General features: G+C 39.0%; 1 protein-coding gene across 3 annotated transcripts; it reads left to right on the top strand.

The window, feature by feature from the left end:
• The first annotated feature begins 1,884 nt into the window (after positions 1-1,884).
• Positions 1,885-54,444, top strand: LOC121372513 (biotin--protein ligase-like). 3 transcript variants are annotated; one of them, XM_041498868.1, is made up of 13 exons: positions 1,885-2,007; positions 4,891-5,041; positions 10,867-11,017; positions 12,832-12,993; positions 13,983-14,136; positions 15,078-16,078; positions 19,073-19,252; positions 23,248-23,516; positions 27,894-27,961; positions 28,569-28,729; positions 29,903-30,017; positions 46,925-47,138; positions 53,915-54,444. In XM_041498868.1, the coding sequence occupies exons 2-13, from the start codon at positions 4,938-4,940 to the stop codon at positions 54,084-54,086; spliced, it is 2,751 nt and encodes a 916-aa protein (XP_041354802.1). In that variant the 5' UTR covers positions 1,885-2,007; positions 4,891-4,937; the 3' UTR covers positions 54,087-54,444. The 3 variants fall into 3 exon arrangements, with proteins under 3 accessions (XP_041354802.1, XP_041354801.1, XP_041354803.1); XM_041498867.1 differs by having other exon boundaries at positions 2,004-2,115; XM_041498869.1 differs by lacking the exon at positions 1,885-2,007 and adding an exon at positions 2,031-2,053.
• Positions 54,445-60,948: the final 6,504 nt, after the last annotated feature.

Raw genomic sequence — 60,948 nt, 5'->3', positions numbered from 1 at the left:
CGCTTGCGCCTACCAGACTGAGTCATCAACTGTCGTGGCATGTGCTCTCAGGCGCGGCTACAAGTTTTTTCTAGGAAGGGGTGAAACGTCCAAAATGGCACCTACAGTAATCCAAGTACACTAATAACATGCATTATAGGGGAGTGGCGGTCGTGTTAATGATAGTGGATCATGGAAGCAATCACGACGTATAGCCGTAAACATCCTTTCCACTCTGTCTTGTGCAATGATATGATTTTGATAATAGAATACGGTTTTGTCATTCAAAGTATATGGACAATTTCAGGTGAAGCGGGGTTCACCCACAATACCCTTCCCCTGGAAGCGGCTGCCTGCTGGCTGTTTGTTAGAAAGTGTTTGCATGTACAAAAGACACTCTTTTTCTCAATAAAACGTATTGTTTTAGGTCATCAATTGATTTAGGGCCCTGCTCTTCCTCTTGTCTAGCATTAAATGCGATAATCGCGGCTATATAATCGATGCTTCCTACACATAAAGTTAATGTAAAAAAATGTGTTTAGACATGTAATTTTGTGTTGAATTATATTCTGAGCAAGTAGACCTATATATCGAGAAAGAAAAAAACTCCAACGTTTACCCCCCCCCCCCAAAAAAAAAATAAAAATAATAAATAAACCCACAAAAAACCCAACTCAAATAATAATAAAAAATAAAACCCCCACATTTTGTTAAAATCAGAGTACAAACACATGATATAGTAATCTCATTAAGTGTAGGCTATTCACACACACACACACACACACACACACACAAACGCGCGCGCGCACAAGGGAACATTTTGTTTCAAGTATAAATTTATGTGTTGCACATTAATAAGTATTTCTTTATTGTCTTCATGTCTTAGAACACTTTTACAATTTAAAATCAACTATAAATTTATTGAATGAAATTTTCGCAATGAATGTTTGACTTTCATATGAAAAGCCTATTTAAAAAGAGAAAAAAAAGAACACTGTTTTCAGATTGATTTTCAAATCAGAGTTCAGTTCCATTTATATTCGTGTTTATATCTAATCAAGGTTCAAGCACGCAGTCCTAGACACAAACCACAGCTATCTGGGCTGTCTGTCCAGGGCAATGGGTTAGTGGTTAGGGGAATCAAAGTCCAACTTGATATATCTGTGTTTAAATCACTGTACCCGTGTCTTAAAGGGGCGGGACGTAGCCCATTGGTAAAGCGCTCGCTTGATGCGCGGTCGGTGTGGGATCGATCCCCGTCGGTGGACCCATTAGGCTATTTCTCGTTCCAGCCAGTGCACCACGACTGGTATATGAAAGGCCATGGTGTGTACGACCCTGTCTGTGGGATGGTGCATATAAAAGATCCCTTGCTGCTAATCGAAAAGAGTAGCCCATGAAGTGGCGACAGCGGGTTTCCTCTCTCAATATTTGTGTGGTCCTTTAAGGGGAGCTACTACTATAGCTCCTCTCATACTGGTTTAGGAAGAGTCATTTTTAGCTCCCTTAAAGCATGTGAATTTGTATGGTATCAGTATGGTAATTCCTTAAATGGCTCTGACGCCATATAACCGTAAATAAAATGTGTTGAGTGCGTCGTTATACAAACAAATATATGTAAATTCCGTGTTTTAAATTGGCATGCAATATGTTTTTTTTCTATCGCAAAACACATACAATGAATATTGAATATACTGAAATGGGATGAAGTTAGAAAATAAATACCGGTAACAAATAGTGCATAAATGTGTTAAAGTCGAGCCATGCTATTTGAGAATTTATACGCTTTCATTCGTATTTCAGGGCCCCGTTCCACGAAGCGATCTTAGCACTAAGATCACCTTAGTGTATAAGGTAGCTATGCACTTAAGGTGATCTTAGGGCTAAGATCGTTTTGTGGAACGGGGCCAAGGTCGCTAATTTAAATGGACGAATTTACCTAACGAAGAAGATTCGGCTCGAGTTACCGTACCTTGTTATGTTGTAAAATGTCTAACTTTTAGAGGAAACTCGCCAAGAGATAAGCTGGTAGATATATGTATTGATATTACACTATGCTGTGTATGTCGTATAGGTATTTATTGTGTGCTGACATTAAGTGTGTGTTTGTTATGACGTGTGTAAATATTTCGCAAGGTAAGCCCACAAGCCCGTGTCGGGATGTTTGATGGTCTGGTTCCACAGTTACATATTCTGAGTTGATGTGTTGTTTTGTTTTTAAAATCATAAACATTGTCATAGGTTTAATTATATCATATTTAATAGTAAATAGCTATGTACATTTAGTATGAGAAGCACAGAAGGAAAGAAAAAATACCCAAAACTGTAAAAGCCTAAAAGGGGTACATTGTAAATCATGTTTTTCCCATCCCAATATCATGTTTGTTTTGGGGTTTTCCTCAGGCTAACATGTAGGTTAGTGATCGATACCGGCCTCAATGGACATAGGCTGGTAGGTACAGGATTCGCAGCCCAGTATGGGCACCCATCCAGTTAGCCCGAGTACTCTGACTGTAAGAGAGCTAGACGGACATTTGGACATAAACACGCTCTCATTACAGTCAGAGACCAACCTATGTCTTTTTTTGGCAATTTCTGACTACCAAACGGTAGGCAACGAGTCCCGCTCTAATACCACAACAATCCTATGTTTGACGTCAAATACCTTTACATCAATCATTTTGCGGTTAAGTGATACAAAAAAAATCCACATATTAATCACTAATACACATACTACAGAAAGAAACCCGACAGCACCCACATTCAGCTACGCTTCGTGACACTCCGTCGCAACAATTGCAAAGCTCGGCGATCTATTTCGAGACGTAGACCACGTGACGCGCACTGGGCGATTCCGCCTTGTGCAGCAGTTACAGGGGCCGTCTCATATCAAGCGAAAGTTACAACATGGAAGAGTTGGCTAATGCCGTTTTGGATGAGGGATTTCATTACGTCATTAAACCAAAACACTTACACAATGATTCCATTTGAATTTTGAAGGATCCATTTGGGGTGTTATCGACAGGATACGGCAAAAAGTATGTGCTACGTACTGCCTCCTCTTATGAGATGACCCTGTAACTGCTGCACAAGGCGGAATCGCCCAGTCTCGAAATAGATCGCCGAGCTTTGCAATTGTTGCGACGGAGTGTCACGAAGTGTAGCTGAATGTGGGTGCTGTCGGGTTTCTTTCTGTAGTATGTGTATTAGTGATTAATATGTGGATTTTTTTGTATCACTTAACTCGAAAATGATTGATGTAAAGGTATTTGACGTCAAACATAGGATTGTTGTGGTATTAGAGCGGGACTCGTTGCCTACCGTTTGGTAGTCAGGAATTGCCAAAAAAAGACATAGGTTGGTCTCTGACTGTAATGAGAGCGTGTTTATGTCCAAATGTCCGTCTAGCTCTCTTACAGTCAGAGAGCTCGGGCTACCATCCAGTATGAAAAAAAGTTTGTTTTATTTAACGACGCCGCTAGAGCACATTGATTTTTTATCTTATCATCGGCTATTGGACGTCAAACATATGGTCATTCTGACACTGTTTTTAGAGGAAACCCGCTGTCGCCACATAGGCTACTCTTTTTACGACAGGCAGCATGGGATCTTTTATTTGCGCTTCCCACAGGCAGGATAGCACAAACCATGGCCTTTGTTGAACCAGTTATGGATCACTGGTCGGTGCAAGTGGTTTACACCTACCCATTGAGCCTTGCGGAGCACTCACTCAGGGTTTGGAGTCGGTATCTCGATTAAAAATCCCATGCCTCGACTGGGATCCGAACCCAGTACCTACCAGCCTGTAGACCGATGGCCTGCCACGACGCCACCGAGGCCGGTCCATCCATCCAGTATGAGTTTTAACGACATACATGGGTAGGTGTAAGACCACAAAATCCTGTTTTCTCTCACTAACCACTAACCAACTAACAACTAACTAACTGTCCTGGACAGACAGCCCAGATAGCTGAGGTGTGTGCCAAGGACAGTGTGCTTGAACTTAATTGGATATAAGCACAAAAGTAAGTAAATAAAGAAGAAGTGATAGATGGACCAAATCAACTCCTATTGCTGATAGTGTTAATGTTTTAGAACTAATAAAACTGAAAAAAAGCAGCATGTCAACACACTCAGGCAATACACTCAATAAAAAGTGGCACCTCATATTTAATTTGCCTTTAAGAAAATGGGGAGTCACAACATTTAAGAGATTTCATTGTTTTTATTAGAAAACCTCATTTTGCTGAAAATCACAGTTTCATTTATGCCACTGGTTTCAACAGCTATATAACAAATAAAAGTGTATTTATTTATTGACAATGGATGATAGTATTTGCACAAATAATCAGTGTTACATATTAGTACCAACCCGTGCCACAGCTGTTTTTTTAACTGAGTAAATAGTTGACAGTGCATCTCGAACTTTGACACAGCACTTTCTTATTTGGTATTCTGCAACATAGACCGTTCTTCTGAGTTGGGGCGGAATTTAGCTCAATCGGTTGAGGTGCTTGTGTTGCAGGATCGAACCACCTCGGTGGATCCAATCAGCTGATTGGGGTTTTCTCGTTACAACCAGTGCACCACAACTGGACAAAGACTGTGGTATTTGTTTTCCTATTTGTGGAAAAGTGCATATAAAAGATCCCTTGATGCATTAAAAAAAATGTAGCAGGTTTCTTCTGATGACTACAAGTCAGAATTACCAAATGTTTGACTGTATCCAATAGCCAGTGATTAATTAATGGATGTGCTCCAGTGGTGTCGTTAAACAAAACAAACTTTTCATTCTTTTTTTTTTATAGGATTGATCAACCAGTTGTTTCCCTGTCTATCCAGTCCACCCCCAAGACTAGTATGTCAAAGACTGTGACATTGTAAAATATCTGTGTGTGTTTATATTTGCAGTGTGAAGGTCTACACAATGATAGTGTGTACACTACACTGAAATCAGGATGATTTTCTTCATCGGTTTCGCGTACATCTCACTGGTGCAGTGGTATCGCAGGAGCAGACGTCGACAGATGTATGCCAGTGTCATATCGCGCTCGCTTAGGAGGTAAAGCTGTTATTTGTTACCCATGTTAAAGTAGGCCTCGACAAATTGCATGACCAATCATTTTGTTTATGCATTCATTGTAATGTTTTGTTTGGGGTAACTGATTTACCATTTGTGTAAAATTTACTACCGTAAAGTACACTTATAATGAACATGCTTAGAATGAACTACTGCATAGAACGAACTGATCATCAGGGTTCAAAAATCCCATCGCCCGACGCCCGTGCCAAGTGGAATTTTCATGCCGGGCAAGTAATTATGTTAACTGCATATGCCCGATGATAAGTGACTAATGTACCACCTAAAACCTTTTAAAAATTTTGGTACAAATCTCAGTAAAACCTTTGGAAAGAGTTCCGATCGTGCGAGCATTTACATAGCTCTAAGGACAACTAACCCTAACCCTAAATGCTGGAACGATCAGAACTCTTGCCAATGTGTTAACACACCAAGACTGAAAACAATGTGTTGAAAAGTTTGATAATTTTTTTAGAGTTATTCCCCTTTTACTATCGACTAAGATCAGAACTCTTGCCAATGTGTTAACACACCAAGACTGAAAACAATGTGTTGAAAAGTTTGATAAATTTTTTTAGAGTTATTCTCCTTTTACTATCGACTAAGATCGGTAATTTCCGCCACTGAACGTAATCGGTTCGATGATCTTCAAACTTAGAAATCCAATACACTTTACAGCTCATATAAAAATAAAGTATACGGGCCTTGTGTGTGCAATCATAATGTTTAATCCTTGCAAACATGGTAAATGAGGTGGGATACAGTTTAAAAATGACATATTCAAATTAAATTGGACGTTAATGTGGTTCCGGCATCTGCTCTTTGCAAATGAACAGGGGTGTAAAGCAAATTTATAATTTCCGAGTTCACTTGAACAGAGCATAAATATTATGAACTGTATGCTTATAAAAGATGCAAGACATTTTAGTTTAGATATAATAAACCCTGTAGCAGAAAATACTTAATGTGTTTCAGTACTTTGCAAATGTAAATCTACGTTCGTGTAAAATGAACGGGTACGGTGAAGTTAGATTTCATTAGCCCTACGCCATAATCGTGATGGTGTGAATATATTCATTTTTTCTGCTTTATTAATAGTTTTTAACAAATAAATTATGCTCAGTAAGTTAAAAATACAAGGCTGCAATCAATGTATTTGTTTACCAAGCCTGCACTATTTAAAAACATTTGCAAAATAACAGAGCTCATGTTTACTTTGAGCCCAGCCACGACTGTTTGCGAGAGACTTTTCTCAGCTATTAACAGGGTAAAAACACCCCAGGGTCATTCTGTGTCAAATCACCCAACGGGTTAAACCCGACCGTCTCAGATTTTTATGAAACTTGGTATACTTGTTGATTGGGATCCCACAACACCAAAATGGGCGTGGCCACCAACCTTTGAACCCTCATATCTCAGGAACTACTGGACCAATCTTCATAAAATTTGTATTGTTGGGAGGGCAATTTGACAAGGATTCCAAATCTGCCATTATTGTTCAGATTGGAGTACACTGACCATTGACCTTTGTTATGACCTTGAAATTGACCGTGTGGATCACGTGACCTTGAAATGACCTTTCTTGTAATTTAATCTCCCACATGTTAACTAAAACATATAAAAGTTTCAGAGGTGTAATCTTTTTTGTTTAGCCACAATATAGATTTTAAAAATGCATACCTGCACGGATGATTGATACAATGCATTACAATGTACATTTTCTACATGTATAGACTTCTCTGAGACCAAAAACTCATCTTTGGAGTCAAAATCCACCTGACATGTCTGAAGGAATGCCTGAAGGATATTAAAAGATGCCAAATGGCATGAGAGATTCTACACAATCAGGCCCAAAGGGTTAACAGGAAGTGTGGCTTCAGGCATGTCAGGTACTCCTTGAAATCCCCTGGGGAAATCCCCATTGAGCACATGGCAATTAGAAATTTAAGACAAAGAAGTTTCTTGATCTGCATTTCTTTGATAATCTGAAGCTTTCAAGTTGGACACTATGTCAGATGTTGATATGTAAGTATTATGTTTTCTTCATAAAACCTATTAAGTCATTTTGTCATGTCATATGGCCTTGCCAATGGTTTTGAACAAGGTTTCAATCAACTACAGTACAACCCAGTCTGAAACCAGGCTTCATCCAGTGATGTACTACATAATGTATTTGTACACCCAGTCTTCGGCACAGAGTGTGAACAAGGTCTACCTAGACATTGATTAACTGATTTATACTTGAAAAGTTTGACCCAAATACCCAAGGCTTGTGGGCATTTGGCAATGATACATGTAATCTGCTGCCATTTTAGTTTTCTGACCTGCTTAACTTTACTGAAAGGGTTTCAGGGCTAGATTTAATATTTAGGAAAGCATTGACTTTGTCCTGCAAGGTGATTTTGTGGAAAATTTCTCGTACATTGTTCAGGATGAGATTCAGAGTTTCCAGTGGGAAAATAAACATCCTTTTGTGGCATACTGCAGGTTGGCTGATGGAACCCTCGAACACTGTAACATTTGTGTAGTGAGTGACACTAGGGAGCACTCAACTGTAACTGTGTATGCTTTCTTGAGTGTTGTTATTCCATACCTTCAGACTGAGTTTCCTCATGTGAAAAAGATCCATTATTTCACTGACGGCTGTGCTGGACAGTATAAGAATAAGAACAATTTTGTTAACCTGTGCCATCATGAAGAGGACTTTGGGTTGGAAGGTGAATGGAACTTTTTTGCGACAAGCCACGGCAAAAGTGCCTGTGATGGAATTGGGGGGGACGGTGAAGAGGTTGCTGACCAAGGCCAGTTTGCAGCGTCCCTACACAGACCCAATGTGTCTAAGTCAAAGATGCATGCCTACAAGCTGAGCCTGCAGAGTGACCCACCAGAACTAGTATCTGTCCAGGATTCTGAGGATGATAAGACAGAGTTACCAGAGGAGCCTCCCATTGAAGCCATGAAGCAAAACTATGTTTGTTGTCTGTATGACAATGAGGCATGGGTTGGGCTAGTTGAGGACATTTCAGACGAGCATGGAGATGATACACCTTCTATTGCATCTTCTCGACGGATGTACTCTCTGAGTAAAAAGGATGATACTAGAATTACAAGACTATGGGGGAAGTGGGTGACCGAATGATTCTGTGACTGCTGAACTGGTGAGAAGGCAATGAAGGAAGTAGTTTGATATCATATGATCATAGCATGTATTACTCGGTGTTCAAGAGAGATGGTGATTCCTAGCATCAGGAATTGGTCATTCGGGTTTACTTCAGTATAGCTAATCAGACGTTAATGGCAGAAAAGGTGTTATTTTCATGGACATGCAATTTTTGAATGTGTATTGCTGCTAAACAAAGAATATTACACCTCTGAAACTTTTATATGTTTTAGTTAACATGTGGGAGATTAAATTACAAGAAAGGTCATCTCAAGGTCATGTGATCCACATGGTCAATTTCAAGGTCATAACAAAGGTCAAACGGTCAGTGTACCCCAACATTCTCCAATCTGAACAATAATGACAGATTTGGAATCCTTGTCAAATTGCCTTTCCAACAATACCAATTTTATAAAGATTGGCCTAGTAGTTCCTGAGATATGAGGGTTCAAAGGTTGGCGGCCACGCCCATTTTGGCCGAAAATCTCAAAATTTGGGGGGCCATATCTCCCACACCACTGGTCCGATTGGCCTAAAATTTGGAATTTAGTGCTGTGGAATCCTAATCAATACCAAGTTTCATAAAAATCTGAGACGGTCGGGTTTAAAATATCTGGGGTTTTTGGTGATTTGACACGGAATGACCCCCCAGAGAAGTGTTCAGGGACAAATTTTTTAAAATAATATACACAATAATGACACATGGGCCAAAATCCCTAAACATTTTTAAAACAATGCCAGCCATAAAAGAATGGCTCACGAGTGGAAAGGGATCTCACAACATCCACGGTCATACAAGTGATCACTAAGACATACATGGACACAATAATTATATTTAGATGAACAAGTGGACACTACCAAACAAATAACAAAGTTTAAATCAACAAATGGACACTATTTAAAAAATAAAGTTTAAATCAATAGAGAAGACAGTTGATACTACTGGACAGACATATACATTTAGTACTTCCTAGGTAAGTATTGTAACCTATTGGCAAAATTCTTTATTTGTGGAATTAAACCAATTACTTTCAAGATTATTACACTGCACTGTATTAAATTAAATAGGAGTAACACAATTGGTTACCGTAAGAAGTATGGGCAAGTGGAAAAATATATGGGGCAAGTGAATATCTGATTGGCACTTGCCCTGTGGCAAGTAATTTTTTTGAAAATGTTTGAACCCCTGATCATAAAGTCCTGTTTTATCTCCTTATATACATTAATAACCAACTTATGCAAATGTGTACAACGAACTACTGCTATAATAAACTAACTATCATGGTCCCTTCCAGTTCGTTATAACAGCGCTTTGCTGTCAATAAACTAACTATCGTGGTCCCTTCCAGTTCATTATAACAGCGCTTTGCTGTCAATCAACTAACTATCGTGGTCCCTTCCAGTTCGTTATAACAGCGCTTTGCTGTCAATCAACTAACTATCGTGGTCCCTTCCAGTTCGTTATAACAGCGCTTTGCTGTCAATCAACTAACTATCGTGGTCCCTTCCAGTTCGTTATAACAGCGCTTTGCTGTCAATGAACTAACTATCATGGTCCCTTCCAGTTCGTTATAACAGCGCTTTGCTGTCAATAAACTAACTATCATGGTCCCTTCCAGTTCGTTATAACAGCGCTTTGCTGTCAATGAACTAACTATCGTGGTCCCTTCCAGTTCGTTATAACAGCGCTTTGCTGTCAATGAACTAACTATCGTGGTCCCTTCCAGTTCGTTATAACAGCGCTTTGCTGTCAATGAACTAACTATCGTGGTCCCTTCCAGTTCGTCCCTTCCAGTTCGTTATAACAGCGCTTTGCTGTCAATGAACTAACTATCATGGTCCCTTCCAGTTCGTTATAACAGCGCTTTGCTGTCAATAAACTAACTATCATGGTCCCTTCCAGTTCGTTATAACAGCGCTTTGCTGTCAATAAACTAACTATCATGGTCCCTTCCAGTTCGTTATAACAGCGCTTTGCTGTCAATAATCAGTCGTAGCTGTAGATCTTTCAATTTTGTTTTTCAATTTTAAAACAGGTTATCCAATTTGTTTTGGCGTAACTCATTTCCATTTGCCAAAAGTGAACTTATTGATGCCTATTAAAGCCTCAATCACACCTATGCATTAGTTAACATCTATTACTAAACACAAGTACAGTATTAAGAGAGCAAACAATGTTATTGCCATTGCATTATTTTTTTCAAGCTGTCATCTTTTCTTCTTGTTTTTTTCTCTCATTTCTCTCATTTCTCGCTCATAGCTAACAGGTCCTTAGATTGTTTTAATGTCTTGCTGTCCACCTCCACAACCCTCTCCTTGTCCTTGATGGTGTGCACAACCTGAAGATATAGTCTTGCAAAACAAGGTTAAAACAGATTGAAATCATAGAAAAAAATAAAAATTATTTTATGTTAAGATCATGAGAAACTTAGGTGCATTCACATTATTTAATATTTGTTGCAAACTCAACTATAATATTTTGAACTAACCAAATCATATTCAGACTGAGTTGTGTTAATCTTTATTGTATCACATGTACATTCACATATGTATTTCAAAGCACTGCTGTAGACATTTAATTATAAACATAGCCAAATCCTATTCAGACTGAGTTGTGTTCATCGGTCACATGTGTTTGTATTTTCAGGTCAAGTATTTTGGCTCAGAGAGTGTGCCTGACTCAAGAGGGCAGCACTGGTGACTTCTTGCATTCTGCTCTGCTGAAATGCTCCGAGACGTACACGGTGCGACAATACGTAAACGATGAAAAACTGCTCATTTCCACAGTCGAGCCTAAGGTACGTTCTGATTGAACTTCAGTTGGTGAGATCTATCAGGTTTCTTCCTGTTGTGGGTATCTGTTTGTACATTACTGTAGATCCTGAAATTAATGCGATCATAATATTAATGCGAAAAATGCTATGTTTTTATCTATGTGCCCCATGTTATTAAAACAAAACAAAGATTAAAATTCTAATAAATTTATAAAACACAACTGGAAAACAATTCATTGTAGGCGAGACAGACTAATTGTCCAATAGTTCAGCAAGCTGCCAGCCACGTGTGACGACTGCAGGGTCTTTGTCCACCCTGTCAATAGCTGACATGGTCCATTGCACGTGAATGTGTTTTAGCACGCTAATCGTGAGGTCGACAATTTCTTTGTTTTTACTGTTCACGTTTGATGCAACTTTGTCAGTATCCCACTGGGTGAATTGTTCTTTCATAATGACTTTGAAATCATCATTCACAGATAAAGATACAGTTGTAATAGTACATACATGTTTAACCAGATTTAGCTAAATATACACATTACGTAAATGATTGCTAAAAACATATGCTTTGAGTTGATCTTAACAAAAACACTAGGGACTAAACAGGGTAATTGATGTGCACAGACATGTTAGTGAGTTGATCTCATTGAAGAGACCTTTAACTCGGATTTAACAGAAAAGTACACAAACGTATGTTAGAAAAGTAATCTTTCAAAGGGAGGCTACTCGCATTAATTTCATGTCGCATTTTAGTCTTCCCACCGTCACTCGCATTAATTTAGGGACGCGTTAATTTCAGGATTTACAGTATACATACTAACAGATTTGTTTTGGTGTCACATCTGGACTACAATTGTCCCTAAGATATATAGATGTTGTGTTAAGACATGCTATGTTCATTTCCCAAGCTGCATGTGGCACATGCTTTCATCAGAAGAGAAATAACTTACTAGTCTCCTACTGGTACAGCCGGAGGGGACTATTGGTCTCACATCTGTCTGTCTGTCTGCTGTCCCACATATAGCTTTCTGGACTATTTTGCACAATGCATTAAGATATTGAGCTCATATTTTGTGTATAGCTTTATCTTGTACTGCTACAGATCAAGTTTGAGCTTCATGGCAATTTACCCATTTTTGACAGAGTTATGGCCCTTCAACTTCGGAGACTGTTCAAAATTTGTTTTCTAGACATGTTTTTGCAGCACCTCAAAATAGTGAAGTGAAATTTTGTGTGTAGTTTTATCAGGTACTGTTATAGATCAGGTATGACTTTAATGGTGATTTACCCATTTTGACAGAGTTATGGCCCTTGATATACAAAAAATGTTTGGGCCCAGTAGGAGACGTATTGTTTTAGCAGTACTCTCAGAATGCTTGTTAACTACAGCACAAATAGACATAGCATTAGGCTGTTTCCTTCTTTGTCAGAATGCTTGTTAACTACAGCACAAATAGACATATCATTAGGCTGTTTCCTTCTTTGTCAAAACAAATTTCATGTTTCCATGTTCATTGAAGTAAAAAAACAAATCCAGCATTCCTAGCCCATAACAGTTTTTGTTAGGCAGGCTGACTTTCACTTGCATGTAAATTACAAGACACGAGGCCTGAGATCATTTTAACATTAAAACACTGACATTGATAACTAAATAGATTAGCAACTGTCATTAATTTAAAAAAATATAATAAAATGTTTCCTGTTGTAGTAAAAGGTTTTGAGATAATTTTTAACTGGGTTCTTTGGAATATTTTAACTAAATTTAAGTTAAAATATATTTATGCATACACTTCTATACATTTAAACAAATATTTATTTGATTTGAATTTGATTTTTAGCAAACGGTAGACATGCATCTGTGGACGGCGTACATGGACATCAATCCCAGCAGTGACCGCTCATTACGAAGTATCATGGTTCTGCTGGAGGCCGACCGACCTAGCGACCTGATCGCGTACCAGAAGAAAATACTGGACACACCGCCAGTATGCAGAATTCATGTGAGTTGACTGCACCAGAGTTTGCTACTGTTGTTTAGTTTCCAGCTAACAGGCCTGTTGCTTATCAAACTTTAGAGTCTAGACTGAACACTCAAATAGAGTGTGAAACGTTAACGTCATGGCAATGCCACACAAATTGTATGTGTATGAGTCTAGACTGAACACTCCAATAGAGTGTGAAACGTTAACGTCATGGCAATGCCACACAAATTGTATGTGTATGAGTCTAGACTGAACACTCCAATAGAGTGTGAAACGTTAACGTCATGGCAATGCCACACAAATTGTATGAAAAGTTAATTTTTGTTTTGTTTAATAACACCACTCGAGCACAGTGATTTGTTAATCGTATGTGTAGGATGTCATTCAATATTTACGTCTAGGCTGGTAAGTTTTATAAGCAAAGACCAAGAGCCTTTAAAACAACTAGAAGTACATGTTTAATACATTTTTTTTTTTAGAATATCAGTATCTTTTACACAATATTTCTGGTTGCCATTTTATTTAATTTTCCAATAAATATTAATGTCATACCAGTGCTTCTAGATTATGGTAGCTCCACTCACATGGCTAGTGATATTCAATGTTGGGCTAGTAAATAACTACTATTGCCATGCCCGACAGCTAGTGAATATAAAAAAAAAAAAAAGGTTGCAGTTAAGTCTGTTTTGTTTTTGTAAATATGAATATCTGGCCCCAACGACATCAATAAAGTCCTTTTAACAACTAATTGTTTTTCATTTATTATCTATACCTCTTACCTATGGTATTTTCACCTTTTCACGTAGACTGGTTCAAACATCGCAATAGCCATTCAAATAAAACAGTTTGCATTTCATCCCATCAAGTTTTGAAAGATTATTCATTTAACTACTTAATTTTGTATCATTACAATTAGTCAAAAAATTCATAGTTAATTAACTGATCCTCAACATTTTAAGACTAGTAATTTATAGTTTTTTGTGCATAAAGAGTGTATTTTTTAACAGGTGTTGACACTTGGCTGCCCAGTTGCTTGGAAACCTGGAATACCATTTGGGATTGTCCTGCACTGTAGTCTTGATGGTTTTGTCGCGATGTGTGATGCGTTTGGTCACGGTCATCTGACTGTTGGGGAAAATCTGGAGATTCACAAGATAATTAGTACGTATTTATATTCTTAGCTTTGCTCGCAAGACGTGCAGCGGGACGCAGGATAGTTCACTCTCAGTAGACTCGGGGGGGTTTTCCCAGTCACAACTAGTGCCCTATGACTGGCACAGCAGAGGCTGTGGTATGTGCTGTGTTGTCTATCGGAAAATGCATATACAATATCTCTTGCTGCTTCATCAGTAGGAGTAGCCTATGTGGCCAAAGTAGGTTTATGCTCTTTCTGTCTGTTGACATATTAGACACTAAATAGCTGTAGTTAAAACTGTGCTGAGGTGTCGTTAAAACATTTCATTTCTTGTCAGTGTTGAAATGAACCTCATGAAAAGTAAGTCTATGTAACAATTTGAAGTTACAGCATAGACTTACACATGATATGCATGGTTATTTGGAAATGTTTTGATTGACAGCCAGTAGTCCTATCAATGGCCATTGTACATGTATATATGTATATATATATATATATATATATATATATATATATATATATATCATTTTGTAGCCATTGTATCCACCGACTAAACATGCACTTCAGCATCATTAAATAAAAAAAAATTCCTTGTTTCCAAAATAATTCTAAATACACATCTGACTACAATAAATGCAGTGAGGTTTTAACATAATGTCCAACATATAGAAAGTAAGACTTCAAAATGTGTTATTTATATGTGTTATTTATATGTGTACATTTATATGTGTTATTTATATGTGTACATTTATATGTGTTATTTATATGTGTTATTTATATGTGTACGTTTATATTTTGCTTCAGCATAAATATTTATATTTTATATATATATTTATTTCATAAATTAATTTGGTCTGGCAAAACAAGCACTGATATTAATCAATTGTTTAATGCTGATGCATATTACGAGGTCTGTCATTGAACAAGATGCTGTTGTAAATACATTTTTCTTCTTTGTTTTTTCCAGCTGTAGAATGTCAAGGCAAGCCACATAGGTTTCTGCAAGATGCTGAATGTGAGGACAGCAAGGTGGATGAAAGACAGCAAGTGTTCGTGTTTAACTCACCAGAAAACTGTAACAAAATGGAGGACAGAAAACCAGTGTTTGTGGTCAACTCACCAGACAGCTGCAATGAGGATCTCCAGCTACAGTGTGAGAGTTCGGAAGAACTGGTGCACGAGGACATCCCACCAACTGTGACTGTTCAGAAAGTTGATGAGGCATCTAGTGGTGACACAACCATAGATGATGACACAACCAGTTTAGCTAAGGATACTGCAGAAGTGGTCTCCAACAGTGTAGCCATAGATTCCAACAGTGTGACTACAGACAACATGAATGTAAATGGTGTAAAGACAACTGGTGTGACTTTAAACGGTGTGGACATTAACGACACAGACTTGAATGGTTGTGACATTGATCCCAGAGTGCGTAACATCTCTGGTTCAGCTTCGATGAAACCGCCAAACGTCCTTGTCTACTGTGGAAAGAAAGACTCTGTCCGTAGGTTCCAGGGAGTGAAGGCTTCTCTTGAACAGTGTCTGAACACCGACTGTTACACTATATACCATCTGCAGCATGCAGAGGTCAACTCAGCGCCATGGGCAGACAACTCCGCTCTGCTCATAATTTCGTGTGAGAGCCTGTACGATGGCGTAAACCTGACGTTCATCAGATATTTTCAGAAGGGTGGCCGGGTGCTGAGCTGTGGGAGCTCGCTGGACGGGGAGTTTGTTGAGAGGAAGAAGGTTCAGAACAGTATCGGGGTCACAGAGTTGGACATTGAAACATGGAAGGGGGTCAGCACTCTTCGAGGTCCATTCAACTATTCTGGGGTTTTGGCGAGGATGGTGGGTGTAGTGGTGAACACGATGGCACGTGACCCATTGACCGGAGAACCTGTGTTAATGTTTGTCAGGCAGAAGTTGGCGGTCACCGGTTCTAGCGGAGTGGCTGTTTTGTCGCAGGTCAGTCAGTTGAGAAGAAAACCAGACTTTAGAAAATAACTGTAGTCCCTCTCTGATAAACAGGCAAATGAATATTTAAACTTTTGTTAGATAATGTTACTTATAAGTGCAGCTTATAACAATTTATTTCCATATTCATGGATTAACCAACTAAAGATGTTAAATATCAAGTTGTTGTTACCAGAATTAAAATGAATTTCCTCAATTGATTTTCATATGTCCATCTATGATGGGTCATATTATGGTATAGCGTTGTCCGTCTGTTAACTTTTTCTTGTCCGGACCATATCTTGCATACAGATTCATATGGGACCATCAAACCTTGCATGTAGGAACAACTTGGAATGGCTGTGTGTCGTGTACTATTACCAGGTCACTGTGACCTACTTTTCACAGTTTATTGCACTTAACAGTAAATCCTTGTCCAGACTATATCTTGCATACAGATGCATATAGGACCAGCAAACCTCACACGTAGGAACAACTTGGGATGGTGGTGTGTCGCATACTATTACTAGGTCACTGTGACCTACTTTTCACGGTCTACTGCACATAACTGTAAATCCTTGTCCGGATCATATCTTGCATACAGATGCATACAGGACCAGCAAACCTCACACGTAGGAACAACTTTGGATGGTGGTGTGTCACATACAGTTACTATGTCACTGTGATACAAATAAATAAATTAAATAATGTGTCTATACTTACTTGTCCTGTCCATAAAATATAATTACTCTTCCAGTATGCAATTCAGCACCGACAATACAATGTTTTGTTAATGTTACATACATAAACTGTTTCTTTGTCAATATAAATGTGTCACCAAAACAAACTGTTCATACATCACATAATTAGAATTGAATCATACCCATAACATATTCATTAATATCTATGGTTTTCCATCAAACTCCTAACGGGCATATCATGTATCTCACTGGTACTGTTGTTTATAATATTGTATGTTAGCCCCTTCATCAGAGAGCCAACAAATTGGGCTTGTAGACCTTTGTACACAGTATTCCAACACAGCAGTTTTAAGTGGGCATATAAAAATATGTGAACAGTGCCTGTCCTGCTAATTCCTTTTATTTTTCCTAATTATTTCATTCAGTAGTATATGCTTTACATGTGGCTAGTACATAGACAGAACCACATACTAATTGTTTTGACATTTTATTTATTGCAAAACGAGGCGGGATTTAGCTCAGTCGGTTGAGTGCTCACTTGAGGTGCTTGCGTCGCAGGATCGAACCACCTTGGTGGATCCATTCAGCTGATTGGTCAGAATTACCAAATGTTTTACATCCAATAGCCATTGAATAATTAATCAATGTGTTCCAGTGGTGTCGTTAAACAAAAAAAATTATTATACCCAGAGACCGCAACAAAACCACTGGTATGTGGTTCTGTATTTATTACATACCACCTTTCTATACTGTGATTAACAAAAGTTTAATTAAATATTACAACTTACTTTGTCTGGTAAGTTGGTTGAATTTTATGGAATTGACGGAACGTTGAGCTCCTGGCCAGGAACATGATGTCATTCCTAGCTAGAGACATGATGTCATTCCTAGCTAGGGACATGATGTCATTCCTAGCTAGGGACATGATGTCATTCCTAGCTAGGGACATGATGTCATTCCTAGCTAGGGACATGATGTCATTCCTAGCTAGGGACTTGATGTCATTCCTAGCTAGAGACATGATCTCATTCCTAGCTAGGGACATGACGTCATTCCTAGCTAGAGACTTGACGTCATTCCTAGCTAGGGACATGACGTCATTCCTAGCTAGGGACATGGTGTCATTCCTAGCTAGAGAAATGATGTCATTCCTAGCTAGAGAAATGACGTCATTCCTAGCTAGGGACATGACGTCATTCCTAGCTAGGGACATGACGTCATTCCTAGCTAGGGACATGACGTCATTCCTAGCTAGGGACATGACGTCATTCCTAACTAGGGACATGACGTCATTCCTAACTAGGGACATGATGTCATTCCTAACTAGGGACATGACGTCATTCCTAGCTAGAGACTTGACGTCATTCCTAGCTAGGGACATGACGTCATTCCTAGCTAGGGACATGATGTCATTCCTAGCTAGGGACATGATGTCATTCCTAGCTAGGGACTTGATGTCATTCCTAGCTGACATGTCATTCCTAGCTAGGGACATGACGTCATTCCTAGCTAGAGACTTGACGTCATTCCTAGCTAGGGACATGATGACATGGTGTCATTCCTAGCTAGAGAAATGATGTCATTCCTACTAGTCATTCCTAGCTAGGGACATGACGTCATTCCTAGCTAGGGACATGACGTCATTCCTAGCTAGGGACATGACGTCATTCCTAGCTAGGGACATGACGTCATTCCTAACTAGGGACATGATGTCATTCCTAACTAGGGACATGACGTCATTCCTAGCTAGAGACTTGACGTCATTCCTAGCTAGGGACATGACGTCATTCCTAGCTAGGGACATGATGTCATTCCTAGCTAGAGAAATGATGTCATTCCTAGCTAGAGAAATGACGTCATTCCTAGCTAGAGACATGACGTCATTCCTAGCTAGAGACATGACGTCATTCCTAGCTAGGGAAATGACGTCATTCCTAGCTAGAGAAATGACGTCATTCCTAGCTAGGGACATGACGTCATTCCTAGCTAGGGACATGATGTCATTCCTAGCTAGGGACATGATGTCATTCCTAGCTAGAGAAATGATGTCATTCCTAGCTAGAGAAATGATGTCATTCCTAGCTAGAGACATGATGTCATTCCTAGCTAGAGACATGATGTCATTCCTAGCTAGAGACATGATGTTATTCTGGTGCACATGTACTATGCATGTGCGATTATGTATCACACATATGCTGAATAAAATATTTTGTTATTGCATGGTCAGAATTGTCTACTACAGTAAAATTAAATGGGTTTGTAATAAAATGATATGTGTAACGTGATGTGTTTGTGTCTTTGACAGCTGCTTCTCGAGCGTGACCCGACCGACATGGTGGGAGAACCGGCCGAGTTCCGCCATCTGAAGAAATCAAACTCCACACGACTTCAGATTCTCAAACACATCCTCATCACACTCGGACTCAACTGTAGTCAGCAGACCCCGCCAGACCTCACACCATGTGTCCTGCTCACAAACAGACAGGTGAGTAACACTGTGTCCTGCTCACCATCAGGCATGTGAGTAACTCCTGCTCACCAACATACATGTGAGTAACACATTGTCCTGCTCACCAACAGACAGGTGAGTAACACTGTCCTGCTGACGGGTCTCAGTGGCGTAGTGGTTAGGCCATCGGTCTACAGGCTGGTAGGTACTGGGTTCGGATCCCAGTCGAGGCATGGGATTTTTAATCCAGATACCGACTCCAAACCCTGAGTGAGTGCTCTGCAAGGCTCAATGGGTAGGTGTACGCCACTTGCACCGACCAGTGATCCATAACTGGTTCAACAAAGGCCATGGTTTGTGCTATCCTGCCTGTGGGAAGCGCAAATAAAAGATCCCTTGCTGCTAATCGGAAAGAGTAGCCTATGTAGTGGCGACAGCGGGTTTCCTCTCAAAATCTGTGTGGTTCTTAACCATATGTCTGACGCCATATGACCGTAAATAAAATGTGTTGAGTGCGTCGTAATATTTCTTTCTTTCTTTCACTGTCCTGCTCACCAACAGACAGGTGAGTAACACTGTGTCCTGCTCACCATCAGGCAGGTGAGTAACACTGTGTCCTGCTCACAAACAGGTGAGTAACACTGTGTCCTGCCCACCAACATACAGGTGAGTAACACTGTCCTGCTCACCAACATGCATGTGAGTAACTGTCCTGCTCACCAACATGCATGTGAGTAACAGTGTCCTGCTCACAAACAGGCAGGTGAGTAACTTCCTGCTCGCCAACAGACAGGTGAGTAACTGTCCTGCTCACCAACAGGCAGGTGAGTAACTCATGCTCACCAACAGACAGGTGAGTAACACTGTCCTGCTCACCAACAGGCAGGTGAGTAACACTGTCCTGCTCACCAACAGGCAGGTGAGTAACACTGTCCTGCTCACCAACAGACAGGTGAGTAACACTGTCCTGCTCACCAACAGGCAGGTGAGTAACTGTCCTGCTCATCAACAGATAGGTGAGTAACACTGTGTCCTGCCTACCAACAGGCAGGTGAGTAACTGTCCTGCTCACCAACAGACAGGTGAGTAACACTGTCCTCAGTCTTCACCGGGAAGGGCGACTGATCACTCCCGCTCCCCTCCACACTCAGTTGTAAAGTTTTAGGAAAGTGGCAAATTGATCACCTTGCCAGGCCTCACGCAAGGTCATAATCATAGAGCGAAGTCACTTCTCTCTCAAACTTTAGAGAGGGCGAAGTTTTTAACAGCAGGGAGACTTTAATTTTTAATCCAAAAAATAAAATACGCAAAAAGAAGTTATTTTAATACAGGTGCAACTTTTACAATCTGTATTTTTATTTTTATTATTATTTTAAAAAAAATTACCGTCTGTACTGCTAACTGAAGGATATGTGCTCTTCTTTTTTTTTAATCACCTTTCCACATGTAATTGAACAACACTAATTTAACCGTTTAGAATTCATTCTCTCATAAGTTTGTCTTCGCATTTCATTTAATAACTATTCCATGCAGAGTATTTTTCTAGTAGATTAATCTACCACGGTCAAGCTCAGATTCCCCAGAGGCAATTAAATGCATTCCACAGTCACAGTTTCTTAAGTGATACACTGTGGAGTTGTCAGACTGAATGGACTAGTATCTGCAAATAAATGTGTTCCACAGTCACAGTTTCTTAAGTGATACACTGTGGAGTTGTCAGACTGAATGGACTAGTATCTGCAATTAAATGCATTCCACAGTCACAGTTTCTTAAGTGATACACTGTGGAGTTGTCAGACTGAATGGACTAGTATCTGCAATTAAATGTGTTCCACAGTCACAGTTTCTTAAGTGATACACTGTGGAGTTGTCAGACTGAATGGACTAGTATCTGCAATTAAATGTGTTCCACAGTCACACTTTCTTAAGTGATACACTGTGGAGTTGTCAGACTGAATGGACTAGTATCTGCAATTAAATGTGTTCCACAGTCACAGTTTCTTAATTAATACACTGTGGAGTTGTCAGACTGAATGGGTACTAGTATCTGCAATTAAATGTGTTCCACAGTCACAGTTTCTTAAGTGATACACTGTGGAGTTGTCAGACTGAATGGACTAGTATCTGCAATTAAATGTGTTCCACAGTCACAGTTTCTTAAGTGATACACTGTGGAGTTGTCAGACTGAATGGGTAGTAGTATCCGTGATGGTGTGAAAATAGCTTATCTGCTGCACCTTGTCACTGTTTAACATAAAACAAAAAGTATATAGAATTTACAGTGGTCGCTTAACACAGACACTTTAGCGACTTGGAGATCCAGTTTAGGTGGCTGCTGGGTGTGTAGGACAGGTTACCTTTTATTATGAGTGCATATACATTAAAACTCCACTAGGACAGGTTTGCTTGTATTCTTTTATAATTTCGACATCTGTTTTGTATGTTAAATTAATACATTATGACAAAGTCTGCGTAAAACTAGTTAATTACTCCTCGCATTATTTTTTTCACATCAAGGTCTGCTGCTCCAAACGAATAAAAAAATTTCAATGTATTTTCCGGTGGAGCATGACCCAAACTCCCTAAAATTCATTCGCCATAGTCTAGATCCCCACCCTTGTACAATTTCCAGAACATTCGCCTGACAATACGCTTCAACAGTCAGTAACACGTTTAGGCCATCTATTAGTGCTGACACAGGTGTTGTCTGAGCTAGACAGTCTACCAGTATCTGTGAGCCTGTCGCATGATTTTTGTGGCGCCAGTCTCTCTTCAAACACTCAGACACTTAACACTTAATTATTATCTATGAATAGGTGTTTCTCAAGTTCTTTACCATTCATCCATGATGTGTACATTGCAAGTGATGACTGTTTTTAAAAAGGAGCACAGATTTTGCCTTACAGTGTCTGGCATGGCGAAGTCAGGCTGGTCAGAGCAAAGTTTGGGCTCACTTCGCCCTGTCCCGTGAGCCCTGCTTGCTATACATTTTTAATGTGTTTTATTTGAAAGATCATGTGATTGCACGCCTAGAACAATTTTAGGAGAGTGATCTGCTCGCCTTAATTTTGCTTGTTGCGAATACTGGTCCTGCTCACCAACATACAGGTGAGTAACACTGTCCTGCTCAGCAACAGACAGGTGAGTAACACTGTCCTGCTCACTAACGGACAGGTTACAATGTGTCCTGCTCACCAGTAAACAAGTAACACTGTATCCCACTTACCAATAGACAGGTGAGTAACACTGTGTCCTGCTCACCAGTAGACAGGTGAGTAATGCTGTGTCCTGCTCACTAACAGATAAGTGAGTAACAATGTGTCCTGCTCACCAGTAGAAAAGTGAGTAAGACTATCCCACTCACCAATAGACAGGTGAATAACTCCTGCTCACTAACAGACAGGTGAGTAACAATGTGTCCTGCTCACCAATAGACAGGTGAGTAACAATGTGTCCTGCTCACCGATATACATGTGAGTAACAAAGTGTCCTGCTCACCTGTCTGATAGTAACACTGTCCTGCTTGCATGCAGGTCAGTAACAATTCTGCTCATTAACAAGTGAATAACAATGTGTCCCTCTCACTAGCAAGTGAGTACCAGTGTCCTGTGAACTAACATATTGGTGCGTAACCCTCCATTGTGCTCACTATCAAACAAGTAACAGTGTCATTTTCATTGTTAAACAAGTAACAATGTCTTGTTTACTATATCAAATTGGTGAGTAATATTGTTCTACTAGCTAATATGTAAGTGAGTAATAGTCCTGCTCATTAACCAATATGTAACACTGTCTTGCTCTTTGAGAAATGGGTAACACTCTCCTCGCTAATAAACACAGGGGAATCAATGTCCTACTCAAAAGCAGGTAGGTGAGTAAAGTTACATTGCTGTTTATTGATGAACACACAAGTGAGTAACACGTTCCTACTCACTAATACTTGTGAGTACCACTGTTTTGCTTACTAAGACATACTTGGTCAAGTTGCATCATCTCTGTACAAGTAATAACTGTTGTTGTCTTTTTTTCAGGATGTTAAGGAATCTTTCATAGGTGGTATACAGCACAGACTGAAAGGTGGCATACTGCGTTCTAAATCTCTAACTCTGCAGTTCATAGAGAAATGCTCTCCCTCCACACCAGTGTTGCCACATCACCTGCCTGTAGTGACGGGCGATGGTGATCTCCAGTTAAAATACTTCCAGCCACAGACGTACTGGACAAACCTCAGCACATCGCGTCTCGGACAGGTGGTCCTCTACACAGACGTCATACCCACAACCATGACCATGTTTGAAGGGTGAGCCTCATTTTGAAGATTCAGTCTTAAGAATAAACTAATTTTATTGTTTAATAGTTTTTAGCAGCAGGTGTGTGTTCAGAAAGGTTTACGGTGGGGGTCTAATCCAAGGTAAGCGTGTATTCAGAAAAGTTTACAGTGGGGGTCTAATCCAAGGCAGACCGGCCTCGGTGGCGTCGTGGCAGGCCATCGGTCTACAGGCTGGTAGGTACTGGGTTCGGATCCCAGTCGAGGCATGGGATTTTTAATCCAGATACCGACTCCAAACCCTGAGTGAGTGCTCCGCAAGGCTCAATGGGTAGGTGTAAACCACTTGCACCGACCAGTGATCCATAACTGGTTCAACAAAGGCCATGGTTTGTGCTATCCTGCCTGTGGGAAGCGCAAATAAAAGATCCCTTGCTGCCAATCGGAAGAGTAGCCCATGTAGTGGCGACAGCGGGTTTCCTCTCAAAATCTGTGTGGTCTTACCATATGTCTGACGCCATATAACCGTAAATAAAATGTGTTGAGTGCGTCGTTAAATAAAACACTTCTTTCTTTCTAATCCTAGGCAAGCGTGTATTCAGAAAAGTTTACAGTGGGGGTCTAATCCAAGGCAAGTGTGTATTCAGAAAAGTTTACAGTGGGGGTCTAATCCAAGGCAAGCGTGTATTCAGAAAAGTTTACAGTGGGGGTCTAATCCAAGGCAAGCGTGTATTCAGAAAAGTTTACAGTGGGGGTCTAATCCAAGGCAAGCGTGTATTCAGAAAAGTTTACAGTGGGGGTCTAATCCAAGGCAAGCGTGTATTCAGAAAAGTTTACAGTGGGGGTCTAATCCAAGGCAAGCGTGTATTCAGGAAAGTTTACAGTGGGGGTCTAATCCAAGGCAAGCGTGTATTCAGGAAAGTGTACGGTGGAGGTCTAATCCAAGGCAAGTGTGTGTTCAGGAAAGTGTACGGTGGGGGTCTAATCCAAGGCAAGCGTGTATTCAGGAAAGTGTACGGTGGGGGTCTAATCCAAGGCAAGCTTGTGTTCAGGAACGTTTATGGTGGGGTCTAATCCAAGGCAAGTGTGTGTTCAGGAAAGTGTACGGTGGGGGTCTAATCCAAGGTAAGCGTGTATTCAGGAAAGTGTACGGTGGGGTCTAATCCAAGGTAAGCGTGTATTCAGGAAAGTGTACGGTGGGGTCTAATCCAAGGTAAGCATGTATTCAGGAAAGTGTACGGTGGGGGTCTAATCGAAGGCAAGCGTGTATTCAGGAAAGTGTACGGTGGAGGTCTAATCCAAGGCAAGTGTGTATTCAGGAAAGTGTACGGTGGGGGTCTAATCCAAGGCAAGTGTGTATTCAGGAAAGTGTACGGTGGGGGTCTAATCCAAGGCAAGCGTGTGTTCAGGAAAGTGTACGGTGGGGGTCTAATCCAAGGCAAGCATGTGTTCAGGAAAGTGTACGGTGGGGGTCTAATCCAAGGCAAGCGTGTGTTCAGGAAAGTGTAAGGTGGAGGTCTAATCCAAGGCAAGCGTGTGTTCAGGAAAGAAGTAAAAAAGTTTGTTTTATTTAACGATGCCACTAGAGCACATTGATTTTTCATCTTATCATCGGCTATTGGACGTCAAACATATGGTCATTCTGACACTGTTTTTTAGAGGAAACCCTCTGTCGCCACATAGACTACTATTTTATGACAGGCAGCAAGGGATCTTCTATTTGCGCTTCCCACAGGCAGGATAGCACAAACCATGGCTTTTGTTGAACCAGTTATGGATCACTGGTCGGTGCAAGTGGTTTACACCTACCTACCCATTGAGCCTTGCGGAGCTCTCACTCAGGGTTTGGAGTCAGTATCTGGATTAAAAATCCCATGCCTCAACTGGGATCTGAACCCAGTACCTACCAGCCTGTAGACCGATGGCCTAACCACGACGCCATCGAGGCCGGTATATTCAGGAAAGTGTACGGTGGGGGACTAATCCAAGGTAAGCAATGTTTTTAGGGTGGTTTAAGTCATGTTCTCAATATATTAAATTGAAAGAAAGAAAATTTTGTTGGACAAAGGAGTTCAGTTCGGTCAGGAAATCCATAGCAGTGGATGGCTGGCTAAACGTGTAATCGCTGATTTCCGATTTAGATTCTGACAATCTTCACTGTTCTGCCAGAATATATTACTATCACTATTATCAGGTTTATAAGGCTTAAATTACATGTTTATTTGATGATGCAGATGTTTGGCCTCATGGGCTAAAGAGTTGTACTTGTTTACAACGAATACGTTCTGTCAATAGTGGGTTTCGAATCCCTAACCTGAATACATAAAAAGTTCAAAGTCCATAGTTTGGCAGGTGTTGATTCTTCAAAAATAATCTACACCTAGAACAATAAGGTGACATCACAGGTGTGGATTAAATGTTAGTTTTTGGTCATCATATTCGAACGAGATACTTGAAAGTTGTTTTATTATAAAAACATGAAACTGCAGGTATGTCTGTATTTTGCATTTGTACATGTTATTGTAAATGTTTGTTTTGTGTTTGTGTTGGCTTCAAATAAAGTGTTGCTCGCATACTCATTTCCACTTCAAAATTGATTTTTCTGAGCATTATATTAGCTCATACATTCATATTCATTTGACTTGTTTTTTTTTACAAAGGAATGAAAGTTTAAGGGTAGACTAAACTCCAACAAGAGCCTTATGTGTTGGAAAGATGCATACTTGGACCACCAACACATACTGACACTTTAACAAATGAAAAAACGCGTAATTTTAGAGTTAATAAAAAAACCGTGATTATTCCTGCTAACTGGGGGCAGCCATTTTGTTTCGTTTTTGTGACGTCCGGTGGTAAGGGCGAAGTGACGTCAGCTTAGGTCCAACTTCTCTATTATGCACAGTGTAAACAAATGCTCTAATTTACGACAAGGCGCTTCGCTTTCATCAACCTGACTTGTAAAACAACATAAATGACTTGATAGTATAATAAACTATTTAACTAAATATATTTCAATTTGCATCAATATAACGAAATGTTATAGTATTTTTTCTTTTAAAAAATCCAAAGAAAAAATGCATATGCATATTATTAGGCCTATTGGTAGGATACGTTCGAGCTAAAACGACCACTCACGATACCCAAATGATAATTTTCTTTTCTCTGGTTTTGGTCAGTTTTGTAATTTTAGATGGGGAAAGTCTACTTTAATCAAGGGTTTTACAGAATTACTTACAGTAATAAAGCTGGTAAAGTCCATTATGATTTGAGGTTATCACACAATACCCTGTGAACTTAATAAAAGAGGCACGTCTTTTTAGTGTGTCTAGACACAGTGTCTAGGGACCGTCTACGGACCGTCTACATATACACCTGCCAATCAAGAACCACAGTTTTCTCTTTGGCATTTAACTGCTCCATTCAAATTCCATAGCACCACGACCACCCCCACCCCCACCCGCCTGCTACCGATTTGATCGGGCTGCTGGTGCTCCCTTGCACCTGCCAGTTCAGGCGGTCCATCCTCTCCCCTCCCCCCACCTTTCCTGTCAAGGCCGGCCCTTGTGCCCACAACAGGCGTGCGCTACAACAGCTTGTTCTGAATGTGCACGTAAAACCATATGACCTGACATGACCTGACCTAAGAACCACAGTGGCACCCGCCTGCTACCAATTCGATCGGGCTGCTGGTGCTCCCTTGCACCTGCCAGTGCAGACGGTCCCTCTTCTCCCCTCCCCCCCCCCCCCCCCCCCCCCCCCCCCACCTTTCCTGTCATGGACGGGCGTGCGTTACAACAGCTTGTTCTGAATGTGCACGTAAAACCCTATGACCTGACCTCACCTAAGAACCACAGGTACAGGCCACGGAAAGAAAAGACCAATTAAGCAAGAAAACACTCCGACTATTATTTCAGTACGTGGGTTAATTTATATACAAAATATAATACAGTTATTTCAACACTTTGACAATGGTGGTTTACTTTGTATTGAAAAATAAACCACATTGCAGTGTTACTGGGATAGAAGTATTACAGAACATTGCAATGCATCCGCAAAAATCTGGTATGTTTTGTTTCTTCAGTTCGAAGACTAATTCCTGACGTTAGGTATTACGTTACCACCAGCTTGCCAGAAAGCGTATTCACTGGGATGGTACAAAATGGCTGTGCCTGTTATATATAATAGCCATCACATTTAACTGTTTTATTAATTAACTATACGATTATAATTGTTGATATTAAGCAATAATGTGCATTATGTATCGTTGAATATGCACACCAGTCCAAAAGCCTTGCTTTAGCATTCGTTTAAGCACATCCCTAACACAAAAATATAATTGCTTTAATTGTCAATGAAAGATAGTCACTTTAATGCAGACATTTGTTCCTATATTGTGTATTTACCTTTCAGGTTGCAGTTTTCAGTTACAAGCGATGCCGGGCTGATTGCCATTGCTGGAAGACAAACAGCCGGAAAAGGTAGTTATCTCCCCTAGTTCAGTGACTTTGAAAAATATAGCCCGACGACCCTTGATCACCCCATAACTACTGCTGTGGCCACTTCACCTTCATATGACTTTATGATGGTTTTGAACTGGGAAAGGCAGAAGTAGACAAAATATCTGTGTTGGTCTGGTTACAGTAAACACAGGCAGAATGATACTTCTACTAGAGTTTCCATTCCATAGCATTATAGTTGTCAGAATCTTCCTCTTTTACAAATGGTCCTCTGTTTGCAGTTTATATTACTTATACTTAGAGCTTGTTACCTTCTACAAAATAATGAAGCTCTTACATATTTTTGTAGGTCAGTGATTTATACATAGGTTACCTGTTTTAAAAATGTGCGTAACATTGCTTGAAACAAAAGTCTTAAATGACTAAGTCATCGTGCAGTTATTCTGATCATTTTTATTTTTGTTTTAAGATGTGTTGTATTAATAGTTTTTACAGATTTGTATTTTGCATATTTTTATTGATTGCTTTTTATGGTTTTTTTTATTATTATTGCATTTGTTCATCTTTGTATATAATTGATGCTAATCATATTGAATGTGAATTATGATTAGTTTCTGTTTGTTACAAGGTCGAGGGTTGAACACGTGGTTAAGTCCGGTGGGCTGTGCTATGTTCAGTCTGCCGGTGCGCATGCCGGCCGACTCAAACCTCGGACAGAGGGTGTCATTCTTACAGCACATCGTGTCACTAGCCGTGGTGCAGAGTGTGCGAGCTCTACCAGGATACGAGGTATGGCAACTACAAACAGGGTTTCTGTTTTCTCAGATATCACTTTTAATGTGACCCCTAAATTCTCTAAAGGAATAGAATATTGTTTTAGGATTTTATTCTCTATTTCAATCAGTGTTGTATGACTTACATCAAAGTCCACGGTCGTGTTTTCCTGTCTATATGAAGTACATATTAAAGAATGCTTGCTCGTAGCTAGTAAATGTAGCTGATGTGTTGGCAGTGGGTTTCTTTTTCTCAATCTGCAGCTGCCATATAAAACTTGCTGAGGTGTTGGCAGTGGGTTTCTTCTTCTCAATCTGCAGCTGCCATATAAAACTGGCTGAGGTGTTGGCAGTGGGTTTCTTCTTCTCAATCTGCAGCTGCCATATAAAACTGGCTGAGGTGCTGGCAGTGGGTTTCTTCTTCTCAATCTGCAGCTGCCATATAAAACTGGCTGAGGTGTTGGCAGTGGGTTTCTTCTTCTAAATCTGCAGCTGCCATATAAAACTGGCTGAGGTGTTGGCAGTGGGTTTCTTCTTCTCAATCTGCAGCTGCCATATAAAACTGGCTGAGGTGTTGGCAGTGGGTTTCTTCTTCTCAATCTGCAGCTGCCATATAAAACTGGCTGAGGTGTTGGCAGTGGGTTTCTTCTTCTCAATCTGCAGCTGCCATATAAAACTGGCTGAGGTGTTGGCAGTGGGTTTCTTCTTATCAATCTGTAGCTGCCATATAAAACTGGCTGAGGTGTTGGCAGTGGGTGTCTTCTTCTCAATCTGCAGCTGCCATATAAAACTGGCTGAGGTGTTGGCAGTGGGTTTCTTCTCAATCTGCAGCTGCCATATAAAACTGGCTGAGGTGTTGGCAGTGGGTTTCTTCTTCTCAATCTGCAGCTGCCATATAAAACTGGCTGAGGTGTTATAAAGTAAGCATTCCTTCCTTTTTTTAAATTTAAACAAACAACACTTTTGTGAAACAAATTTACTTAATAGACTGAGTCCATATGGAGTAGCACTGGCATCAGTTTTAAAAGGTGAAAGAATATAAACGATGCCTTTTAGTGGTGTTATTTTCAACCTAAATTATAAAACTAAATTTTGACTTGCTTGTGTATGTGTTTATAAATAAACCAATGTACATATATCTGACTATGTCATATAAATAAACAAGTAAACATAATATCTGTACTTTCAGAAGTTAGATCTAAGAATCAAATGGCCTAATGATATTTACTATGGTCAGGACATCAAGCTGGGAGGGGTGATCGTCAACTCATCTGCCATGGACAACATCATTTACACAGTTATTGGTGAGTAATCATCATTGGTGAGTAGTGAGTTATTGGTGAGTAGTGAGTTACTGATGACCATGAATGGACATGTATACAAACAGTTCTATTTGTGGACTAATCATCAAGAGGTACATACAAATTAAACTTTGTTTGGTTTTGTTTTAATGGTACCACTAGAACCAGTTGATTAATTAATCATTGGCTATTGGATGTCAAACATTTGATCATTCTGACACGTAGTCATCAGATGAAGCCCATTACATTTTCCCATTAACAGTAAGTGATGTTGACATGCATTTTCTCACCAGTCATGGGATGGAGGAAACCCATCCCACAGACAAGATAGCACATACCACGGCCTTTGAAATACCAGTCGTGGTACACTGCCTCGAACGAGAAATATACCAATTGGCCCACCAACGGGGATCAATCCCAAACCGACTGCACATCAAGCGAACGCTTTACCACTGGGCATATGAACAATGATTACACTAATAGTGTTTTCCTGTCTTTTTTTAACACTGTGTGTAAGCAATGGAATAAATAAGTGAACAGTTTTGTGATTTTTAAAATAAAATTTCTTTCTGGATGACTAGTTATTAACATGCAGAATAAGTCTCTGTGTACTTCCCTGTACCCACCTGATATCCTCATCCTCTAACACTAATAAAGCTGGTCTGACCCACGGCAGTAACTAACGACCACCGGCAGTAGGGGTGTATAGTAAGTGGTTACAGGGTGTGCACCACGAAATCAAATCCCATAGACGACAGTAGTAACATATGTGGCTAAACCTCCTACATGCAGCATATCAATCGACATAAACACCATGAATATAAATACTGCCACCCCTCACCCTTAAAGTAAATCAGAATAAATTGGGGGTTTAGGTGCTCAATTCTGAGATAACGGGTAGCGTCTATGACTACCCTAATTCTGCACAAAAATTGGCATGTTATTTTTAGTAGGACTCCACATATGTTTTCAAGCACAATGGTAGTCGGTACATTCACATTAGTTTAAATTAAATTACAGGAATTTACTGGCAACATGAAACAACATTTTAAAAACAACAAACACTGTCACATTTATCACCAGTCACAGAACTTGTAGCATTAACTGCTCTATCAAAAGTTATGTGCACCTCAAACTTTGACTGAGCCGGATGTTATTTAGTTTAGTACTACCTACAAATGCCTCTTAACAATGCCAGAAGTAACTACTGAACACTTTCCAAAATGGTCAGACTCAGCTTACAGCTAAAAAGCTGATGGGGGAAATGGCAGGTGTGTGGTATGGATAGCCACAAGAGACAAGCACCTGTCGCTGTTGGAGAGACGAGGACTGGGATGTGGAGGTGGACAGCGAAAGAAGTTGAAAAATAGGACAATTTTCCAGATCTGGAAGAAATGAGATAGAATTTAAAGGAGAGAAAGGAAAGAGGGCAGTGGGATTTCAAGAAAGAAACCCCCAAAAACATGCAAAATAAGGAATGGCTAGTTTTGCCGTGAGTCTCTTCAATTTTCAGGCCATTGAGATCATACGACTAGGGCATTGTGTTAGTATGCCGTCTGGTCATCATTAATTTTGATCCTGCAAAACACCTGAGATGGCTCCCTATTATGTGTTAATTTTTAACATTAAGGTTATTTTTAGACTTATAACAGAGAATATTAGGTTTTCAAAAATTTGATTAGCCACAATTGTTATTTGATTGAAAATTGATTAGCAACTACTATTTAGAATTGTGTAGCGATCTCAGAAACTTGCATAGAGAATTACAACACGATACTGCAGATTAGTTGAATTTGTTTTTATAACCTGGCTAGAATGAGTCAAGACACATACACAATAATGGTGCTCAATAGTAAAAAGTACAGCTGATTAAACGTTCCTGTTTTCAGTTACATCATTAGCTTTCAGCATTTTGTGAAATATTTTATTACCCCATGCATTTCTAATGCACTGACCAGTGCAATTAGTACTTACAAACCAATTACCTACCAAATGTGATGTCATCGTGATTTGGTAAACACACAAGTTACATAGTTTAAGGTTTTGTTATGGTTCACTGTTAAATTTAATAAAATTCATTATAGATTTTGTAACAGAATAAATAGAACTTCGGTTAATAAAAATTAATTATTTGTGATCAGACCACAGCTAAAGCTGATGGGAAATGACAGGTGTGTGGTGTGGATGGCCACAAGAGACATACTCCTGTCACAATTGGAAATACAAGGATAGGGATGTGGAGGTGGACAGCGAACGACGTTGAAAGATAGGAGTTGCCAGATTGGGAAGAAATAAGATGGAATTCAAAGGACAGAAAATAAAGTGGTAGTGAGATAAAAAAAAATATATATATGTGTGTGTGTGCGTATATATATATATATGTATATGTATATGTATATGTATGTATATATATATATATTTCATCCTTGAACATGAATAAAAATGAAAATTTATAGCAACACTAAGAACAGTATGTAAAGTTGTTTGTATTGTTTCTATATACATGTAAAAGTGTTTTTAGAGACTTAAAGAATTAAAATGTCCTATTGCTGTGCTGGTGACTGAAAACAGAGAAGGGACTTGAAGGCATGGTTGCACTGCAGTTCACCTTCTAAATAGTCCAAGAAGATTTTGTATGATGATGTAGACATTTAATTTGTGTCAGTTTATTCAAAGAGCCACTCTGTTATTGTATTTCCTTGTTACCTGTTGAACTATGAGTACGTAGCCGTAGATCTGAACTAATTTATGTATAGAGTTTGACAGCAACACTGGTCTCCAAACTAAGCTGTATGACAAAACGGATGGCCTCAATGTTCCAGTAGTCCATTTTTATGTTGCACAGTATGCATTCTGCTCCAGGATTTGTGTTTTCTAAGATACCTAGAGTCATGATCATAGTATGCAGATTTCAAAGAACCCCATATAATTCTTGGACAAAAATTGTTCTATCATGGTTTTGATGTCCAGGGACTCTGAGGGAATTCAAAACGTTCTATGGTAGACATTTGAAGGCTAAATATGATGCATCACTAACCGGGCTGATCTATTCCTTATTTTGAACTTGTGCATACATTTTCATCTCTTTGCACATTTATTTTTTCATTGTTTTAGATGAAGTGACAAGACTTGACAGTTGTAGTGGCAGTAGTCATGACAGCTACCACCACTGGTGTGGGCAATGTTCACCTTTCGTGAACTCCTGATATCATCACTGTTTTCACAGTGATACATGAGTGCATGTCATCACATCTGTATTTATTCCAATGAGTAGTGGATGGTCCTAGTTTTGATTTAGTAAACTGGTCTTGAAGTGGCAGTCCTCTTTGTGGCAGTCAAAAGGATGCATTGTCTGGTAAAGGATATTCTCGGGAGTGACTATCCTATAGATGAGGCACTTGAATCGAATCATGGAATCGACCACTATTTTGCCAAATGACCATTTGACTGCACTGTGCAGAGGCTCGGATGTGGATAATTGTTTTGTCGTTCAAAGTAATTTTTAGCTAGCACTTGTTTAAAATGTCAGCAAGTGTTCGCTGTAGGTGAGGAGTCTACACACAGTGACAGTGTAGAATTCAAGTCATATATAACTCTGCCTTTAGTAGTCCACTGCCTTGTGAGTCTTCCTTTTATATGGTCACTTGCGCAGCTAGATCTAACAGTTTAATATGGTTGTGTGAGCCTGCCTTTTATATAATAACTAGTCCAGCTAGATCTGACAGTTTAATATGGTTGTGTGAGCCTGCCTTTTATATAATAACTAGTGAAGCTAGATCTGACAGTTTAATATGGTGTTGTGATCCTGCATTTAATGCTGTGACTAGACCACCTAGATCTGACAGTTTAATATGGTTGTGTGAGTCTGCCTTTAATGCTGTGACTAGACCACCTAGATCTGACAGTTTAATATGGTTGTGTGAGTCTGCCTTTAATGCTGTGACTAGACCACCTAGATCTGACAGTTTAATATGGTTGTGTGAGTCTGCCTTTAATGCTGTGACTAGACCACCTAGATGTGGCAGTTTAATATGGTGTTGTGATCCTGCATTTAATGCTGTGACTAGACCACCTAGATCTGACAGTTTAATATGGTTGTGTGAGTCTGCCCTTAATGCTGTGACTAGACCACCTAGATCTGACAGTTTAATATGGTTGTGTGAGTCTGCCTTTAATGCTGTGACTAGACCACCTAGATCTGACAGTTTAATATGGTTGTGTGAGTCTGCCTTTAATGCTGTGACTAGACCACCTAGATCTGACAGTTTAATATGGTTGTGTGAGTCTGCCTTTAATGCTGTGACTAGACCACCTAGATGTGGCAGTTTAATATGGTTGTGTGAGTCTGCCTTTAATGCTGTGACTAGACCACCTAGATCTGACAGTTTAATATGGTTGTGTGAGTCTGCCTTTAATGCTGTGACTAGACCACCTAGATATGGCAGTTTAATATGGTTGTGTGAGTCTGCCTTTAATGCTGTGACTAGACCACCTAGATCTGACAGTTTAATATGGTTGTGTGAACCTGCCTTTTATATAATAACTAGTGAAGCTAGATCTGACAGTTTAATATGGTTGGGTGAGCCTGCCTTTTATATAATAACTAGTGAAGCTAGATCTGACAGTTTAATATGGTGTTGTGATCCTGCATTTAATGCTGTGACTAGACCACCTAGATGTGGCAGTTTAATATGGTTGTGTGAGTCTGCCTTTAATGCTGTGACTAGACCACCTAGATCTGACAGTTTAATATGGTTGTGTGAGTCTGCCTTTAATGCTGTGACTAGACCACCTAGATCTGACAGTTTAATATGGTTGTGTGAGTCTGCCTTTAATGCTGTGACTAGACCACCTAGATCTGACAGTTTAATATGGTTGTGTGAGTCTGCCTTTAATGCTGTGACTAGACCACCTAGATCTGACAGTTTAATATGGTTGTGTGAGTCTGCCTTTAATGCTGTGACTAGACCACCTAGATGTGGCAGTTTAATATGGTTGTGTGAGTCTGCCTTTAATGCTGTGACTAGACCACCTAGATCTGACAGTTTAATATGGTTGTGTGAGTCTGCCTTTAATGCTGTGACTAGACCACCTAGATATGGCAGTTTAATATGGTTGTGTGAGTCTGCCTTTAATGCTGTGACTAGACCACCTAGATCTGACAGTTTAATATGGTTGTGTGAACCTGCCTTTTATATAATAACTAGTGAAGCTAGATCTGACAGTTTAATATGGTTGGGTGAGCCTGCCTTTTATATAATAACTAGTGAAGCTAGATCTGACAGTTTAATATGGTGTTGTGATCCTGCCTTTAATGCTGTGACTAGACCACCTAGATGTGGCAGTTTAATATGGTTGTGTGATCCTGCCTTTAATATAGTGACTTGTGTACCTAGATCTGACACTTTAATGTGGTTGTGTGAGCCTGCCTTTAATATACTGACTTGTGTACCTAGATCTGACAGTTTAATATGGTTGTGTGAGCCTGCGTTTAATATAGTGACTTGTGTACCTACATCTGACACTTTAATATGGTTGTGTGATCCTGCGTTTAATATTGTGACTTGTGTACCTAGATGTGGCAGTTTAATATGGTTGTGTGAGCCTGCCTTTAATATACTGACTTGTGTATCTAGATCTTACAGTTTAATATGGTTGTGTGAGTCTGCCTTTAATGTCGTGACTAGACCACCTAGATGTGGCAGTTTAATATGGTTGTGTGAGTCTGCCTTTAATGTTGTGACTAGGCCACCTAGATGTGGTAGTTTAATATGGTTGTGGCAGTTTAATGTGGTTGTGGCAATTTAATATGGTTGTGCCAGGACATGTTTCAGCTGCCATGAGAACCGAGAGAAGAAGATGCCAGTCTGTACCAGGCCTCGACAAGCAATAAACATGAAAACCTATTTGCTGTCTTTGATTAGCCTTAATCCGGGATGAATTTCCCCATCCCTCTCACAGGAGATTCTTCAAACACACATTTGTTTCTTGTTGCCAGACAATATCAAACATAATTAGATTGATGTATCTGCCATCGCAGCGCCGGCCTTCTTTGTTCCTTGTCAAAGTTTTGCCTCCGATTTTAATGGATTACCTAGTATGGGCGAGTGTACTTTGAATCTGTGTATTGCCTTTCAATCACTGCGTCCTATTGGTGGAAGGTCAAAGACAAACACTGTGGAAGTAAATCAAAGTAGAGGCTTGCCTTGTCAATTAGAAAAATGGTCACCGCTTATTGAGCGCCGGCCGAATGTAACAAAACTGGTCTCCTTCACTGTTGTTATTATTGTGTTGAATGTGATATGACGGTGTTTGTTCGGCGTGTATTAGCTCGCCACCAGAACAAGGATGGAACAGATGAGAACGGTCGTTGGCTGACGTCGCCCATTAGCGAAATTGGATAAGACTCGAATATTTGCTCATCGATTGATCGGGCTGTTTGATGTTGATTTCCTGATTGTCGTTACTGGTCAGTGTAATTGAACGATATATACATAATGGCTGCACTGAGGAATAATGCTGGATGTGGAAAAGAAAGGAAAACTCTTATCTTTGCTGATTAGATTAATAGGATTTCAAGTACACATCTACAGTCATTGCAGTTCAGAAAATTGTCTCAGCGATAAAAATGCCAAGGCAAAAGTACTTTCAGCTAAAATACACTAAGCATCCATATTTGTTTGGGGCCGAGACGTAGTCCATTGGTAAAGCGCTCGCTTAATGCATGGTTGGTTTGTGATCGATCCCCGTCAGTGGACCCATTGGGCTATTTCTCGCTCCAGCCAGTGCACCATGACTGGTACATCAAAGGCCATGGTATGTGCTATCCTGTCTATGGGATGGTGCTTATAAAAGATCCCATGCTGCTAATCAAAAAGAATAGCCCATGAAGTGGCGATAGCGGGTTTCCTCCATCAATATCTATGTGGTCCTTAACCATATGTCCGATGCAATATAACCTTAAATAAAATGTATTGAGTGTGTCGTTAAATGAACCATTTCCTTCCTTCCATATTTCTTTCTAAATGTCTGTACTGCTATCATCTCAAAATAATGTGTCGGCAAAACAAAACTATTTAAAAGTTAACTTTATCATAAAGTAAGGGGCTTGTTTGATGTGCTTGCATGACAGGCTCGAACCACCTGGGTGGATCCATTCAACTCATTGGGGTTTTTCTCGTTCCAACCACTGCACCACAACTGGTCAAAGGCTGTGGTATGGCTTTCCTGTCTGTGGAAAAGTGTATATAAAAGATCCCTTTCTGCTAATGGAAAAATGTAGTGGGATTCCTCTGATGAACTATATGTCAGAATTACCAAATGTTTGACTACCAATAGCCGAGGGGCAAAACGTAGCCCAGTGGTAAAGCGCTCGCTTAATGCACGGTCAGTTTGGGATCGATCCCCGTCAGTGGGTCAATTGAGCTATTTCTTGGTCCAGCCAGTGCACCACGACTGGTACATCAAAGGATGTGGTATGTGCTATCCTGTCTATGGGATGGTGCATATAAAAGATCCCTTGCTGCTAATCGAAAAGAGTAGCCCATGAAGTGGCAACAGTGGGTTTCCTCCCTCAGTATCTGTGTGGTCCTTAACCATATTTCTGATGCCATATAACCGTAAATGAAATGTGTTGAGTGTGTCGTTAAATAAAACATTTCCTTCCTTCCAATAGCCAATGAATAATTAATCAAAACAAACTTTAACTTTATTATAAAGTAAAGTTAAAACCAGATCAAATTTGTTTTGCAAAATTGTCATTAAATATGAGGAGATGACATTACATATGTTTTCATTTCCAATAAAGGATACTAGTATTTTATTTTTAAAAAAAACTATTGAAAATCCTGCACTAGAACTGCTTTTTGGCTAAAACAAAAACAAAAACCAACAGTTAACTCTCTTGAATAATAACATAGTTCCTGTGATTTTCTCTTGAACAGTGACATAATTTGTATGATTTCCCCCATCTGTTCTATAGTATATGTACATAAAACATTAAAATTACATCATGTGTAAGGCAATCTTGTTTTTTGGATTATGTTTGGACATTTAACGTAAATATTTTGTAAGATGCTTTGTGGTGCTTGTGCGAAAGCCAAAGTTGGAATAACACATTTTTCTCTTTATTAGAAATACAAAGTAGACAGTAAAATAGATTTATTGATATTGATATGTAGGGGAAGGCTAGCGGAAACCATGTGATGTTTTGGCAATCGTCGACAACCAAATTATCACAAGTTACTTTGTCTAAAATGTACTTTTCTTCCTAAATCTGATGCCACAGAGCTTTAGTTTGATTATTCTCGAGTTCAGTCATGACATTAAACTTACATGCTGTTAACCAGTACCAATGTGTCACGTGGGCACACACTTTGCTGTACGTCACCACAAGAAAAAGTACAGTGCAGTTTTGTTTTGCATAGTCTTTGGCATCAGATTTAGGGGAAAACAATGTATTTTAGACACAGTAACTTGCAACCATTTGGTTTCTAGCCTTCCCCTACATATCAATATCAATAAGGGGAGAGTTGGAGGTGACTCGAGCTAGTTTCATTTGGTTTCTAGCCTTCCCCTACATATCAATATCAATAAGGGGAGAGTTGGAGGTGACTCGAGCTAGTTTCATTTGGTTTCTAGCCTTCCCCTACATATCAATATCAATAAAGGGAGAGTTGGAGGTGACTCGAGCTAGTTTCATTTGGTTTCTAGCCTTCCCCTACATATCAATATCAATAAGGGGAGAGTTGGAGGTGACTCGAGCTAGTTTCATTTGGTTTCTAGCCTTCCCCTACATATCAATATCAATAAGGTGAGAGTTGGAGGTGACTCGAGCTAGTTTCATTTGGTTTCTAGCCTTCCCCTACATATCAATATCAATAAGGGGAGAGTTGGAGGTGACTCGAGCTAGTTTCATTTGGTTTCTAGCCTTCCCCTACATATCAATATCATTTGGTTTCTAGCCTTCCCCTACATATCAATATCAATAAGGGGAGAGTTGGAGGTGACTCGAGCTAGTTTCATTTGGTTTCTAGCCTTCCCCTACATATCAATATCAATAAGGGGAGAGTTGGAGGTGACTCGAGCTAGTTTCATTTGGTTTCTAGCCTTCCCCTACATATCAATATCAATAAGGTGAGAGTTGGAGGTGACTCGAGCTAGTTTCATTTGGTTTCTAGCCTTCCCCTACATATCAATATCAATAAGGGGAGAGTTGGAGGTGACTCGAGCTAGTTTCATTATAGAGTTGGTTTAAATTCTGAATATTGCTATCAGATTTATCTTTAGATATTTTTGGTAGTCAACTAATTTTTGTGTTTTTCTTTTAAATTTACAGTGATATTTTATGGATATGTTCTAAAAAAAAAAATTCTAATTATTTTTTATTTATTTACATGAAAGTTGTACTAAACTAGAGTTAATAAAGAAAAACACATAAATGAATGTTACTTACAAAATAATATATATTAATAAACATCTGATCAAAATAAGAAAACAAAATAATAAATTGAAGGGTAGTTCTATATAAAAATTAAATTGTAATAAGTATGTTAAAGTCAATATATATATATAGTTATACTCTCACCCTGTCTCATTGTCTCTATTAAGTTGTACCATTTGGAATTTCCGCCAGTTTTAAAGTAATACTCCACTTACCGTTTGTTTACATTAAAAGTCTTGCAGTAAGATGTGTAGACAGTCAAGTAGGTAAGAAATTTTAAGTATATGCAATTCTTTGTTACATTTAGTTTTCCTACACATAAAGCAAAATACATGTAGGTCAAAAAGACATGCCCCATATGTTAATTAAAACTATTGTAGTTTTTTTAATTTATGCTGATCATGCCCAAAATATATATCGAAGTGTCATCTGCATATGCACGTTTATTTTTACCTATTGGTGAATGACGTCAGTAAAATTGTGAGGTCACACGTCAATAATTTTTCAATGCAAGCAAATAAGGGCGCTAAAATTTGAAAACGTAAACTACATGTAGGATGTAGATCAATACAGGTTTACATTAAAAATATGGCTATTATTACAATATGTATAGTGAGTGTTATATTTGAATAAATATTAAAAATATGGCTATTACTACAATATGTATAGTGAGTGTTATATTTGAATAAATATTAAAAATATGGCTATTACTACAATATGTATAGTGAGTGTTATATTTGAATAAATATTAAAAATATGGCTATTACTACAATATGTATAGTGAGTATTATATTTGAATAAATATTTTTTAAATACTTAGATAACAAAATACAATTAGAAATAACCAAAGCTATTTAAAAAACAAAAAAGAAGTTTGTCCCACCTTACATGTATCTTGCAAGCAGTATTTTAAACACCTGCAACAATCTGCTGACTGCTAAATGAAACATTTTTTAAAATAAAAACTGTTTCTTTTTTATTTATTTCTTTAAGACATAAATTCATTCAAGCAAGTTGCAGCTATATACTTTGTTCTTATGACGTTTTGCGCTTCTGTACTTGAAAATAGTCAATAACACGACTCAATAGCATTAATTTTTTTCGTTTAGTGAGCATGGATAGGTCAATTGTAAGCATGTGTGTACTTCTGATTGCATCATATATGTAAATTTTTCTGCATTGTTTGTTCAAGTAACAATTAAAAAGTTTGTTCAAGTAATAATTATAATAAAATTACAAAGCACTTTTAAAATATACTAATACAATTATTAAGTACCTCGAATCACCAGGGTCCCGTGTTACTAGTAATCAACATTGGTCTAGATACTATCATTATATTTATTGATTTATTAGTTTGTCTTGTAACAGTGTTACATAATATAATTTGATTTAAACCAATGGTATGTATTTGTTACACTGTGTAATAAATAATATAGTTACAATGAAAAATGTACTTGTAATTAATATACAGGCTTATATATTTTACTTGTTGCAGACTGAAAATGTGATTATTTTATATTCAGGAATGTGGTTTTTAAAAATATTTTTTTATTGTTTTGGTATAAAAATATTTTTTTACAAAAGCAGACTAGAGTTTATAAGTATGCACTGAAAAATTACCTTAAATTTTAAGCATGGACATTTCAGCTTTTATTTTTAAATGGGCATCAGAAACCCTGTTTATGTCATGTTAGTAAAAAGCATGTATCCTCAGTGTGTTTTAATATTTTCACTGTTAAAATACCCATTAACTTATTTTTTTAAATATTGTGTATACCCTTGTTGAAAATGTATTACAACATGTCTTTGACTTTCTGCCATTCTTGTCACTAAATCTTGATTCTTCCTCCATATGGGTGGTCTACAGTCAATTTGTGTCATAGCGCGCGTCACCAACCCTCCGCCGAATATCTCTAATCCTAAATTTATAACTCAAAATATGGAATAATACGGGTGATTTCTTCATTTCGAGGATTATTTTAATCACATTGTGGCCGGTTAGGAGCGGCATTCACTGTATACTGGAGTTGATCTTTGTCATTGTGCGATTGCTGCTGGTTCGTTAGACATGGTTGACACATGTTCACACGACCCGACAGACGTGATTGTCCGGGGCTTGCCGTGTATTGACTCGAGTGGAGACCACTGATGACGACAATGTATTCCTGTCACTCTCTTACCTACACCGCTTGTTCGCCCATTGTTACAGCGTGTTTAAGATCTGTACGTGTTATGAAACATTGGCCGTGAGAAACTTGTTCTGTGTCTTTGTCTTGTTCCGTGTTTTCAGTTTGATTTCACCTGCCGGCTGTAAAAAGTGACTTCTCACCATAGTCATTCATATGTCCCGTGTGTGTGTGTGTGTGTGTGTGCGTATGTTTAGAGAATATGGTTTTTGTTTAGAACTGTGTTGACCTGTTGGTGTGAATGACAGCATTGTCACTGTCCTTGTGTCTTTGTGTAGGTGTCTGTGATCCCAGGCAGGAGTGGTCACATCAATACACAGTTTCTCTTAGCTACAAATCTGTCCATACAGGTCATCTACAAACATAAAACATTATGTCCTTTTGGTCCAGGTGTGGGTGGGATGTAGCCCAGTGGTAAAGTGTTCGCTTGATTCGTGTTCGGTGTGGAATTGATCCCTGTCGGTGGGCTCATTGGGCTATTTCTCATTCCAGCCAGTGCACCACAACTGGTATATCAAAGGCCGTGGTATGTGCTATCCTGTGTGGGATGATGCATATAAAAGATTCCTTGTTACTAATGAAAAAATGTGGTGGGTTTCCTCTAAGACTTCAAGCTAAAAATTACCAAATGTTTGACATCCAATAGCTGATGATTAACAAATCAATGTGCTCTAGTGGTGTCATTAAACAAACCAAACTGTAACTTTATGTCCAGCTTGTGTTTGTATAGAGGTCAGATGTTTTTATGTAGATGTGCCTGATCTCACAGGAGTGGTCAGATCAACACACAGTTTCATTCAACTATCTGTCCTGTCATTCAGGCTGTCTACAGACATAAATTGTCCATTAAGTCCAGGTGGTCTTTGTATAGAAAACAGATATGTGTATTTGTATGTGTATATGTGAAACAATTGCAGTAGTCTTTGCATAATGTTGTAGTTCTGTTGCATTGGTGTAGCCCGGGTTTTATAACCGGGTGGGTGCAACTACAAAGCCTATCGTATAAATATTAAAAGGTAGTGGGGAACAAAAGAGGTGCTCTGTGGTAGAGTATGACTGGGAATGATTCAAATAATGTTCAATGATCTCTCCTCAGTACAAAAACTACATGTGTATCAGCTGCTGTCTTCACTTTGAACAGTTAGGGGTGGGTTTTAGCTCAGTCTGCTGATCGCTCGCTTGAGGTGCTTGCATCACAGGATCAAACCACCTCAATAGATCCATTCAACTGATTGGGTTTTTTCCTCATTCCAACCAATCAACCACAACTGGTCAAAGGCCGTGGTATGTGCTTTCTTGTCTGTGGGAAAGTGCATATAAAAGATCCTTTTCTGCATACAAAAAATGTAGCGGGTTTCCTCTGATGACTACGAGTCAGAAATACCAAATGTTTCACATCCATTAGCCGATGATTAATTAATCAGTGTGCTCTAGTGGTGTATTAAACAAAACAAACTTTGAACAGTTATTTTGTAATGCTTAATAAAGACTGACCAGTGGAAATAGTTTGTGACTTGATGTGTAACATGACTAAAACAAAGGAATGTTTTATTTATGATTTGTTCTACACATTTTGATTGCATTTATATGGCATCAGATGTTATACATCATAATATAAATGATAGTCTGAAAGTTGCATATATATATGTCAGTTAAAACTACATGTGTGTGTGTGTCTCTCTCTCTCTCTCTCTCTCTCTCTCTCTCTCTCTCTCTCTCTCTATATATATATATATATATATATATATATATATATATACACACAGTCAAACCTGTCTTAAGCGGCCACACAAGGGAGTAGATAAACGTGGCCACTTAAAACAGGTGGCTGCTGAATACAGGTTGCCACATATATAGTCTTTAAAACATTTGGGGTTTTTTCTTGTTTTACCATCTGTACTGCTAATCAACAGATGTGTGCTTCACAATTGACTATAAATCAACTTTTGACATGTCATGTCCTTCAGAAATAATGCAAATAGAATGTATTAAATTAACCGTTCTCAACCAGTTTGTTTTCTTTTTCCATTTAATTATTGAATTCCTACTTCATGCGGTGTATTGTCATGGTAATTGAATCTACAAATGTCAAGCGTAACCTGCCCAGAGGCAATCAGATGCATGCCAGAGTCATACTTTCTTAATTGATACACAGTAGGGATGTCAGGACTGAATGGGCACTAGCTAGTATTCCTCAAGGTGTGAAGATTGGCTACTTGCTGCACCTTATCGCTGTTGTTAAAATATCCCTTTTATATAATAGTAAAACTTTATTGTGGCCGCTTAATACAGGTATTTTAGAGATTTGGGATCCGATTTAGGTGGCCGCTGACCGCGTTAGACAGGTGACCGCTTATTACAGGTGCATTTACATTATAAATCGTTTAGGAGGAAAAAAGTGGCCGCTTAAGGCAGGTGGCCGCTAGGACAGGTTTGACACTGTGTGTATATATATACATGTAGTTTGTAATTGACAGTAAACATAATATTCACAATAGAATGACAGATCGAAAGGAAGAATGGCAATTTAATGAGTTTATTCATGTATGTTTGATGAAAGAATTGCAAATAGATTGCTGATAAAAATTTGTTATTTTAATACTTTATATTTATTTACTGATACATTTGGAATTTGATACCAGCAGGAACTGAACCTGATCTTTTTTCCCTGAAAGATTTTCTAATGAAAGGTGATTGCTGGGTTTAGCCATAAATAAGCTGGTTTAGTTTTGAGTGTAACTCAAGATGGTACAGTTTGCATTCGGCCCACCGTTCATCTATCTGTGTACACAAATAGCGAATCACTGCTTGTCTTGCTGCGATGTCCGGCACACGGGAACAATTCCACAGAATCTGTCAAACAATTCTGTTGAAGCCATCGTCAAATCTTCTTCATTATCCCGGGATTGCGAGGTGTGACTCGGACAATGGTGCTGTGCAGCGTGCCAGAAAAGGCCTGCTTGGTTACAGCAGCGTGCTGTTTGTGATATGGAGCCACCAACAACGATGATGTTGACACAGACACCGCGTGATTAGGACTTTAGCGTAGGTCTGTGGACTCTGCCCGTGGGACAAGTGTTACAGTCAAACACAAGCAACTGTCACTTACTCTAGGAAAATATTATGTCAGGAAGACTTTTTACTAAGCAGCTAGGAATGGGGAAGACGGTTTACAGATTTCCATTTGCTAAACAACTGGGAAAGAAGATTTGTTTACAGATTTCCACTTAACTAAACATCTAGGGTGGAAGAAGATTTGTTTACAGATTTCCACTAACTAAACATCTAGGGTGGAAGAAGATTTGTTTACAGATTTCCACTAACTAAACATCTAGGGTGGAAGAAGATTTGTTTACAGATTTCCACTAACTAAACATCTAGGGTGGAAGAAGATTTGTTTACAGATTTCCATTTTCTAAACAACTAGGAAAGAAGAAGACTTCTTTTTTTTACAGATTTTCACTTACTAAACATCTAGGGAGGAAGAAGATTTTTGCATATTTTTATATATTAAACAACTAGGAAAGGGGAAGACTATTTAGAGACTTTTGCACACTAAAAAAATGTAACGTAAGACTGTTTGGTGGTTGTTGTTTTTTACAGATTTCCAAATAATGCTGGTAAACAACTTTTACTCACTCAGTGGAAAAAATATGTCATGAACACTTTTATAGACAGACTTTCTACTGTTGTTGTATTATACAACTGTGTAGCACCAACACTTTTATAGACAGACTTTCTACTGTTGTTGTATTATACAATTGTGTAGCACCAACACTTTTATAGACAGACTTTCTACTGTTGTTGTATTATACAACTGTGTAGCACCAACACTTTTATAGACAGACTTTCTATTGTTGTTGTATTATACAACTGTGTAGCACCAACACTTTTATAGATAGACTTTCTACTGTTGTTGTATTATACAACTGTGTAGCACCAATACTTTTATAGACAGACTTTCTACTGTTGTTGTAGTATACAATTGTGTAGCACCAACACTTTTATAGACAGAATTTCTACTGTTGTATTATACAATTGTGTAGCACCAACACTTTTATAGACAGAATTTCTACTGTTGTTGTATTATACAATTGTGTAGTACCAACACTTTTATAGACAGACTTTCTACTGTTGTTGTATTATACAATTGTGTAGTACCAACACTTTTGTAGACAGACTTTCTACTGTTGTTGTATTATACAATTGTGTAGCACCAATACTTTTATAGACAGACTTTCTACTGTTGCTGTATTATACAATTGTGTAGCACCAACACTTTTGTAGACAGACTTTCTACTGTTGTTGTATTATACAATTGTGTAGCACCAACACTTTTATAGACAGACTTTCTACTGTTGTTGTATTATACAATTGTGTAGTACCAACACTTTTGTAGACAGACTTTCTACTGTTGTTGTATTATACAATTGTGTAGCACCAATACTTTTATAGACAGACTTTCTACTGTTGTTGTATTATACAATTGTGTAGCACCAACACTTTTATAGACAGAATTTCTACTGTTGTTGTATTATACAATTGTGTAGTACCAACACTTTTGTAGACAGACTTTCTACTGTTGTTGTATTATACAATTGTGTAGCACCAAAAGGAAATACATGTTGTTACTTTGAAGACTTTTTTTCCCCCAGATTTTTACACAAAATTGTTTATTACTTAAAGAAAACATTATGTAGGTCAGAAAAAATTGTTTTCAGATTTCCATTATGAAAGGAATTATTATTGTTATGTCAAGGAGAATTTTAAAGAAAGAAATGTTTTATTTAACAACACACTCAACACATTTTATTTACAGTTATTTGGCATCAAATATATGGTTAATGACCACACAGATGAGAGAGGAAACCCGCTGTTGCCACTGGCTGGAAAAAGAAATAGCCCAATTAAAAGAATTTTAATGTCCACATGCTATTAAACAGCTATGAAAGAGAAAAGAAGATTCACAGAGTTTTAGATGTAAACAACTATTAAGGAGACAGTCCCTAGTTTGGTTAATTTACAAATTTGTAACAAATTTGGATACAACAGAGTGAAACAAGAGTGTGATGTTGAAATACCCTTAAAAATAGACTAAAATGTGACACCATAACCATTAGTTAAAATATTGGTAATATTTGATTTCAGTGATCATAAACAGCTCTAATAGTGAAAACTATGCCTTAGTGTTTAAAAACTAGCGTCTGTTCCTTTAATAAATCATTAGTGAAATAATGCATTTGCAGTTATGCACCTTTGATGTTCTCTCTTTATCTCTGCAGGCTGTGGCTTCAACGTGGACAACTGCAACCCAACCATGTGTATCAACGACCTGGTACAACAGCACAACATCCACCACGGCACCACACTGGACCTGTGTAGTGTGGAACAGCTTATCGGCCGCACCGTGACCATCATCGAACAGCTCATTGACCAGTTTCAGGAGGAAGGCCATGAAGCGTTCTGTCGGCTGTATTACGATAAGTGGCTGCACAGGTAAATAACAAGTCATTAACGAGTGGGAAGATGAAGTGTTCTGTTGGCTGTATTACGACAAGTGGCTGCACAGGTAAATAACAAGTCATTAACGAGTGGGAAGATGAAGCGTTCTGTCGGCTGTATTACGACAAGTGGCTGCACAGGTAAATAACAAGTCATTAACGAGTGGGAAGATGAAGCGTTCTGTCGGCTGTTCTGTCAGCTGTATTACGATAAGTGGCTGCACAGGTAAATAACAAGTCATTAACGAGTGGGATGATGAAGCGTTCTGTCGGCTGTATTACGACAAGTGGCTGCACAGGTAAATAACAAGTCATTAACGAGTGGGAAGATGAAGTGTTCTGTCGGCTGTTCTGTCAGCTGTATTACGATAAGTGGCTGCACAGGTAAATAACAAGTCATTAACGAGTGGGATGATGAAGCGTTCTGTCGGCTGTATTACGACAAGTGGCTGCACAGGTAAATAACAAGTCATTAACGAGTGGGATGATGAAGCGTTCTGTCGGCTGTATTACGACAAGTGGCTGTATAGGTAAATAAGTCATTAACGAGTGGGATGGAGAAGCGTTCTGTCGGCTGTATTACGACAAGTGGCTGCACAAGTAAATAACAAGTCATTAACGAGTGGGATGATGAAGCTTTCTGTCGGCTGTATTACGACAAGTGGCTGCACAGGTAAATAACAAGTCATTAACGAGTGGGATGATGAAGCGTTCTGTCGGCTGTCTTACAACAAGTGGCTGCACAGGTAAATAACAAGTCATTAACGAGTGGGAAGATGAAGTGTTCTGTCGGCTGTATTACGACAAGTGGCAGCACAGGTAAATAACAAGTCATTAACGAGTGGGAAGATGAAGCGTTCTGTCGGCTGTATTACGACAAGTGGCTGAATAGGTAAATAACAAGTCATTAACGAGTGGAATGTAGCTCACTGGTAGAGTGCTCAACTAGGTTAAAATAAAAAGTTTGTTTTGTTTAACAACACCACAAGAGCACATTGATTTATTAATCATCGGCTATTGGATGTCAAACATTTGGTAATTTTTATATATAGTCTCAGAAAGGAAACACGCTACATTTTTACATTAGTAGCAAGGGATTTTTTATGTGCACCATCCCACAGTGACGGTAGCACATACCAGTCGTGGTGCACGGGCTAGAACAAGACAAAGCCCAATGGGTCCACTGATGAGGATTGATCCTATACGAACTGTGTATTAGGTGAGTGCTTTACCACTGGGCTACGTCCTGCCCTCCTTGTTCAAAAATTACAGAAATGTTATTGCCTAATGAAGCAATGTTTTATCACAACAAACCCTGTCTCATTTATCACTAATGGCAGGACTGGTAGCGTTAACTGTGGAATGAAAAGTTGGGTCAGATACTATTTGGTGTACTGCTGCCTGTAAGATCATTTGCTCATGATGTACTGGGTTGGGTTTTTTTTGTCTGGATCTTGGTATGTGCTGTCCTGTCTATGCTAAAGTGCATACAAAAGATCATTTCAGTAGCCTATGTGACAGGTTTCATCTTTTCTTTCTCTACCAAGTGTTGAAATAACCAATCAGACACCAAATAGTTGTAGTTTAAAATGTGCTGAGGTGTCATTAAACAAGAATTTCTTTCCTCTTCAATGTTATTCTTGAGTTGCAAAGAATTGTGTCCGGTGTTTTGATCTTCTGAGATCAGACGCTATGTTCAGTTTTGTTGGCGTGACACTGTTTTAAATTTACTTGAAAGCTCGAACCTCAAACACAAGGAAGCTCACCACATTAACAAAATGGCCTTGCGACAAGTCGAGAGCTTGTTAATTGTCGAAAAGCTAACAAACTAAAAAGCAATCCTTTTTTTTGTGTGGAAAACAGTCTCGTTTAGCAACCATAGCTCGCTATGGAAACAACATGGATACCACATATACAAAAAACAAATTTACATCTACACTGAAGCAAAGGCTTCAAAGGCTTCTCCAGTCTGTCCAGGTGCAGATCCGGAGGAGGGGAGACGGGGTGTGCACACAAACACACACGCACAGAAATTTCAAAGTCATTATTTATGTTTAATAGAGACATTGTAGATTTTGAATTGAATACTGTGGGTGTCCTTTGTAAAATTATTTTTGGCTAAAATTGCGTTCCGCAATGATTTTAATTGTAAATTAATAAAAATTATTTCAAGTTCTGCTTGTTTCTAATTTACCCCTCTCCCCAATCCCCCTTAGAGAAAGTCACAGGAGAAGTCAGAGGTTATGCTTGGAATGGATATTGTTTACCTTCCCCCTAGAAAAATCCTATAGTTGCTCCTTTGTATTTTTGTGCTATCTACAAGTACCCTGCACTCTAGAAAAAATATATAGCCTTCCATGTGTGTCTGTATGTTCACCCTACCTACCCTACCCCCCTAACAAAATCACATAGCTGTCCCTGTGTGTCTGTATGTTCGCCCTACCTACCCTACCCCCTAGAAAAATCATATAGTCGCCCCTGTGTGTCTGTATGTTTGCCCTACCTTCCCTACGAGGTAGAAAAATATAGTTACCACTTTGTGTCTGTATGTTTGCCCTAGTTTGCCCCTGTGTATGTTTGCCCTAACCCTTAAAAAAAATCATATAGTCACCCCTGTGTGTCTGCATGTTCGCCCTACGTTCTCTACCCCTAGAAAAATCATATAGTCACCCCTGTGTGTCTGCATGTTCGCCCTACCTTCTCTACCCCTAGAAAAATCATATAGTTGCCCCTGTGTGTCTGCATGTTCGCCCTACCTTCTCTACCTCCTAGAAAAATCATATAGTTGCCCCTGTGTGTCTGCATGTTCGCCCTACCTTCTCTACCCCTAGAAAAATCATATAGTTGCCCCTGTGTGTAATGTTCGCCCTACCTTCTCTACCTCCTAGAAAAATTGCCCCTGTGTGTCTGCATGTTCGCCCTACCTTCTCTACCCCTAGAAAAATCATATAGTCACCCCTGTGTGTCTGCATGTTCGCCCTACCTTCTCTACCCCTAGAAAAATCATATAGTTGCCCCTGTGTGTCTGCATGTTCGCCCTACCTTCTCTACCCCTAGAAAAATCATATAGTTGCCCCTGTGTGTCTGCATGTTCGCCCTACCTTCTCTACCCCTAGAAAAATCATATAGTTGCCCCTGTGTGTCTGCATGTTCGCCCTACCTTCTCTACCTCCTAGAAAAATCATATAGTCACCCCTGTGTGTCTGCATGTTCGCCCTACCTTCTCTACCTCCTAGAAAAATCATATAGTTGCCCCTGTGTGTCTGCATGTTCGCCCTACCTTCTCTACCCCTAGAAAAATCATATAGTCGCCCCTGTGTGTCTGCATGTTCGCCCTACCTTCTCTACCCCTAGAAAAATCATATAGTCGCCCCTGTGTGTCTGCATGTTCGCCCTACCTTCTCTACCCCTAGAAAAATCATATAGTTGCCCCTGTGTGTCTGCATGTTCGCCCTACCTTCTCTACCTCCTAGAAAAATCATATAGTTGCCCCTGTGTGTCTGCATGTTCGCCCTACCTTCTCTACCTCCTAGAAAAATCATATAGTTGCCCCTGTGTGTCTGCATGTTCGCCCTACCTTCTCTACCCCTAGAAAAATCATATAGTCACCCCTGTGTGTCTGCATGTTCGCCCTACCTTCTCTACCCCTAGAAAAATCATATAGTTGCCCCTGTGTGTCTGCATGTTCGCCCTACCTTCTCTACCCCTGGAAAAATCATATAGTTGCCCCTGTGTGTCTGCATGTTCGCCCTACCTTCTCTACCCCTAGAAAAATCATATAGTTGCCCCTGTGTGTCTGCATGTTCGCCCTACCTTCTCTACCCCTAGAAAAATCATATAGTCACCCCTGTGTGTCTGCATGTTCGCCCTACCTTCTCTACCCCTAGAAAAATCATATAGTCACCCCTGTGTGTCTGCATGTTCGCCCTACCTTCTCTACCCCTAGAAAAATCATATAGTTGCCCCTGTGTGTCTGCATGTTCGCCCTACCATTCCTACCTCCTAGAAAAATCATATAGTTGCCCCTGTGTGTCTGCATGTTCGCCCTACCATTCCTACCCCCTAGAAAAACCATACAGTTGCCCCTGTGTGTCTGCATGTTCGTCCTACCTTCCCTACCCCCTAGAAAAATCATACAGTTGCCCCTGTGTGTCTGCATGTTCGCCCTACCTTCTCTACCCCTAGAAAAATCATATAGTTGCCCCTGTGTGTCTGCATGTTCGCCCTACCTTCTCTACCCCTAGAAAAATCATATAGTTGCCCCTGTGTGTCTGCATGTTCGCCCTACCTTCTCTACCCCTAGAAAAATCATACAGTTGCCCCTGTGTGTCTGCATGTTTTCCCTACGTTCCCTACCCCCTAGAAAAATCATTCAGTTGGGACTGTGTCTGCATGTTCGCCCTATCTTACCTATCCCCTAGAAAATTCATAGTTGCCACTATGTGTATGTATGTTCGCCCTACCTTCCCTACCCACTAGAAAAATTGTACAGTTGACACTATGTGTCTGTATGTTTGCTCTATCTTACCTATCCCTTAGAAAATTCATAGTTGCCACTATGTGTATGTATGTTCGCCCTACCTTCCCTACCCACTAGAAAAATTGTACAGTTGACACTATGTGTCTGTATGTTTGCTCTATGTTCCCTACCCCTAGAAGAAGCTTACGGCCACCCCTGTGTAAGTTGGTCCTACCTACCCTACCCCCCCAAACAAATCATATAGTCGCCCATACGTATGTTCGCACTACCTTCCGTACCCTCTAGAAAAATTGTATAGTCACCCGTGTATGTTCTGACTACCCCCTTGAAAAAAATCATATATTCACCCCTGTGTGTCTGTATGTTCACCCTATCTTCCCTACCCTTAAAAAAAATCATATAGTCGCCCCTGTGCATGTTCTTCCTACCCCCTAAAGGAAATCATATAGTCGCCCCTGTGTGTCTGTATGTTCACCCTACCTACACTACCCCCTAGAAAAATCCTCCAGTCGCCACTATGTATGTTCGCCCTACCTTTCTATCGTCACTGTTTGCTTTCTGCAGCGAGCGTTGTATCATCCATTGATTGTGGAAAGTAAACACGAGTTACCCGCGTTCTGACAGTGTGCGTAACGTCGATACATGCCGTGGCTCCGCACTGTCTGCGTGGACAACTCGGTGCTGTATAAATTACACGTATGTTTATTCGCCTCCTTGTTACAGTAATTCACCCATTGTGATGGACTCCGTGTGTCACAGTACAAAGGGTTATGATCGCCGTCCTCTTCCAATAGCAGCAGACTCTTCTCAACAATTAAAATTTAAATACATTTTAAGCGTACACCAGTTGGTTTGTTCTCACTGCGTGGTGGGATAAAATTAGATGGGGTATGTCCACATCCGGGTGTTCGTTTGTTTGTGTTTGAAGAAATAAAGTTGAGATAATGCCAGTACTTATATTATTGTTAGGTATGTTACAGAGGTGTGGCTTTTATAGGATTTACCTTTCTTCTTTTTTAATGTCATTTAAGGGTTGTTTTTTTATTATACGCCCATCTTTGACACATTGTACTATGGTATGACATTGTTTGTCTGTCCATAAACTTGTTTTTTCCGGAGCACATCTTCATTATCAATTCATATAGGATCATCAAACCTTGCTTCAAGTACAACTGGGGATGACAGTGTGTCACTGACCATAACTAGGTCACCATGACCTACTTTTCACACACTACTGCGTATTAAAGGAAATCCTTTTAAGCTTTGTGGTTGTTTTTGGTGGGGATTTGTTTTTAGTTTTTTTATTCTTTATGCATGATGCAATTTTAATTTGAACCATTATGTGTTCTGAAGGTAACCATTGCAAACTTCTGAAAATAACTTCGATCAGTTTAAATTTAAGGTAATTAATTAGGTTACATCAGTTTAATTCAAGTAAATGAACAGTCAGTCACATGTACAAATGTAGGTCATAATAAAATAATCATAGATTTTTTATCGAAAACAATAAAAGCCCACTCTCTTCTTTATTGTTCAAAGAAAGTTTTTTTTCTTTGAATGTATATGATGCTTAATGTGTGGTATTTTCAGTGTCTGAAATATGAAGTGATATATTTTCACCCCATAACTATTTCAGGCATTCACAAAATGCAGGAATAATAATTGTTTTCATTTATCAGTTTTGTAATTTATTAAAACGATCAGTCATATGATCAGTTATTCTTGATGAACTCATGTTTTTTCCCATTCCAACCAGTGCCCCACAACTCGTAATGTCAAAACCATATGTATTGTCCTACCTATGGGATCCCATGGTGATTTCTTAGTTGGAGTTGCCTATTGTGGCTCAACCAAATGTGAAAACACTAGTAACAGTGTAGCTGATACAAAATATTTTGATGCCATTATTGTATAAGATTCTGTAAAATGTCTAAAAATACCAACTAGAAGTTACATAGGAACTGTTATGGGTATGGTGCTATGAAATTGAATGCAACCACAATGCTCTGTCAGAAACAAAAAAATGGGTTAAGTTTAGGGTTAGGGTTAAGAAAATCATACAGTAATGAGAGTAATTAATTTTGTCAAAAGGTTAACTTAAAAAAAAATCTGCCAAAATGTTTGGGATATGGCGCCATACCCATTTTACGCTCGGCTAAAACCCTGCATCTTGTGAAGTCTGCAAGCATGACACATAGGATATGATAGGAGATTTCACTCGATTAGATATAAAATCTATTTAACAAAAAACATGAATTATATTCAGTATCTTGATTTGATTATTGTTTCAGTGGTGTGAAGGTTCGTCTGGAGAGTGAGGACAATTTGGAGGTGACCGTCTGCGGACTGGACAGCTTTGGCTTCCTCATGGTACAGACAGCAGACGGACAGACAATCAGTGTCCAGCCAGACGGAAACACATTCGACATGATGCACAACCTCATTCTCATCAAGAAAAGATAACTCCATTATAGTCAACATGATGTACAACCTCATTCTGATCAAGAGAAGATAACTCCATTATAGTCAACATAATGCACCTCATTCTATCAAGAGAAGATAACTTCATTATAGTCAACATGATGCACAACCTCACTCTGATCAAGAGAAGATAACTCCATTATAGTCCAGTCTGATGGGAACATGTTTAGCATGATGCGTAGCCTCATGCTGATCAAGAGAAGATAACTCCGTTATAGACCAATCTGAGAGGAACATGTTTAGCATGATGCACAACCTCATTCTGATCAAGAGAAGATAACTCCATGGTACTTTGGAGCTACACTCGGTATATAGGTTCTGTTACATGTCCCTGCTTAAAATCGCACTACACAAAAATCGCAAACATTTCCTATATCACTTACATGCAGGGTTAGTCATACTTTGACATGTCGCATGCATTATGTAGAATTTACTTTAATCAAAAGAAGGTTATATTAGGACACCCAACCAAAACCATGTTTTACATTACGTAGAATCTCATTTGAATCCAGAGATAATAGCTCTCGTGGAAGTACAGCCGTGTAAAATTAAAGTTTTAGTTCATCAAGAGAGAAGAACTGAGGTAGCCCATCTTTGCAGAATTAACTAGAGGTTTGACAAAGTGGTGGCGGTTGCCACCCCACACTCTAAAATTATAACCGTTCTTTAAAATGTTTGTTTTTTTGCTTCTGTTTGTGTTTCTGGGTGGGTGGTTTTTTTTACCCAAATGGGACATTAAAAATATTTAACCCTACTTGTGATATTTGCTTTAAACATTTTTTTATTTTTGTTATGTTTTTGTTTTTATGAAGACACTTACATACTCACACAATTCATGAATTCAAATCTTATATGGAGATGAGTAAAGCTCATGTTCATAATCCATTGAAGTGTTGAACTGATCTGAATTGTCACCCTTCTTTTTGATTCACTATGATGTATTCTTGAAACCAAGTATTGAAATTTAGACCAGCCAAATGATCAAATCATGACACTGTTTAACTCTTATACACCAAGAAAACACCAAATAAACAAAACAAGAAACAAAAAAAAAAAAGAGTTTTGATCCAGATGTACTTTACATTGTTTTAGATGACCATGTGTCTTTATGTACCAACTTGTGTATATAGTATTAGTTTAAGTTGCAAAGTGTCAAATATCATGCAAATAGGTAAACACGTGCAGTAGGTTTGAATCTTGCCAATATTCACTTTTTGTTTTTGATACAATACTGGTGTGTTTAGAGAAACATTTGTCATTTTCTATGCTGTTTTTCTTTGTACAAAGTATTAGTACATTTTTGTATAATATGCAGAATACGTAAAATGAAATAAAGAATACAAGATCTTAATGTGTGATTAGATTTTTAATGATAAATTCAAAAGGAAGACTTATTTGCATGTTCTAGAAATGAAGGTTATGTATGTGAAATGGCATATTGTTTCTGGTCTTGTTTGGTAGAATGCTTGCGAGATAGACCTACTTGATGTACCCATTAAACTGAAAAGAAAACTGTTAGCATATTCTAGTACATCCAAGGCTTAAAATTGATTTTGTAGAGTGGGAAGCAATGTTTGTTTCTCAGATTGCAAGACTGAAGTAGTGGTGAAACTGGTGGTTCTGACCCACTTTCTCCCATTGAATTAATATGGGAGAGGTGTCACCCCTTAGCGTCAACACACACAACCCCCCCCCCCCCCCCCCGAAGAGGGAATGGTAACGTCACAGCCCAGATGAATTTTGATTGGCTTATTAATGGTGACACACGTGGATTTTCATTGACTTACCAGTGGCCAGATTTCCAAAATGGCCGCCTGATCCCACACCCAACAACATGTTTAGTAATTGGAGTTATTAATAGACAACAGAAGACAATAATATTTTTATTATTTATTTCCCCATGTGCATCGTGAATGGATCACAAGTTATGGGGTCCTGCGTCAACCCTTACTACTATATATTGGTATAACTTGATGCATGCTCTTATATTGTATATTATTTGCAAGTGTTCAACATCAGATGCCTGCACCCATGAATTGAATTTCTTGGGCCAGTTTAACCACTTGCCATAGCACCACGTCATCGTTTTGAGAATCTTCTCCAATTTCCAGAGATTGTTTTCTTTTACATCAACATTTTGGAGTTGAGACTGATAGAAGGTGCCCTGGATTTAATCGCCATCGTAATCCTTCACTCGATTTGCATCACAACAATTCTGGGTTTTTCCCTCAAACAAACAAAGATTTTGTTTAAAGACACCACATATAATCATCGGCTACTGGGTATCGAAAAATAGGCAATTTAGATAGTCTTACAGGAAACCCGCTATATATATTTCCATTAGCAGCTTGGAATATTTTTAATGCACTTTCCGATAGGCAGGACAGCACATACTACGACCTTTAGTATACCAGCAGTGGGTCACTGGATGGGACGGGGGAAATCTCTGTCAGAGAATGTGTCCATTGGAGTTCGACCTTACGACCAAAGCACCTCTGGCGACCGTTTTACCGACTGAGCAAGATCCCGCTCCTTAAAGAAAAGAAACTTGCTTAAGTTTGAAAAATATATATATATTTTTTGTTCGCTCTCGGTATTTTGAAGGTGGTCAATCTGCCTAATTTTATAATCAGCATCAAACGAGTCCGTCAATTCAAAGCAGACGTAAAACAGAGGATCTGCATTCTTTAAATTAGTTTAATGTTCAAACATTTCAACATTTTCCATACTGTAATAAATCATCGCTTATCAGATGTGTTAAATACAAATCCGTATTTCCTACGTAATCCATTAACTCGCTATAATCTGGCCACACGCTCAGAGTTCACGTACACGATTCTGTGAACAAGTCCTCCAATTCCAGCCTTTCACTTTGATCCAAACAGCAAACGTCAGACTAATTGTTGTGAAAGCATCCAAAAAGGTCAGCGACCATCCACTGCAGTTGAAACTGCTGATGGGGAGCGGAATGCAAAGTTTGACTGTTAAAATACATTCGGCTGACTTTGATCAGTGTAATGGAATCCCCACAAAGCAAACGGAAGGGCGTTATAAGCGACAGATATAGAGCACGCAGTCGTGGTAGTAAGAAACCAGATACAGCGATAGGTAATGGCGTCAATACCACGTGACCGCTGAAGATCGGGTGGATCAATGCTGGCTGTTTACCATTCACCCGACTAGGAATTGAACAAGATGGACAAAACCCATTATAAACAGAGGACGACAAACACTAGTGTCGGTCTTCTTCGTGGATTAGATGGTCGGTATAAATACATCTCGCAGTGCAAAAAGAGATTGCTCTAAAATGTGAAATAAGACAGAAGTGGATTTAGAAATAAAAATGTACAGATAATTAAAATGGACTTGGGTGTGGGGCAAATAAATGGGCGGAAGAAAAGTGATTTGTCTAATCATTGGTTACTAGTTTATTCCAAAATAAGTTGATCAGTTACATATTCGTAAATTATGTTCACTGTTCATTTTAAGGGAATATATAAGATCGTCAATTTAAATTATTAAAGAAATATTTTAAACCAATAAACATAAAGTTATTCTGTACAATGCATGAGAGTGTTTCAATGATAGACGATCTTAAACATGCACTCTATGACATTTTAAATTAGCATTTTCGATTTTTTTTTTTTTTTTTTTAATACTGAGGTTCACAAAATTAAGAATGTTTGAGGCTCAGCAATCTCCATAAGCGGCAATGAGCGACGTTTTAGTCACCAATTATTTAGTACAATTATCTTTTCAAGGTTCTATGTCTTTAAAATCACGTCACAAAAAAAAAAAAACACAAACTTAAATTCAGGTATAGATAACGTCCCAGGAACATTTCAATGTCTTTTTCTTCAATTGTGAATTCAGTATGGCATTCGCAACATCCGTAAATTAGAGAAAAGGGTGCTCCCTGAATACATGGACAGCCCTGTCAATCAAAGGGTGCTCCCTGAATACAAGAATAGCCCTGTCAATCAAAGGTGCTCCCTGAATACAGGGATAGTCTTGTCAATCAAAGGGTGCTCCCTGAATACGAGGATAGCCCTGTCAATCAAAGGGTGCTCCCTGAATACAAGGATAGCCCTGTCAATCAAAGGGTGCTCCCTGAATACAAGGATAGCCCTGTCAATCAAAGGGTGCTCCCTGAATACAAGGACAGCCCTGTCAATCAAAGGGTGCTCCCTGAATACAAGGACAGCCCTGTCAGTCAAGACGTACTCAGAACTGCATGTACATGCTATATCGTTGACATGTGGCTTAGAATATCCTGTGATGATTGCATGACAGCACAACTTTATAAATGTCCGACGATCTCCGTCTTGTGTTGGACGAATGTTAGTCCTATCAAGTAGGGCGGGACGTAGCCCAATGGCAAAGCGCTAGTTTTATGCGCGGTCGGTCTACGATCGATCCCCGTCGATGGACCTATTGGGTTATTTCTCGTTCCAGCCAGTGCACCACAACTGGTGTATTAAAGGCTGTGGTGTGTGCTATCCTACCTGTGGGGTGGTGCATATAAAAGATCCCTTGCTACTAATGGGAAAATGTAGCGGGTTTGCTCTCTAAGACCATAAAAATACCAAATGGTTGACATCCAACAGCCGATGATCAACCAAAAAATGTGCTTTAGTGCTGTCGTTAAACAAAACAAACAAAAATACCAAATGGTTGACATCCAACAGCCGATGATCAACAAACAAATGGTTGACATCCAATAGCCGATGATCAACAAACAAATGGTTGACATCCAACAGCCGATGATCAACAAACAAATGGTTGACATCCAACAGCCGATGATCAACAAACAAATGTGCTTTAGTGCTGTCGTTAAACAAAACAAACAAAATTTTGGTCTGAGCCATCACTAAGAAGACATTTTTCTTCAAACCTGCATTTTAGTTTCAGGTTTTCCTCTACAGCATCTAGAGCCAAGTTCACAAAACATCGTAAATTTACGTCTGCGACAAGCAGTTAAACCGGTCATACGTTTGGAATCTATTTCACACAGAAAATGACATCATTACGGAAGATAAAGCATTTTATTGACAAAAGAAAACAAAATATGTATATTTAAATTATAGTTGGTTTATTGTTAATAGTAACAAGAACTGTGGTTTAGTCGTGGATTTACGTTTACGTGCAAAACTAGGCTTACGATGTTTTGTGAAGTTGGGCCCTGGAGCTTTTGCTCAAGTGAAATAACTTCTTATTCTGACTCGTGCTGATTGAAGAGTTCACGACCGAGGGTTCGCAGCCCGGTACCGGCTCCCACCCAAAGCGAGTTCTTAAGGGCTCAGTGGGTACACTACACCTTCTTCTCTCTCCCTAACCACTAACCAACTAACAACTAACCCACTGTCCTGGACAGACAGCCCAGATAGCTGAGGTGTGTGCCCAGGACAGCGTGATTGAACCTTAATTGAATAAAAGCACGAAAATACGTTTAAATGAAATAAATGAAGAGTTCACAAACACGCCCTTGTATGTTTTCACCTCCGTCTGAGAGTTTTTGTCAAATTTAGCAAGATCTGTCAGCATGCTCCTTTGACTTTGACTAGATGTTAGGTGCCACATTTTCTATTGCTGTACTTCCAGGGTGTGTTGATACGCTGCTTATATCAGTTTTATTAGTAAACGTTAACATTATCGGCAATAGGAATTGATTTGGTCTATTAGAACCTCCAGGGTTTCCGTCAACAGCTCTGTGCCCAGGTGACCAGTTTTAGTACATAATCACGTATCTCACTTCGCTCTTCTTCTTCTGTTTTTCGTGTATTCAGTTGAAATAAATCCAACGTTTTAATCTATTCTTGGTCCACGTCTCGAACGGAATAGGAATGTTCACGCATACAGCGGTAGACAAATGAGAGGTGGCTATGTTATAAAACAAGGGTGTTTTGAAAACAAAAGGTATTTGATTGGCTTTAATAATGCATGGGTGGCACTGGTCAAAGGCAGACAATAAACAAACTAATTAACACGGGCTATACACATAGCAGGCTAAACGATTTGGCCGCTGTTAATGTGTATTGCTCTATAGATCTACATTTTACTTGTGTAAACTATCTAAAACTCATGATACCGAATTAACAACAATATCTTTGTGATCAGTTGGTTTTATTTAAAAATCGTACTCTACTTCCAAACTTGTCTTTTTTAATACGTTGCATTCTTTAAAATAGACCCCCACGCCTACAAAAACAACCCCACATTTATAATTGTTACTGTGAGAATGTTACCTAATTTTCCGTACTTACGTTCTCTCTTTTAATCTGCTAATTTGACATAACATGCTACAAATGTGTTACGACTGGATGTTATGTCAAGTGATGTGCCTAATGGTTGGCCAAGAACACCAATACCAAACTCTCACGTACACCACCCACCAAACATTCTGACCACCCCTGGACTATTCGTAAGCTGTAAGATATTATAAACATTTGTAAAATTAAAACATACGTTGCCCATTTTTTAATTAAAAACAGTTCTTTATACTTTATTTTTAAGTGAATAGTAACAGAAAGTTGTACTTTAACTGGACGGAATTAATAATTTCTAAGTTAGGACTCGTGTCCTAATGGTCTATTCAACTCACACCAAGTTTCATCTCATTCCTCGTTTCGTTCATTTTGCTTTCTTAAAGACGTTTTTATCCTCCGGTGTCGGCTAATGACTATATGTGACACAAATTAGAGTAGATTATCGCCTTAATTCTAAGCAAAATGCCCAAATAATGAACATGATTTGCGTTCTTCCTTGGCGCGATATCCTAGTAATGCTTTAAAAGCAAGAAAGCTCCGATGACAATGACGACTTCCGCAAACCGGAAGTAATAAAG

The sequence above is a fragment of the Gigantopelta aegis genome, chromosome 4 (genome assembly GCF_016097555.1).
Source record: "Gigantopelta aegis isolate Gae_Host chromosome 4, Gae_host_genome, whole genome shotgun sequence".
NCBI classification, from domain to species: domain Eukaryota; kingdom Metazoa; phylum Mollusca; class Gastropoda; order Neomphalida; family Peltospiridae; genus Gigantopelta; species Gigantopelta aegis.
This window is presented reverse-complemented; position numbering and strand designations above follow the sequence as displayed.

Bases quoted from the DNA above. Each gene is read 5' to 3' on its own strand.
- LOC121372513 (XM_041498868.1), top strand. From the start codon at position 4,938: ATGATTTTCTTCATCGGTTTCGCGTACATCTCACTGGTGCAGTGGTAT. The intron at 11,018-12,831 runs GTACGTTCTGAT...TTTGATTTTTAG, and splicing joins TTTCCACAGTCGAGCCTAAG to CAAACGGTAGACATGCATCT. The intron at 27,962-28,568 runs GTAGTTATCTCC...GTTTGTTACAAG, and splicing joins AAGACAAACAGCCGGAAAAG to GTCGAGGGTTGAACACGTGG.